General features: G+C 44.1%; 3 protein-coding genes across 5 annotated transcripts in view; 2 read left to right on the forward strand and 1 right to left on the reverse strand.

The window, feature by feature from the left end:
- strc1 (stereocilin 1) overlaps window positions 1-5,595 on the forward strand; it is a 27,368-nt gene extending 21,773 nt beyond the window's left edge. Inside the window, exons 24-31 of the mRNA XM_076292706.1 lie at window positions 1-62; window positions 658-838; window positions 1,167-1,339; window positions 2,932-3,087; window positions 3,375-3,517; window positions 3,979-4,127; window positions 4,764-4,861; window positions 5,368-5,595. The exon at window positions 1-62 is cut by the window's left edge and continues 29 nt beyond it. Coding sequence (XP_076148821.1) covers window positions 1-62; window positions 658-838; window positions 1,167-1,339; window positions 2,932-3,087; window positions 3,375-3,517; window positions 3,979-4,127; window positions 4,764-4,861; window positions 5,368-5,595 — 1,190 coding nt within the window. The remainder of the gene's footprint in view (window positions 63-657; window positions 839-1,166; window positions 1,340-2,931; window positions 3,088-3,374; window positions 3,518-3,978; window positions 4,128-4,763; window positions 4,862-5,367) is intronic.
- A 4,767-nt stretch (window positions 5,596-10,362) lies between these two features.
- eif3jb (eukaryotic translation initiation factor 3, subunit Jb) lies at window positions 10,363-18,319 on the forward strand. Of its 2 annotated transcripts, XM_076291948.1 has the most exons (9): window positions 10,363-10,465; window positions 10,582-10,679; window positions 12,393-12,453; window positions 13,530-13,612; window positions 14,655-14,663; window positions 14,968-15,082; window positions 15,553-15,729; window positions 15,970-16,043; window positions 16,706-18,319. In XM_076291948.1, exons 1-9 carry the CDS (start codon window positions 10,444-10,446, stop codon window positions 16,844-16,846), a joined length of 780 nt encoding a protein of 259 aa, XP_076148063.1. In that variant the 5' UTR covers window positions 10,363-10,443; the 3' UTR covers window positions 16,847-18,319. The 2 variants fall into 2 exon arrangements, with proteins under 2 accessions (XP_076148063.1, XP_076148064.1); XM_076291949.1 differs by lacking the exon at window positions 14,655-14,663.
- A 37-nt stretch (window positions 18,320-18,356) lies between these two features.
- Window positions 18,357-32,840, reverse strand: cilp (cartilage intermediate layer protein, nucleotide pyrophosphohydrolase). 2 transcript variants are annotated; one of them, XM_076291945.1, is made up of 8 exons: window positions 32,751-32,840; window positions 31,262-31,429; window positions 26,933-27,202; window positions 25,278-25,463; window positions 24,251-24,565; window positions 22,290-22,398; window positions 21,491-21,648; window positions 18,357-21,068 (listed from the first exon to the last, which is right to left on the reverse strand). In XM_076291945.1, exons 2-8 carry the CDS (start codon window positions 31,323-31,325, stop codon window positions 18,694-18,696), a joined length of 3,477 nt encoding a protein of 1,158 aa, XP_076148060.1. In that variant the 5' UTR covers window positions 31,326-31,429; window positions 32,751-32,840; the 3' UTR covers window positions 18,357-18,693. The 2 variants fall into 2 exon arrangements, with proteins under 2 accessions (XP_076148060.1, XP_076148061.1); XM_076291946.1 differs by having other exon boundaries at window positions 31,262-31,432; window positions 32,751-32,834.
- Between the last annotated feature and the right edge of the window lie 39,249 nt (window positions 32,841-72,089).

A 72,089-nucleotide genomic window follows, 5' to 3' on the forward strand; every position in this document is an offset into this window, starting at 1 on the left:
TGATCCAAGTGGGACGGTTCCTGTTCTTCCTGAAAAAGGAGACACTTCAGCTAATACCCGCGGTAAGACACAAAGACATCACTTGTGAGAGTGTGTGTGCGTCACAGTGTGTGTGTGAGTGCGTGGAAGAATATGACACCTGTAGTTGGGTTGGTGAGGATACCGAAATGAATATTCTGGACCTGGGCTTCTAGGTTCTAAAGTTACTGCTCTGTGATACTCATCCGGCACGCTACGCCCTGATCCGGAAGATTCTTCACCTTGGCCTGAATGAGAGATGGGATGGAGACCTGAGGTGCGTTCGCAAACATAGGCGAACGTTTGCGAACGTTTTCAAACAGGTTTCTGTCCCTGCTTTGAGTTTCTGTAATCTGACTCTGCTTTGACGAACGTTTGCAAACACTCGGAAACAGTCTGAGGAGGTAGTTCTCTGCCAACATACAGGGATGCTGGATGTGAGCTTGACAACAATGCAATTACCATTACAATGGAATGTTGACACCAAATCGTTTAAATTTTACTGTTCAGAGAAAACATGTTCGTCACAAACGTTCCACAATGTTTGCCGAATTTGAACGCACCTCAGGCAAGACAAATCCTGGATTATCATTATGCTCTTAAAATAAAGAAAGAAAAACTCCGTCCCTCTCTCTGCAGGCGGTGATGACCCAGGAGCGCATTGAGAGGCTGTTCATGAGCCAGCAGCAGTGGGAGGAGAGTGAGTTTGGCGCCCTCTGTATGCAGAGCATGGAGGTGCAGGAGCGTCAGGAGCTGTTCAACAAACAGCAGTTTGTCCTGCAGTTCTTCCTGGGGTTCCTCAGAGTGAACAGAGCATCAGGTGAGGACTCGGATAAACCACACACACACACACACACACTCTCTCTCTCTCTTCCTCTCTCTCTCGCCATCTCTTTGTCTTTACAGTCTCTCTTCTGACCGATGAAGAACACATAAGTGTAGTGGTGGTTGCGGTGATTTGGACTGCAGACATGACTTAGCTATTTAACATGCTATTTAATTTAGACAAACTGTATTTGTGAGCAGAGCAGATGAGTGCAATGCTGTAGGGACTAATGTCTCATGCAAGTCTCTCATGTGCATGCTTGCGTGTGTGTGTGCGTGTGTGTGCGTGTATGTGTGTGTGTGTGTGTGTGTGTGTCCTGTAGGTGCCCTGGTGCCCAGCTGTGAGAGCCTGCATGTGACGCGTCCGTCGGCCTGGACCATAAACAGCCTGACGGCCATGACCGCCGCCAGCTTCACCCGCTGCCTGGAGCTCCTGGGCACAGACCCATACCTCCCCACCTACCAGCTACAAACCCTCCTGACTAAGGCCAAAGAGGTGCTCACACACACACACACACACACACATAGCACATGCTTTTCATGTATGTCAGTTCCCACGTACGTCTTTTCACCAAGTGATTTACAGTGTAGCATCGTCCAGATAGATTAGTTTACATATAAGATTTTTCACCAGTACGTGTGCCTGCTTGACATCAAAGCATGACCTTTCTAGCATCATCAATCTATTAATGACAGGAACGTCTGTCTGTCTGTGTGTCTGTTATTCGCGTATCTCTCGAAATGTTCGTTAGACCAATTTCAAACTTGGCAGGTGTCTTGCTACAGGCACAATTGAGTACAGTGCCAAGTTTGACATTGTTTGGATAAGAAATGCAAAATATATCTTTAAATATCGGTAAAAGAAGCACACAATGGCTTTTGCAGAGAGGCTGTTTCAGCTGCACTGAATTAGTCAGATATTTGGATGATTATCATGTCTGACCTCAACACTAAAGACTGCCTCTGTATGCGGTTTGCTTGCATAAAGTGATTCCGCAGATTTTGCAACAACACGCTGACCTACATGGGTATGCAGTGGCTATTCAAAACGACTTAAACAATTATGTGTAATAAACTGTCACTTTGAATAGCCTAGGCTACTTTAGACTGTCTTTGGACTTTGAATACACAAACGACAATTCCGACTGCAAGGTCCTGGATTTAAGGACGGTTTCAAAATGCCTACATGAAAAGCGTGACCAGCTACAGACAATGAGTGGCAGACAGAGCGGGATCTTATTGGCTACCAGAGACAGCATGTGATTGGACCTCAGGTTTTCCACAGGAATAGCATGGCTGAACGGGCACTGAACTAGCGTGCTGCCATTTCAGTTGTGTTGTCGTTAGAGCTTGTTTGTACCAGTTGCCCACATGCACACTGCAATCAGTAGGGTTAGTTATGGGACAAAACTATGATGAAAGAACATGTGTGAATATGTATACAGACACAGCCTGTGATGAAGACAACATGAGCCCACACTCTGCTGTCCAAATGCATTCAACCGCCAAAGCTATAGGGATGCTGTCAAAAGGCGTTTACAGAGCGCTTTAATCTAACTGAGATGAAAGCCTATAGGATGCCGGTGCAGCTTGGCTCCAGCCCAGACACGAGGCATCTGCTGCTACGGTGTCCAGATGGGAGCGAGATATACGTCGTGAGAGATTTGATTGGCTGTCACTTCACACATGTTTTCATTCTACTCATTAGCTCCTATCCTGGTTTGGTGCCAGAATGAGAAAGCAGCTGGATGCTGGCCTTGATAAGTCACCTTTTCACACCTGCCGTGTGTGTGTTGAGGAATGTTGTGTATCTGTTTAGTGAATGGAGTTGATAGGCATCGGGGTTCGATTTGCAAAACTGCATCTGCTGTGCAGAGGGATTGTTTCTGTGTTAAATTTCATTTGCAACCTGACTATGGGAATTCAACAATACCCTCACTGTGTCAATCCTAAAGCTAATTATCCTCAACCCTCAGGGAGCTACTGCACTGAACCATAGTAAAGAAAACATATATACTGGAGAAATATTTAAGAAAAAGAAATAGACAACAAAATAGAAACAACTCTGTTTTTCTACCTCTGGTTCAGGTGTACGGCCCCGCCTCTAGCCTTTCCCCCTCTGTGATTGGCCAGCTGGGCCGCCTGTCTTCCCAGTTCTCTGTGGAGGAGCTGGGTCGGTTGAACCTGTCAGAGCTGAGGGCTGTCGCCGCCCTGGGGGCCATCAACACCTGGAGCAGCAGGCAGGTGAGGGTTCACTCACACACACACACACACACACACACACACACACACACAAACAAACAAACAAACACAAACGCAAGCGCGCACACACACACACACACACACACAGCACACACACACTTACAGCAGCAGTAACTATGGAGGTACTACTTCATCGCATGGAAACCAAAGAGCGTGTCCTAGCTGCATGCGATAGGGAGCGAGCGTTAGCGACTAAATCAGTTTGCTCTACTGTAGTCTGACTGTAGCATTGGCTCTGAGTTGTTAACGTTGTCTTCCCTCTCTCCCAGTTGTCTGTGCTGTTTCTCAGAATGTTGAACTCCACCAAGCTGACCCCCAGTCAACTGGACTCCAGCTCGCTGGTTGCCCTGGGATACATCATCTGTGGTGCAGAGGCGCCAGTCATGCGCAACCTTAATGCTGTGGAGTTCAGGTGTGTGTGTCTGTGTGTGTGTGTGCGTGCATGCTTGCGTGTTTTTGTGTGTGAGTGGTAATCATTTGACTGACTGAACAGTTTTTATGCAGTACTTTATGTAGTAATTATATATTACATGACTATTCCAGACGTATACACTACACTCACTATAATATTAGTGAGCAAATGTATGGTGCCCACTAGCTCTCGGGAGTTGTAAAGTATTTGGGATGAGTGAAAGGTGTTTCTCTGAAGTCTGTGTCTGTGTGTGTGTGTGTGTGTGTGTGTGTGTGTGTGTGTGTGTGTGTGTGTGTGTATGTGTGTGTGTGTGTGTGTATGTGTTCCTGTGTCTGCTTTCTGTCTCTCTCTCTCTCTCTCTCTCTCTCTCTCTCTCTCTCTCTCTCTCTCTCTCTCTCTCTCTCTCTTTCTCTGTGTGTGTGTGTGTGTGTGTGTGTGTGTGTGTGTGTGTGTGTGTACAGTAAGGCAGTGCTGTGGCTGGGTCGCCTGCGACTGCAGTGCTCAGAAGCCCAGCAGAGGGCGCTGGTGGGGTTGCTCAGCCACAGTCTGGCCTTTGGACCCATCAGCTCCTGGGGAACCGACGTGTTTCTCGAGATCAGCGGTCTCGCAGGTACACCACACAGCTGAGGAGAGAGCACCGTCGATTTATTCTTCTTTTTTACATATTTATCACACATGACCACATTTATGAAATCGGGGGGCGCAGAGTCTGTTTTTATTAACGATTTACACAGCGTCACAACTTTTTTGGAGATGGGGTTGAACTAGAGCTGACATATATGAACAGTAAAACCCAGAGAATTTTCCATTATTACAGTGTGTGGTGCTGTTGTCAGGCCTCCTCCATTGTGTAGCATACAGTAATGTCATTAAAAGCCCTGTGTGGTGTTTGGGGCGGAGAAGGGATTGGACCTGTAGATTGGAACTGTAGCTCTCAGTTCACTTTTATCATAATGCTGAAGGTACATATGTGTACAGTATGTGTTCATTGAGCAATTTTGCACATAGATACTCTACAGCATACTTACACGTTCACATATATTTTATATTTAAAGTGTTACTACTCTGGGGCGCGTTTCCCAAACCTAAACCTAAACAATATCTAAGTTAGCAACTTTGTTGGTTGCAATGCAATTTCCCATTGCCAACCAACTAAGTTGCTAACAGGTTAGCAACTACAGTTTTGGGAAATCTTGCTAATTGAAGTGTTTTGAAATGAACTGAATGGCCTTGCTCCTTGCTGCAGTGGGGCTGTCGGACATGGAGATGTCGTCTCTGGTGAGGGAGCAGATCGAGGGCCTCACTCCTCTGGCCGTGTCTCTCATCCCTCCGGACAGGTTTACTGTGAGTCACTCGCGGTTACTCTACACTTTACTGCACTTTACTCCACTTTACTGCAGTTGGGGTGTAAATAAATTACAATGACAAGGAATTACAACTTCAGGGGTTGTTCAACTACAACTTCCTACTTGTAACTGGGAAATATGATTGTGAATACAACTTATGAGTACAACTGGAACGCAACATATTCCTAAAATCAAATGTAATTTTAGCAAACAATCTTATTCTTTCATTTGAAACTCTTTGTGTTTTGCTTGTCTTTATCGAATGGTATGGGCTGCTTCACATGATTTTCTTTATTACTTTGAGATGATGCTTCACAAAAGCGTTGTGCCAGGCCCAACTACAGCTGTAAATGAATGTCTGGACTGATCCTCAGGGTTTTAGCGAGCACTTTCTACTAGTTTAAAAGCCATCACCTTGGAAAGCCTGGCGTGTGGTGTACCTGATGCGTCATCTTGGAAAGTTTGGTGTGTGGTGTGCCTGATGTGTCCCTCTCCTCTCCTCAGGTCGTGTTCCGGCCTGTGCAGATAAGCATGTTCTCCTACGAGCAGGCCGTCGCCGTGACGAAGGCCCAGCTTGCTGCTATGAGCACAGAGCAACAGACTGCACTCTCTATGGTCATAAACCCCTGGGAGGATAAACCTGTTGACTTTAGAGGTAAGAATCTCTATGGTCCTCAACCCCTGAACCAATGGACTTTAGAGGTAAGGATCTCTATGGTCCTCAACCCCTGAACCAATGAACTTTAGAGGTAAGGATCTCTATGGTCAGTGTTGGGAAGAATACTTTTAAAATGTAATCAGTTACAGAATACAGAATACATGCCCTAAAATGTAATTTGTAACGTATTCCGTTACATTACTCCATCTAAGTACCGTATTCTAAATACTTGGATTACATAAGCTGTTTTACATTTTATCAAGTGGGAAATCAAGCTGCTATTTCAGTTTGTAAGACCCGCAGGCGATGTCAGCAAAAAACCCACAACTTAACTTTATAGGATAAACTGAAACATTATACATTTTGTTAATGCACAAGATCATCTCACAGAAATATTAGAATATCAGTTCAAAAAGCCCAGAAATTCATATGAGAAGGATTCTAAAAGTAACCCCTTATAATGGCCAAACGAACTGTATTCTGAATACCACTCATTGAAAATGTAACTGTAACTAAATACAGTTACTCATATTTTGTATTCTGAATACGTAATCCCGAATACATGTATTCAGTTACTCTCCAACACTGTCTATGGTCCTCAACCCCTGAACCAACCCTGCTGAAAAAAAACAGCTAGAAACCAGCTTATGCTGGTAGCTGGTTTTAGCTGGTCTTTGCTGGTTTTCTTCCAGCTCTTGCTGGTCTTTGCTGGTGTAGCTGGTTGGACCACCAGCTGGATATGCTGGCGTGACCATCTGAGGAAGCTGGTCATGCAGGTTTGACCAGCCTGTCGTGTGAGATACAGCTGGTGCAAGATGGTCATGCTGGTGACCAGCCTGCCAAGCTTGACATTGTTGGTGTAAGATGGTCATGCTGGTTTGACCAATATAAGCTGGCACGGCCAGTTAAACCAGCAGTGTAGACCAGCAACACCAGCTAAAATGACCAGCTTGAGGTGGTACGACAAGCAAAACCAGCTAAATTACCATCGTTAGGTGGGTAAACCAGCTGAAGGTATGTTTTCGCAAGAAATTTGCTGGTCTAGCTGGTCAACCATCATAGGGTGGTCAAACAAGCTGGTCAACAAGCTGGTCAACCAGCAAACCACCTTTAGCTGGTCAGGCTGTTTTTTTCAGCAGGGAATGAACTTTAGAGGTAAGGATCTCTATGGTCCTCAACTCCTGGGAGGATACACCAGTGGAATTTAGCAGGGATGGATTACTGCCTACCGGGCCCAGGCCCAGGGGCCCAAGAGGTCAGGGGGCCCTGAAGCCCAAGCCTTTGCATGGAATCATTGCCTCAATATCACAAATTTCCCCTTGGGGATCAATAAAGTATCTATCTATCTATCTAACAAATCAGGATTTAGGCTATGAATCTGATTGAATTTAGTATTGGCCATCCCCAAAATGCACCAGAATACAGGAAATCACAATTTTCTGGGGGAGGACCTCCAAACCCCCCCTCCCACATATACGACAATTAGTGGGGGGCCCTTAATACATCTGGGCCCAGGGGCCCAAAAGTTCATAATCCGCCCATGGAATTTAGACAGTAGGGATCTCTATGGTCCTCAACTCCTGAATCGAGAGGGAGTTAAGTAATTTAGACACGAATGACCGTCGCAGGAAGTGCATCATAACAAAGGGACGCCAGACCCTCTTGTAACAGCTGTACTCAGTGATACTGCAGACTCGTAAAAGTAGTTAGAAAATAAGTCAGAAAAACGACAAGTTTCCTCATGCTGCTTCCTTATGTTGGAATGTGCAAAAATGAACAAACAATCAAGAGGATACCTTCTTGTATGTGATTTCTGCAACAGTGATACTGCAAACTTAGCCTATTGTTGATTTTTATGATGTAGCCTAGTGTAAAGCATGTCACACAGTAGCCTAGCCTACAGAAAACAATTAATTGATGTGATATAATGATAACTTGTTAAATGTATGCCTACAATGGCTTATTAAACATCTTAGTCATTTATTTAGTGATTTATTCAGTCATCATGTTCATGTTAATGAATAGGAAGGACATCTAAACGATAGCCATAAACCAAAATTTCGCGCAATATCTGCCGTGAGTCCCTATGCGTGAGTCACAAGCTCCTCCCAGCTGATTCTGGCAGATCACGTGGACAGTCAGTCGCGATCGATTATTTAATAAATAAATGTGAATTACGAATAATAATTAAAAGCTTCTACCTAATGTGACTATTTTTTCCCATGAACTGTAAAAGAAAACACGTTTTTTCCCCCTGTATTTATTTCTGGAATTGACGTCACTTCCTGGACTCGTCTGAGGCTGGTCTGTATGGGTCTGAGGTCTCTCAATGACTTAACCCCTTTGTCCCCCTTTCCAGTTAGCAGAACACATATATTAATTTGGTTCTGGTTGTCTACTATTTTGTATGGTCTAGCCCAAATATATACCATCTGTAGAGTATTATTACACACATATTAGTATATATGTAAAAATATGTGTACATTAGTACACATATTTGAGATGAAGGTGCATTCAGTGTTTCCCATACATTGACTTATTTGTGGCGGCCCACCACAATATCCACATTGACCACCACACAATGATTTTCCATGTTGTACTATTTCAATTGGATGGAATTCTTTCATTGTAGAGCTATGTGCACCTTTGTAAAGCCACTTCTTGTTTCTCTGTCTCTCAACGAACCTACATGCATGTTTAAAGACAACATTAAAGGAAAATTACGGTATTTAGCACTTAACTGTGCAACTCACCGAGTGGTTAGTGGTGTTCGTTGATGTTCCAAAACAAGTAGCGTATAGCGAAATACAGTTTCTGTCGTGTTTTATTTGGCATTTTGTAAAATCCCATTGATTTCTGTTGGAAGACTCATTGCACATTGATATTACTGCACCACCGTGTGCTTCAGGTTCAAATATTGAGCGGTTGTGAATAGTTCCACAATAGCAAATAAGACAGCTGGAAATCATACATTGCGCCGATATATTTGCTTTTAATAATCAACGAACACCACTAACCACTCGGTGAGTTGCACAGTTTTGAAAACGAACGTTAAGGGTTGTTTTAGGACATGTTTGAGTATGTCTGTTTGCAGCCACTCTGAGAAGTCAAAGGCGATTCAAAACGAGTCAGAAAAGTCGAGACAGGATCAATCATCAAAATGTCGGTGTCCACCACTCTAGTTCATCCAAAACAAACCAGAAAAGGGACTCAAAGTGCTAAATACCGGAATTTTCCTTTAACAATCCTGCAAGGCATAGAAGACGACTAGAAGGCTAAATTGTGCTTAAATCTGGTTGTTTTAAATTGTGCATCATAACCCCGCTGCGCTAATTTGTTAAAAACTTTTGCATTTAAGTTAATTCTGCAAACCCACCACAAATAGAATTAAATTTTGTGGGAAACACTGGCATTAATAGATTATAGTTTCCCGCTCATGCTCACATTGACTATAGCATTATAATCCTTTAGTGCTGACATGTCATGAAGATGATGCAGTTTTTAAGCCCTGGGAAGATGGAACATACTATACTGTGTGTACGTTGAATACATGTGTTATGTGTAAATATTGGAGTGCTGGCGCTGTTGTGATTTCTCCTTCCCTGTGGTTAGTGTTAACTCTGTTGTGCTGACGGGGCCTCTGTGGCGACAGCTGCAAGCTTACAGCAGAATCCCATCCTACTTTGTGTGTGTGTGTGTGTGTGTGTGTGTGTTCCTGTGTCCCTGTGTCTGCTTGCCTTTCTCTCCTTCTCTCTCTCTCTCTCTCTCTCTCTCTGTGTGTGTGTGTGTGTGTGTGTGTGTGTGTGTGTGTGTGTCCACAGGGAGGTCGTCGGGGGTGGCAGTTTTCCCGTGCCCTCTGTGTCACCTGGGTGAACTGCTGATGCTGCTGTCACTACAGCTCCTCTTCACCTCCCGTGCTTAATACAGCATGGCACTCCTTTTCCTCGTCCTTCCTCCTCCTCTTCCTCCCTCAACACGTGCAATATCCAAAAAAACAGCACTTTACACTGACTGTCATATTCTAGGAATGATGTGATGTTGAATATTGTTTGATTTAAAAATTTCAGAGCCCGAATTCAGGAAGCAAATAACACAATGATGAATGCAAAGCACTGAAAGTTATTATTGTTATTATGATATTATTATTATTGTTGTTATTATTATTATTATTATTATTATAAGAAACTTCTCTTGCAATCAAGTTTATTTAGTCTACAGTCTACTCAGTGTACCTTGAAACATATTGAAGTGTTGTTTCTTTAGTATCTCTCAGGTATTTTGTTACAGTCACTTTACCTCTGTAATTATGCAGACATTTTCACATTGACTGATAATGTTTTATTTTCTAGTACCCAGAGCAATTGCTTATTTTATCACTTATTAGCATCATATAGGCTAGCCTACCATTTGATTGTGTTGTGTTCCACATATGACTATTTATTTATTTATTTATGTATTTATTTATCTGATTTATTTATTTTGTATTTATGTGCATGGTGCGTGTAAAATTAAAATAAAGTGGATAAAAAAAGAAGTTTTGGTATGGAGGAAAATGGCTTGACATGTCTGGCATGAAGTGCTTATGATATTTTACAGTTTATTTATGCATTTAGCTGACGCCTTTATCCAAGCAACTTACAGATAGCCTAGGCTCTTTGAGGTTTTTTTCCCTCTCAATCATCAAGACTTCACATCTACTATATACTAGTCCTCATTTCATGAAAATAGTTCCAGTGAACCTGTCTATACCACGTGGGGGCGTCCTATGCTGGCTGACAGTACACACCATAGGTACACACCAACAGCCAAATCCCGCGTTCGTCGGTATCCAGTCATTCTCACAAAGGCGCGCGGCGCTGGTGGAGCCTTGTCGGTGCCACTGCTACTCGCCCTGTAGTTTAACAAACTCACACATAACCAAGATGGCGGACTCCGACTCGTGGGGTAAGAATCTTAACTTCAACAGAATTCTAGGCTTTAAAGTAAGTATGAGATGATCGATTAATTTAGATGATCGTTGAACTTATTCTAAAATCTCCATTTGTGACATTTCACCACAGACGCTGAGAACTTCGATCCAACTGAATCGGCAACGGCAAAAAAGCCAGTGGCGTTGCTGGACAAATGGGAAGGCGAGGACGAGGATGAAGACGTGAAGGTAGCAGCATAGCTATTCAACGTTTATCAGTTAGCTGATGAATACCAGCTATTTGAGTATGGGATCTTACGCAGCTTTCTTTTCTAAAATACAGAAATTACAGTTTTAGTACCTGAGGTAGTTTTAGGCGTATTATTTCTAGCACTATGTCACGATCCCTCTTGTTTGCCTGTAAAGGCAGCTAGCACAAGTTAGCGATAGCAGGCTTATGTTACTGCTAGCCGGCAAAGAAGTTACCAGACACTTAACGTTTGCCATGTAGATCACGTTAGCTCATGTCAGAAAGTTAAGTGATGTCTATATTTATCGTTTTTTTCCTTTGCTGCTGTATGTGTCAACTGTCAAAAAATAGCAGCTTTCGCCTGGCACGGGTTCATGTTTTTAAGCTACAATGACGTTAGCTAACAAGTGTTGCCATGTTAGCCGGCCGGTTAGCCAGCAACCACGTTGTCGTTCCGTATGCTGTGTGTGGAGACTTCCAGGATGCTGCTAATGTCATACTTTTGAAAGCCAGCCATCCAGTGACAAGTTAAACGAATGGGGAAATGTAGTTGAACTGTCAGTATACTGACACTTAAAATACCGAACTTCACATTACTCTTGTGATGCCGCCAGTTGATAGCTAGTGTTGCTAGCTGCGTACCATTAGCTCGCTAGCTTTGCTTACATGGGGAATTCAGTCTGACGTAGCTACTAGCAAGCTTTCTAGTCGTCAGATGTTTCCATATGTCAACTCAACGATTTTGTTTCTTGTAGTCGTTATAGCTAATGCCAGTACGCATTGGCAGTGGACGATTGTGTAAAACTCTACATGACAAATTACACTTAATGTCATCTGCTGTGTGTGTTCGTGGTTTTGATGCCTGATGTTTGACGTACGTCATTCACACTGTCATTTTGTGTCGTGTGACTTGAGAGGGCCCGCATTCATTCGTCCCGTAGAGATATCTCAAATGATTCCCGAGATCAGGCGGTCAGTGGTGTCAGCGTCGTGTTCTGTGGTGTTACATCCCGCCCTTTGTGAGACCCGTTCCAGAGGCCTCTCCATTTCACGTACCGACTCACACAGAGCCGCGGAAACGACTAGCTTTGCTTTTCAAGCCTTAGACCTGGTATTCAAGCCTTAGACCTGGTAGCCCAACTGGGCATCCAAGTGCGATTTTTCTCGCTGAACGTGAAACTGTACTGGACAGGTCATCAGGTGCGCCTCCTATCACCAGATATATTTGAATCAACATTATGGAATTTTTGGTGTAAAACTAGAACTCTACCTATGTAAATACTATACTAAAGTCTTGCAAACAATTTTGCTGATAGTGTACTTTCATAATGTCTTCAATATTGCATAGCTTGGATAAACGGTAATAAAAACCGGTGTGTGTGTATATAAACAGATAAAACTGTCCTTCACTTATGCCTGAAAAAGTGTTGTCGCCTTATACATGGTACTTGATGTTGATATTGGCTTGTCTTATTGAGTCTTGTCCACTAGTCACCAGTATATTACCACACTATCAGGTTACTGGCATAGATCAGTGAAATGGTGCATAAATTGTGCTCCTTTTGAGCATCGTTCTGTTGTCTTTTTGTTTTGTATGTTACCATCAGTTTATTAAAGTTTTCATGCTTCCTGTCAGGCAGTTTATTTACTGTCCTCTCCTCTCTATGAGTCTCTCAGTTCTGTTGTTTCTCCCCCCCAACCCCCCTTCACAGGACAACTGGGATGATGAGGAGGAGGAGGGAGGAGAACCGAAGGCAGCGCAGGAGAAGACAGGTGAGCAAGTACAACAAGAGACGACACGTTATAGACCCTTTCAACAATAAAAACAAAACATTGCTTGAACATTCTATTTGGGCCCCAATCTACTTCCTCTGCAATACGATAACATATGGAATGTTAAAACGGAAGCCTTGTGGGGCCAACTATGATGCTGATAATGGAACTCTCTTGAAAAGGGTCTATAGGAGGGAAGTCACATCTAGAGCACACATGCCCATAAAGGGCCTTGACACGCCAAGAAGGATAACTATATAACAATAATGGCAAAAAACTAGTATCGTCCTAGCTAATATGAAAGACGACGTCCACACATAAACTATAACGATAACAGCATGAAGAACGATATCGTTGGGGATCACTCTCAGTGATTTTGGAAAATGATAAAAAGCTGACAGCCAATCAGAATCCATCACATTTTAGCCATCACATTCATCAACATGAGGAGAGACTTTCCTAAGCGTTCGACAGTGTGGATGCTTTTATAGTAATGGTTGTCTTTATAGTTATCGTTCCTGATGTGAAGGACCCTTAACACTGGGCCAGTGTGTTATTGACTGATGTTTGAGATCAGTGATAATTCTGGGCAAATCCGCGCAAAACTCACATCCATAACGGCAACACAATGCCATGGTATTTAGTTGGCGTTATGGACGTGAAAGTTTTGCGTGGAATTGCCCTTCTACAAACTGGAGGGCTGTGACTTAGTATAAGGACATAGTATAGTGACAAACCTCTGTAGGTTGACTCAGAGTTCAGGGTAAACCTCTGTTTCATTGTATTAGCAAAATTAAGCAAAAGGGCTTTTTTATATATATATATAAGTTATGGAGAGTGGTGAACTTAAATGGTAAACATCTTTATATATATATATATATATATATATATATATATATATATATATATATATATATATATATATATATATATATATATATAGATGTTTACCATTTAAGTTCACCACTCTCCATAACTTTACCTCACTGACCCTTGCAATGAGTTTGGAGAATACAATTGTGATTGTAGTTTTCTTAATGACACATGTGGAATTTCCCCCTGTCATCCTTCTGTAGAAACAAAAGTTTCGGAAAAGAAAAAATTAAATGATAAGATCAAAGAAAAGGAAAGGAAACAACAGGAAGAGCTGAGGAAAAGGGTAAGTGAAACGATAAACGATAACATTATTAAATCGCCATTTAAAAGGTGGCATATTCCTTTGAGGGTGTGCGCGTTCCAGTTAAAGGAAGGGTTAACTGTACAGTTGGGTTGACGGCACAGTTCAGGCCAAGGCTCGAACCTGTGAACGTGCTGCACCTCGGACTGGGAGGCGGGCGTGCTAACAAGGTGGCTGAGACCCATGGGCTCTAACGTCTGTTGCTAGCACGTCTCGGGAGGTGTCGGGGTTGCACTGCTACAGCACCAGCTCTCTACTCTTACATATTATTAGATTACAGCTCATACACTTGACATTTTCACATAACTGTGTGGATTACAGTTCAAGACAGTAGTATTTGTTTTGTAGAACATTTATTTGAAAGGGAGTTTTTCTACACTAGACTGCATGTTATCGAAGGCTTTGTAGGTTTGGTATTTTCTCTCAGTGGCTGAATTGCAGTTACAGGAAGTTTGAAGTTTAGGCCTATACTACCAGGTGTTTGTTTTATGTGGTGCTTTGTAAACTTGATATTTTCCTCATTGCTATGAGAACTGTGAGTGTCAAGGAACTGTATCTGCCTTATACACGCTGTGTATTCCCCTTCCTGTGGCACCGGTAGTTGGCATTGCTCATTAACCCATTTACTCCTAAAATGCCTGCTAAAAACGCCTATAGAATCCTAAGGCATTCTAGACTAAATAACCTTATTTCCTGAGGGTTTTCTGAAAACATACAATTTCTGTAGCACCTAGAAACATGAAATAAAAAGCATGCTGTGCTACGCAGCATCCAGCGGGAGGGTCAATGTTGCGCTACGCAGCATCCAGCGGGAGGGTCAATGTTGCGTCATGCAGCATCCAGCGCGAATGGGTTAATAGATGGATCTGTACATAAGATTGCTTTTTTATTCTTTCATGCAGCACTGTGTAAGCTTGACGTTTTGCTCTGTGTGTGAATAGCAGTTAAAGGGAATTTGTATTATGGAAATTCATGCAGAGCCCTGTAAACTCTTGTCTCCCTCTCTTATGTTCGTGATCCGCAGTGTATTGATGTAAGTATAACAGAGAGGCTACTCCGGGCACGTAACTGAAGCTCTCTGTTCGCGGAGCGTCTGCACCAAACAATTAGCTGCCACTGTAATCAATGGAACTGGGTACACCAGGCGTGATGGCGACATGTATGTTCTAAAAAATTCGACCTGGCTTCTAAAACTATTTTTACGCTCCGCAAACGTGAGAGTGCTTCAGTTTGCGGACCCGGTGTATCGCTGGCCTGAAGGTCGTATGATGAGATTGCGTTTCCTGCGGTTCGTTGTGCGGTTACCTCTTCCTGACGTCTCTGTGTGTGGTGGGCAGTTAAAGGCCAGCCAGGAGGCCCAGGAGCTGACTGCGGAGGAGCAGGCCGCCGAAAGGCTCCGGCAGAAGAAGGCCCAGGAGGAAGCAGACATGGAGCTCGCCAGAGAGGCTTTCGGTGGGTCCGCTCTCACCACACCATGTGGTTGTTTGTTTGTTTTTGTTGTCTTTATTATTATTTAGTTATTTATTCTTTTGTTTTTTCAGTGCTTTTCAAATTAGGGAGTCACAGAACCATGGACTCCGTAGCTATTCATAGTGGAGCTTTTCACTGTTAGGCTATTATGCACATATCAAAACACATGATTGTTTTTGTGCACTTTCTGAGATTAACCGTTTGTTGGTCCTGTCATAATCATACATCAGAAAACAAGATGCAAAGGCAAGCTACACTCTGAGTCAAAAGTTTGATCCCATCATTTGATTCAATTTTAAGCTTGCAAAAGGAAACCTCAGATTTCTCCACGTGCTGACCCTGTTGAGTGGAGTTTGTATGGAGAAAGACTGTCACACTTTTTTTTCTTCTAAAAAAAAAGCTCCTGTGGTTTATAAAGCTCTTTATAAGTGTGTATTAACTTTGTGTTATAGGTGTGGAATCTAATGCCATTCAAAACAGTGTTTCTGGAATCGACGCCCTTAATCCCTCGTCTAGGGAAGACTTTGTCGAGTTCGAGAAGCTTCTGAGGGAAAAAATCACACAGTACGACAAGTCCATTCATTATTCTACCTTCTTGGAATCCCTGTTTCGTGAACTCTGTATTTCATGTAAGTATTAAGTGTTTTTGCTCAAAAAGAGTGTGTGTGTGTGTGTGTGTGTGTGTGTGTGTGTGTGTGTGTGTGTGTGTGTGTGTGTGTGTGTGTGTGTGTGTGTGACAGAGAGAGGGTGTGGGACTGCTTGCTCAAGAAGGGAGTTTGTGTGTGAACTGTAGCATGGCCTCGTGTACTCTATGAGATGATGCGTCACCTAATGGGTTCTCCCCTGTCTGTCGTTGTTTTCCGCTGCAGTGGAACTGGAGGACCTGAAGAAGGTCAGCACTAGCCTGACAGTTCTACTTAATGAAAAACAGAAACAGGAGAAGGTATGTTCGGTAGTCCTTCTGTTTTGACAGGAAGGAATGACCCTGTTGGGCCGAAATGTTGCCTTTTTTTTTATTTATTTTTTTAGTCCAATTCAAATTTGGGATCTACTCCAGTGTACAGACATTCATTCTCACTTTATTCATGACTGGAAGGAATGCCAGTTTCTCAAATATATGATCAAACTTTTTTAAATTTGATTTAAATCGGTGAGAAAAGAATCTTTTATTTGATCTGTAACATGCCTTAGTAGTGGTGTGAGGGTTTTAGCGCCTTGTCCTATTTGAAAACAAAACCACTCATTTCTTTTATTTTGTTGATGGACCTAATCTATCCGATATGTCAAACCTGTTCATTTTAAGACCCTTAAAACAATGCACCTGAGCTATTGATGAACCTATTGATTGAATTTTGCCGTTTCTCAGTGTAGTTCTTGCCGTGATCACTAAGGGGAGCTGTTGAGCTGCATTGTGACTTTTTCCATTACACATTTACTGTTGGATGTTTACTATTAATAACTAACTCATTGAGAATGTATGCACTCATGCTTACATCCCCATGTTAAAATCAACAAGGTTCATTCAACAAATGTGACTTAGCTGTGTCTGTGTCTGTGTGCCTGCCTGTCTTCATGCATGTTTTTTGGCTTTGTTTTGTCCCTCAGCAACTGGCCAAGGGGAAGAAGAAGAAGAAGACCAATCTCAATCTGGCGGGCGGAGGCCTGAAGGCGAAGAAGAAGGACGATCTGGATGATTACGGCGGGTTTGGCGCTGGCTACGAACAGGACTACGAGGATTTCATGTGACCACGGCTTGAACTCCCAACGCTCGCGTCCGATTCCTCCACCCCAAAACAAACAAACAAACAAACAAACAAACACTCGACTTGACCAGCGTGTCCCTCGTGCAAGCCCATGCCACCAGGCAAAGCTGGCTGCTGAACAAACATGTCATCCCTGCGCTCTGCCCTTGCCGTGTGTGAGGGCAACATCACAGGGAGCTGCTTACACCACTTGTCTTTCGGTCAATAGAAAGAGAATGAGAGAGAAAAAATATACATATATTATTATATATTGAATTGCCTTGTACTTTTCCTTTTCTTTTTTGTGAATTGGCCAGCCTTCTAAAAAGAAGAGCTTTATGAAGTAAGTCCTGTGCTTCAAGTGTCCTCATCAGTGGCTGTGCTTAACCTACACATTTTTGCCTGATTTTTTTTTTTTTTTTCTCCCCCCCCAAAAAGAAATGAAAGTACAATTTCAGAAATAGAATCATGTTTCCTTGTCAACTGAAGAGAGAAAAAAGAAAAGAAAATGTCTGACAAAAGTATTGCTCTTTCATAATTGCAGTTCCATAGAAACTAATTTGATGTTCTATGCAAGAAATTTCCGAATGTTTATATTACTACGTGGAGTATTTTGCTTACCTGGCAAATTGTTTTTTTTCTACTGGGAGGTGTGTAGCATCTAGAACTACAATTGCCAAACACAGATCTGATGCACATGTCCTCGATTTCAGAGAGTGGCTTTTAAGTTCCTAGTTCTTTCCAGGGCTTTTAAAACACACTACACAGAGGCCAGGGCCTGGAGTGATGGAATAAATTAAACAAAATAATAACAAGTCATTAGTCATGAAGAGATGCACATTGAAACGATGCGCATGCATTTCACGAAATGCAGCTTTGCCCTTTTGCAGTCATCGCCGTTCTCTCTATGGAGTAGTCCTTGCAAGCAAGCAGTGGCTAAAAACATTCTTTAAAACAAGGAAGTTGGAGAAGAGGGGAAAAAAGCTCAATAAATCTAGTTTCAGATTAACCTGGATTTTTTGATTTTTTTTTTTTTGCATTTTTAAAAGAGATAAAAAATGTAAAAAAGAAAAGGAGAGAGGAGGTAGCTTTAAGGCACTCGTGCAGCATGGAGAGCAATTGGAGGCGATGTAACAGGAGTGGAGGCTCTAGAAAGTTCTTTCATGACTGATCTCTTGACTCGGCTTCGGCAGGCTTGTATCAAGTGTCTGGTGAAGCAGTTTTGGCTGGACAGACGTAGCCAATGGGGTTCTCAGCCTTACTGTGGAACAGTTTAGGCTTCCTCCCACCTCTTCTCACTATTGAAAACCATTTGCCTCCACAACTTTGGTCTGATTTGACATGGACAACAGAGATCGCCTGCAATGTTTTTTTAAGTATCTAATTTAATAAACTCATCAGCCAAGTTCTTGGTGGTGTGATGGAATAATTAAATAATTAAACATGGCTGTTTGAATCAGAACGCATCACAAGAATACTTTTTTGGTTGTTTTTATTTTTATCTGTCTGAGTTCATATGAAGTGTAATAAATATACCAATATTTACAGTTTCAAGTACTAAATATTAGTTATCACAGTACAAGAGGAAAATGCATAATTCAACATAAACGGCGTCCCAACACATCCCTGGGCAAGAATAATCTGAGTAAAATATGATTTGGTATAAGGGTACTATTCACCTTCCAGAATAGAAGAGAAAACAAAAAAATAACAGTGTGCCAGTCAACTCCTGACATGATTACAAAATTAAAACATTTACTACCTCCTCCCTTCTATTATCACCAAGAAATGTATTTACCAAAGACATTGCTGCTGTGTGTGTATGTGCATATCGTGTGTGGGGTTAAGACTTCAGACACGTGTGTTTTTGACAGGGTTCCGAGTGCTCCGCCTACGGTTGCCTCTCAGATTTCCTGATGTCCCTCCCCTCTGCCTTCTGTTACCCCGTTGCCCCTGTGGCTGTCGCCCTGCCGTCACCACGGTCTGGGCACCTTGCCCCCCCTGGGCGTTCTGCAGCTGCTGAAACACACTGGTCCGGGTCACCTCGCGGTCGCCGCAGGTGAAGGTCAGCGCCACGCCCTCGTTACTCTTCATCACCCGAGAGGTTCCGTCCGAGGTGCCGTCGAAGCAGCGGCCCAGGGCAATCTCTTTGGCGGTGCGCGGGTCCTGGTCAGTCACCGTGTAGATGCCGTAGTTGTGGCCCAGCGGGTCAAGTGGCGCCAGCATGGTAAACTCATTGGTGTCGTTGTTGACGGCTAGAGGCAAGTGGTTGACCAGGTACTCCTGCAGCATTGGGGTCACGCTGTCACGTTTGCAGCTTCCCTGGGGAATGACCTTGACCAGGGTCCGGTCCACACGATCCTGGTCGTAGAGCATCCCACTGCATTTGAACTCGAGACAGACAGCAGAGACAGCCGCCTGGTCCATGTCCCGGATGCTCCGGGTGTCACGGATACCGTATAGTTGGCCCACAGTGCGAGGGTGTGTACCGCCCATGTTTCGGGACCGCACGTTAATTTCGTGGGGGGAGTTGACCCTGACCTTGATGTAGCATGCACGGTATTCCATCGGCTTCGGCCACCAGCTCAGATAGTCCTCCGTCCAGCTCATGGGGTCATCCTCGTTGAACGGCACCGTGTTGTAGTCGTAGCGATCGCCTTCCACCCTGAAAAAACGGAAGTGAGGAGCGTTGAAAGGAGCCTCTTCACACTCTTTAAGGTTCTCAAACGAGTAGATGGGTCCGTTAGCTTCCTCGGCCGCGTTGGGGCTGGGCTTGGCCAGGTTGATGCTGAAGGCCGTCTTCTTCACACGTTCGTCCTCGTGATCGGTCCTCTTGTAGTCCAGCTTCCCCAGGTAGGGCTGAGGAACACCAATGGCGTTAGGGTTCAGCTTGGGGGAGGACGCCACAGCCTCCAGCTCTTCTCCCCCCAGGTTGGCCATGACATAGGCGGTGTAGGCGTCCGCTTTCTGGTCGTCGCAAAATGCAGGTAGACATGCTCCGTTGGGCCCCGTGATGACGCTGTCGAAGCGACCCCAAGCCCGGGGGTTCGAGGAGTACCCCGGCGTTGGCTCCATGTTGATGAGAGTGGTGACGACTCCTTCCACCTGTTCACTGGGCATGAAGCGCTCGCTGCGGAACACCCTAACCTTCATGTAGCACCTGCGGTTCTCCGGGACGTCTAGGTTGAACAGCCTCCTCTCCCGGATCTCCATGTTGCCGATGAGGAACGTCCTCTCCTCTCGCTTGCCGCGGCGTTTTTTCTCCATTTTGAGGTGACCTTCCTCCTCCCACAGGCCCGTCTCGGGGTTCAGGGACCAGAGCATCATGGTGTTCAGGTGTTCAGGCATCGTGACTTGTGCGGCGTCCAGTTTGACCTTCACCTCGCCAGCGTTGAGTGGCTCGCCGGCCTCTTCATCCCGGAAGTCCACAGAGAACATCCCGTAGGTCCTGAGGGGCAGCGTATCACCCTCGTTTCCCACGAAGTTGAGGTCGCTCTGGGCAGCGGCGGCCGTCGACACGTCCCTGGGATCCAGGAAAGTCACGCTGGCCTGAACATTGCCCATGTACACTTCTCCGTTCTCGCGGAAGAAGGAGTTGGGTGGAACCTCGATTGAGGCGATAGGATCCTGGCCTGCCACCTCCCCGAGCTGGAGGGTGTTTGGGACGGTGGAACGCAGCGTGACGGGAGCCTTCTTCCTGAGCAGCTTGATCTCGTGGTACACGGCTCCGCCTTTGCTGTTGAACGGCAGCACCTTGGTGGTGTTGACGAACTTCTGCATGTTGTCCACAAAAGTGAGCACTAGCCTCTCTGTGTCTGGGGGCACCTGGATGGAAAAGGTGCCTTTGTAGCCCGTTCGACTGATCCTGACCCCATTCATGAAGATGTGGCCGAACCTCATTGGCTCCCCGGTGTCAGCGGCTACGGCTCGCCCGCGGACGATGGCCTTGGTGTCGACACACTTTTTGCAGCCGCACTCGGTAATCACCATAGTGGGGAGCTGGTATCCCTGGCAGTTTATCTGTCTCTCCTCCATCTTGGCGACTCCACAGCAGTATGACACAGAGTCCTTGCACCTGATGCCATTGTCCAGCTGGCCCACGCAAGTGGAGACCGGGCATCGGCCCACTTCGTAGTAGAGCGAGTTGGTCTGATTCTGGTAGCAGTCGTGTGGGAGGCGGATCAGGTGGGGTTCTGGTTTTGGGTTGCAGGAAGCTTCGTCTTGACCTTTACAAGATGATGGAGAGACAGAGCAGAGACGATTAAACAGCTTATCGCATATGAAAAACAGCTGCACGAAGAAAAGTCAACATTCATGTCGGATTATTCTCAGTTCCCTCAAGACAGTAATTAATTTGAAAGAAAACAGCAAAATGTCACATCTCTGTAGCCCAGACATCTGTTATATTATGAATGTAATCCTTTTTTGTAGTTTAATGTTTACACAACGCTCCGGCAGAAGTGCTTGATCAATAGTGAGCTCTTACGGGAATGTAGTATTCTGTGTATATGTATGTGGGGGGTATTGCTGGTTTTGGATTTGACTATTCCTGCAGGACTTCTCGCCCTTCAGTAGTAATCAGTGTGAGAGAGAGTGTGTGTGTGTGTGTGTGTGTGCGTGTGTGTGTTATGTGTGTGTGTGTACTCACCTATGACAGTGAGAGTGGCTGGTTTGGACTTGACCGCTCCAGCGGGGCTGCTTGCCCTGCAGTAGTACTCTCCGGCCTGGCTAATGCGTAGGTTCCTCAGGACCAGGGTGCTATCATAGTGTAGTGTGCTCCTGTCCAGCAGACTGCCATTGTGGAACCTGGATGTGGACACAGTAGTAAAGCATGCTAATGATACCCATTTTACATTGTATATTATATATATTTGATGCTGTATATCATACATATTTTATACTGTTCCTACTGGTCGGGTTTCGAACCGGCAACCCTCCAGTTACAAGTTCGAAGTGCAGGCCACTTCTGCCCCATAAGTCTTACATTTATAGCATTTATACCCCTTTAATTAGGTTAGGGAATAAACCCGTATTTTGGGGATTTTTGGCTTTATTTGTATAGGACAGTGAAGAGTGAAACAGGAAGTAAGTGAGAGAGAGATGGGGTGGGATCGGGAAACGACCGCATGTCTGATTTGAACCTGGGTCCCCGTGGGCATTTGGGCACTTGTGCCCGTATATGGTATGAACGATGTAGCCTGTTGCGCCACACCGTCCCCGATTTGCACATATTTTAGTGGTCATTTCAAAGTCTGAGATTTGTACATGACGGAGGAAATAGAACGTGTTTCTGGTTCACGGTCACTTTGTGGCCATTCACCGAACTCTCCTTATTCAACAAAGCCAAGGCAAAATGCTTTTTCATTCTATGTCTGCTTTAAAACAGCATTAAGGGACTCGGGATTGAACATGTTAAATAATATTGTGAATATAAATCCTAGACTTACCACTGGAACTCGGTGGGTTCCGGTTCTCCGCTCACTTTGCAGCAGAACGCTGTGGTCTGTCCCTCTCTGCGGGCCTTGGGCTCTGGGTTCTTCACTATGTATGGTTTCTCTACGGAACATAGAACATATTGTCAGAGCGCACAGCTAACCTGGTAAGTGTGATGGATTGTGCTAACAAGACAGTCTGAATTAAAAATGTTTAGTGCAAAAGTAACACATTCATAAGTTAAATTTACACAAATTTGCATTTACCGCTGCACTCCTGAATGAATGATTGTTCCATGTTAGGTACTGATAATGTGACAAGATACACATAAGAACCAGAACTAATGATTGCTGAATTAATGAGTAAAGAAATTAATGCATTATGAATAATATATTAGAATGCATGAATATAATGCAGATAAGATTTCTGCATCCATTTATTCCTCTAAATTCATTAATCAACAGGTCAGTAGGTTATTGTTAACTTAATTGATGAACTGATGGGCTTTACAATTATTTGCATATATGGATTTATTTCTTGTTAGTAATGGGACTGGATTATTTCTGTAGTCTGAAAAACGACGCCCTTAAGGGGATTTTTCCGTTTCTGTTTCAAGGCACAGACCACATAAGCCTCACCTAAACTCATTCTAGGAGAGTTATTGTATGAATGAATAAGCAAATAGCCTTTTGCTTGAGCCTCTAGCCAAATAAACAAACACATATAGTGCTCTGACAGCCACAGCACAGAGGGTATAAACTATATGTTATGTACAATGTACGAATATGTTTGGTGCGGCAAAATTTGATATGCGTTCTGTAGCTGGAAATGGTAATCCTCAATGAGTCATGCATGTGAGGCACAAGGCATTCATTATGACACCTGTGAAAAACAATGTGCATCAACTCTTGAAGGAAGAGGAGCATAAATAACATTTTATAAATGTGTGTGGAGACCTTAATAGAACCTATAACAGACAGCTTAACCTATAACAGACAGCTGTAGTGACACCGTGATGTGTTAATGCTCACTCCCTCATAACTAGTATAAGTATTAAGTATAAGTATATATACTCTTTTGAGGGAAATTTGGTCTCTGCATTTGTCCCCAATCCGTGAATTAGTAAAACACACTCAGCACACAGTGAACACAGTGAGGTGAAGCATACACTACAGTAATCCCGACGCAGTGAGCTGCCTGCAACAACAATGGCGCTCAGGGAGATGTTGTGGTGAGGCCTTACTGGCTCGCTTCAGCTTCACATGCAGGATGGATGTGTAGTGTTTGGGGTGTGTGTCGTGTGTGATGTGTAGTGTGTGAGGTGTGTGTGTGTGTAATGTGTGTGGTGTTGCGGTGAGGCCTTACTGGCTCGCTTCAGCTTCACATGCAGGATGGATGTGTAGTGTTTGGGGTGTGTGTCGTGTGTGATGTGTAGTGTGTGAGGTGTGTGTGTGTGTAATGTGTGTGGTGTTGTGGTGAGGCCTTACTGGCTCGCTCCAGCTTCACATGCAGGATGGATGTGTAGTGTTTGGGGTGTGTGTCGTGTGTGATGTGTAGTGTGTGAGGTGTGTGTGTGTGTAATGTGTGTGGTGTTGCGGTGAGGCCTTACTGGCTCGCTCCAGCTTCACGTGCAGGATGGATGTGTAGTGTTTGGGGTGTGTGTCGTGTGTGATGTGTAGTGTGTGAGGTGTGTGTGTGTGTAATGTGTGTGGTGTTGCGGTGAGGCCTTACTGGCTCGCTCCAGCTTCACGTGCAGGATGGATGTGTAGTGTTTGGGGTGTGTGTCGTGTGTGATGTGTAGTGTGTGAGGTGTGTGTGTGTGTAATGTGTGTGGTGTTGCGGTGAGGCCTTACTGGCTCGCTCCAGCTTCACGTGCAGGATGGATGTGTAGTGTTTGGGGTGTGTGTCGTGTGTGATGTGTAGTGTGTGAGGTGTGTGTGTGTGTAATGTGTGTGGTGTTGCGGTGAGGCCTTACTGGCTCGCTCCAGCTTCACGTGCAGAACAGACGTGCGCTCGGCGCTCTGCGGCACGATGACCTCATAGGGGGCGTGGCCCAGCAGCTGCACAGTGAAGGAGGAGTTTCCGTCGGGACACAACCCCGGGATGCGGAAGTGGCCGTTATGGTCGGACAGCGTCAGGAGTTTGGGGCTCGGACCCGAGCGTAGGATGGCCGCCCCCGGGGCGGGGAGACCCCCAGCACTCCGCACGGACCCCAACACTGTGTGGGCCTCACACATGCAAGCGTCACACTCCACGTTGACCCGACCCACGGTGCATTGCAGGTGGCAACCTGGAGTCATATGTCAGAGAGATCGACAGCATCAGAAAGGTTGGTTCCCCCAGCAACTGGATTTGTTAAGTATTTGCATATTACTTTGCATCACATATTTATATATATATTTTAATTGTTTATTTGTTGCAAAGCTCTGTAGCATAATGAATGTATCATGATTTTGAATGATTAATGACTTATCAATAAATTTAAATCTTGAAACAATGTAACACTAATATTTTAAGGAATAAATAAACAGTGACAGTTGAATTAAAACATGCTTTTTGTTGACCCATGAAATTTGTCCTAATCTTGTCATGGTAGATGTCATATGCTGTGATAAAAAGGCTATAAAACTCCAGTCCAGCTCAGTGATGTAACGGTGTTAAGTCAGCAGGATTGGTAACTGTAACGACCTTAACATGCTGTGACAGCTTGACATTAAGTAATGGCTTATACAATGCATAGACCTATCATGACAGTTATCACAATGTCAAATCATCAGACAGCTTTCATGATGTGTCATGGTGTATGACATCTACCATAACATGATTATGACTATCAGTCTTATGAAGCAGGGTTGTGAGTTGGCAGTGACTGAGATGTAACAATCTCATTAATAAGCATTAATAATATCAATCATATTAATAAACATTAATGGTAACTATCAGCAATAGCATGAATAAATGTGGCTTGTCTTGGCCCAGTAGGCTGAGTGAGTGATCTGCACCTGGGCACTCTGGTCCTCTGCACTGCCTCCCCTCCACCGTTGGCCCGTTGCACTGCTGCCCCCTCTGGTGAGGCTTGGAATTGCAAGTTCTGGAGCGCATCTGCACGGCGACCTGACCGCACTTCGCTGGGCACTCTGTCCAGCCGGTCCAGGGGCCCCAGGCTCCCTTCACCACGGCTGCGTTATCTACACACAGGACACACATGCGCAGGGCTTATTTAACGCACAGTATATCAGCCTCACAAATGTCAAACGAAATGTAAAAAAGTTGTTATACATAATTATGTATATTTTCACATTTTAGACACCCCCAGGCTTTCCTTCAGCACTGCTGGGCTAGGCTCTTATCTATACAGAGGGAGACACACATGTCCTTCTATAGAACACACATGTCCTTCTCACACACATTCACATTCCACAGGGCATTCTCTTGGTCAGATTCTAAATCAGCATAAACACAACAATTCAAGGCTACTTCAGGGTTAATGTCCATACATTCACTAACTTTGTCACATTTAGTTAAATACTAAAGATATGATTAAATAAATCAATGCAGATGTAACATCTAAATGTAGGCTACACAAAGAGGTCTGTTACTGACGGGATGTTAAGCCCTGTAATCTTGTATGGTTTTGGGCACAGACAGCTTAAGACTGTCACAGAAAAACTCTGGGAAAGGATGAAGCAACAATCCCTTTCCCATTCACCCACATGGCCCCAGATCAGAAAGAGACACATAAGGCTGCACTAGAATTTATGGTGATTCAAATGCCTCATGTTCCTGCAAAAGATGATTTCTGCGAGACATAAGGAAATGTATACTGCTCGCTCAGCTAGCATCCAAAATGTACTTCCACTTTTATCTGCTCTTCTCCCCACTGGGAACTGAAGGCAGGAAGACCTTGGAAGTGTTAGCGCCATGCTGGATGTACTGTCTACAGGCCACCACAATGGGAAGATGCAGCTCTCTGTACGGCATTATGGGAATTTTCAAGCTTCTCAAAGCGTTCTGTCAGTGCTGGAGGGAAGCGTTACACATGCATACTAGAATTGAGACCAAACAGACACTTCAAAGTCAGGCGTTTGCTCTTTTTCGACTGTAATGCATGCAAACACACACACACACACACACACAAACACACACACACACACACACACACACACACACACACACACACACACCTCAGGCTCAGAGTTGCCACCCCTTTCTTCCAGTGTGAGAGTACAAATGGGGGAGAGCATGCAAATGCCCATTTCCCCTGCCATGACGCTGATAAATGGCAATGTGTCTGTCACACAAATGAATTATCTGCGCACGGGGATCCTCTTTCTCCCCACAGATTCTGCCCTACAGCTGTTTCATAGCCGGCAAGCTATGTTGTTTTTTCCTGATCTCTCTCTCTCTATCCCCCTCTTCCCCCCCTCTCTCTCCCTCTCTCTCTCTTCTCCTTGGCCTCTCATTCTACCATTTCCCATTCCCTTTTATTCATATTTCAATTTCTCTCTTTTCTCGATTGTGTATTTCTCTCCTTTGTCTTCATCCCTCTTTCATTCCTTTGCTCATGCACCTCTCTTGTTTGCGCCTTCAATCTCTTTCTTTCCCCTCCTTCTTTCCATTTCTACTGATTCTCTCTCTCTCTCTCTTTCTCGCTCACCTCTGGGACACAAGAAGCGGACGGCGTAGTTGGAGCAGTTGCGTCCGGCGGGCTGCTCGTTGTTGGCGCACCAGAACCCGATGGCCGGGTCCACGTGGACCCTCTCCCCGGTGCGGCCGGCCGGGATCCAGTTGGTGGTGCGAGCCTCCACCGCCTGGGGCCTGTCGCACACGCGGGAGCGGTAGTAGAACCGTATCGCGTCCAGCTGCTCGTAGTCCCCGCGACCGCCAGGGTGATCCACGTTAAACCAGGTGGTCCACTCCAAGTCATCTGGACGTGCAGACAGCAGAAGCATTGGAAATAAGTAAGTAAGTATAATAATTGGAAATAATTGCACCTGAGGATGGTAAGACACGATTCCGCATTGACTCTGAATAAAATAGGGCAAAGTACCACAACAGAATTAGTACCATGGAATGTACCACAAAAGAATAAGTACCATCCAATAAGACCATAGAGATATAACCAGATAATTTTCACCCTGCTGACACGTTAAATCTTTTTCATACATGATTCTCAGCATGTATGCAGACAGCAGAAGCATTTAAAGTGGGAATGATTGTTGAAAATAATGGAAAAAAGGGTTGTAAGATGAATGCCCTCTGTACTCAGAATGAAATAAGAGTAATCATCACCATTGGGATGATACAGTAACTAAACTATATTCTTTACTGGACAGATAAAGATGCTTAGGTCTGTAAATTTTACTTTTTTTACACTGGAATCCAAGCATGAATAAATGTGCACATTCCCATCAGGACCTGCCACAGGGGCCCAAGAGTCAGGCCCTTTAGGGGTCCCCAAGACTGGGAGGAGGGCCTTAAGGGGTCCCCAAGACCGGAAGAGTTTCATTTGTTACCTGAAGACTTAATTGAACCATTATTCTAGCTAAAAGGGCATAACATTTCTAGAATTTCTAGAGTTGATTACGACCCTTCTCCTACACCAAGCATGTGGGTGGACCAGAGAAAGTTTGCAGTCTCTGTACTGAGAGATGGCTATACAATTATAGAAAATATATAGAAAAATATGAAAGAAATGAAAGGCTATAGAAATACATTTCAGGACAAATGTCATTTTCATATCAATCACCAGTTTTGAAACAGGACACCTAATAATTTGGATCATACCACAGTGTGCAGGGTTAGGTAGTATGATCCAAACTATTCTAACCTTTAAAGTTCAGAGTCCTCACAATCCACAGACCATATCTCCCCCATGCTCCTGTAAAAACATTCAACCACATCTTTTATAATGCATATATTCTGCAGCCTACACATCACATGGAATACAGGTTACTGCCGGTGTCAAAGTGCTGACGCTGGGTGCCAACTCTGAGACGCGCGCAAGGCTTTCCGTTCCTCTGATGTGAAGTTCTCTCAGGCCTTCATTGCGTCTCAGCTGGAGGTGATGATGACGATGGTGTGCTGGGAGCACTTTGTTCCGTCTTCCTCTGCCTTGCATCAGCGTGATTAGAGGGCCCTTCTCTCAGTGTGCTGGGAAACAGATGTGGCCAGTGCTACGCTAGCTATGAGCTTAGAGGCTATATTGTGCCGGCTAATGCGTTAATGCAAACAACACTGAAGGGAATTTCTGTGGTGTCTTTGAGTACACGCACGCCCTCGACTGTTAGTAGTTAAGCGCTTGCCTCAATTTTCTTTCATTTTCACCAGGGGGAACTGTGTTAAATGGGACTTCCTCTGTGCATTACAAAAGCCTTGTAACTAACAATAGGACATCTGTAGTATGCGGTATGGAACCCTGCTTGGGTGCGGTTTACCGCTTATTCCGCCCTGGTGTTTTAGAGTAGGCCTATTTGTTGCACAGTGAACGGCTGCTACTATTGGCGCTACTGGCATGCGGATATGCTGTGACCAATTGAAGACAGGTGCCACTGTGGCCTCTAGCTCCCACATTAAGCAGCGTCCACTGTTGTCCATGCGAGCATGTGAAAACAAACAGAGCGTTGGTGTTGTGTTTTATGACAGCTGTGGGCTGGAGGAGAGACAGCGGAGGAGTTGCATCTCCGCGAGCAGCAGCAGCAGCGGGGGAGACAAAGCGGCGGTTGTTTGTGTGCTCCCCTCGCACCCTCTAACCCCGCATGCGCCAGGGGCCAGCAGTTCCGCCACGCCAGATCATGTTCTCCACCACTCAATTACCGTCCGCGATCGTTAAACTTCCCCGGGATTTTCACACGTAACTGAATCAGCCGTGGCAAAGCCAGGACCCGCGTCCGTTGCTTGGGCAACAGTCATTTCCCACCCGCATCAGCAAGCATGGGAGGGAAAAAATAGAGAGGGAAAAAAAGAAGGAAAATCACATGTTCCTTTATTAACTTGACAACCCCTGGCAAGGGAGTGCTAATAATCAGGCGCGGGCGTTGCGGCAGATCACTCATTTTGACACAGTCGAGAGATTATTCTGGGGCCGTGGGAGGCGGACGCTTTACTGGCTCCACATTGGCTGACACCAGGCTATGCTGAATTTATGGAGACAATTCCTCTGGCAAACTCCATTACCAGCCCGTGACACTCAGTGGCTGAACGGCCTGATTGAATTCTGGCATGCGATGATGTGATTCCGCCAGTCATTTGATCATGTGTGTTGTGGCATGATATGAGAGTGTCTCTGGGGGCAAGGGCTGGTGTGTGTGTGTGTGTGTGTGGTCATGCAGAGACCTGCCAGTGAGCTCTCACTGATGGCCAGGCTTTTCAAATGGGAAGATCACATACATAGGACTGTGTAAATGTACCAGAGGGTTTTTCGATCAGATAGATGTAGTCACATTGGAACCACAGAGAGGCTCATATTTAAAGCAGCACTATGCAGTGTTGGTCTAAGCCTTCTGAGGTAACTTTTAACAGCCTGGCGGGCATTGTTAAAAGTGTATTGTCGTTATTTGTCGATTTTGTGATGTGTGGGTGTTTCTTACAGAATGACATAGTGTACAACTTAGATGTCTGTTGTGAATGACAATTGGGTTTACTATGCAGTGTTGGTCTAAGCCTTCTGAGGTAACTTTTAACAGCCTGGCGGGCATTGTTAAAAGTGTATTGGCCCCAGCAGTGGCACGATTGGCTGGGGCACCTGCACCGTACGCCGGCGACCCGGGTTTGATTCCCGCCCCGTGGTCCTTTCCGGATCCCACCCCGACTCTCTCTCCCACTCACTTCCTGTCAATCTCCACTATCCTATCTAATTAAAGGCATAAAAAGCCCAAAAAATATACTTAAAAAAAAAAAAAAAAGTGTATTGTCGTTATTTGTCGATTTTGTAATGTGTGGGCGTTTCTTACAGAATGACATAGTGTACAACTTAGATGTCTGTTGTGAATGACAGTTGGGTTTACTTCACCTGATGACCATATCAAACGGAATTTATAGGTGATGCCAAACATTGTTGCCTATGAAACTCCATGAAAACCATATTCTCCAACTGACACATCACTGCTTTAAAGCAACACCAAAGAACTTTTCCTCTGTCGCATGCACTATTTGTTTATCCAGCACCAGCTTTGCAAATAACAATGTCCACAGACAAGGTATAATGTGTTGCATGATTTTATGAAAGTACGATGTATTGCGACATCGGATGCAAGTCAAATTTGTAGTTTCTCATGTCTCATTCCATCGAACTACAGAACCGCTACCCGATCCGGCAAACTTACATAGTGCGGTTATAGCCGATAGAGGGCCGCGAAGCGAATGCAGTATTGCCGTTCACCCTGTTACGAGTTGATGAACCACTGAAATGATTTTGGAAACATTATTGTAAGGTACAAAAAACTCTTTGGTGTTGCTTTAAAAGACCATATTCTTTGTCCAAGACCCCATAAACAATATTCAATGATGAAGTAATTTACTAAACAATTATAGTTGTACATTTATATTTGCTGTTTGAATCCCTATCCATGAAGTCCAACAAATCAAAGCTGTTGGCATCCAAATGCCGTTCTCTGTAAAACCTGTTAATTCCTATACTAGACTTAGAGAGTCATTATAGGTTCCAGATCAAATATGTCTGTAAGCTAAGAAAGCCTCAAGAAGGGACGGGGAGAGGAGAAGAGAGGAGAGAAGGAGAGGTTGTATGAAGAAGGGAGAGGAGAAGAGAGGAGAGAAGGAGAGGTTGTATGAAGAAGGGAGAGGAGAAGAGAAGAGAGACGGAGAGGTTGTATGAAGAAGGGAGAGGAGAAGAGAGGAGAGAAGGAGAGGTTGTATGAAGAAGGGAGAGGAGAAGAGAAGAGAGACGGAGAGGTTGTATGAAGAAGGGAGAGGAGAAGAGAAGAGAGAAGGAGAGGTTGTATGAAGAAGGGAGAGGAGAAGAACTGACCTTGTGCAGAGCTCCAGGACATCCCCAACAGGAGGAGAACAGCACACACGGACACGCGGCTCATCTTGCTCCTTGTTGCTGTCACCCGTGACCTTTGAACTCTGGTCCCAGGCAATGAGGACTCACCACCAGACGGTCCCCAGCACTAAGAATAGTCCGTCCACAAGCCTGCTGGTCAGAAGGGCAATTTGAGTCATTTATCAGCAAATACGTTGTGTAGAAGTTTATCTGTTGGTGCAAAAATAATAGTGTTTTCATTTCCATGTGTTTACAAAACATCAGATCAGAGTTTTAGCTGGAGCTGGAGGTTAGTGGATTAGCCGTTTCAGAATGTCTACACAGACAGAAAGGTAGTATTTCAGAATTCTCAATCCCAAGGTCAGAAATCATCTAGAAATCACTAATTGGCAATCAATGTAGTTCTGAGTACATAGTATCTGAAGAGATACATACAGAGATACATGCAGTGCCAGGCCTAATGGGGAAGAACAAGATAGACATGATTACTTATGTTCAATCCCATGTAGAGAGTGTTTCATAGTTAATCTGTGATTTACATTACAACATTGTATCACATTTAACAGAACACATCAGGTTAATTACACAATAAACGCCATGTGGGAATCCTCGAGAGGTCAGAGAGAAAAAAACAAACTTTAAAGAAAATCATTTACAGCAACAACGAAAAAATGTAGATCTTGGTGCTTTACTTTAAGTCATCCAGCACAAAGCCACAGGTCCCATGAGATATCAGCCTCACATAATCACACAACACAACCCATCGTCAACAGAGAAACTCATTCGTCAAACTGGCTCGTCATTAACCTTCTCTTTTAGCCTCTTTTACGGCGGGATGACCGCAACCCCCTGACCTTTGACCCCTAGGAGCGGAGAGGGTTGGTGTGACACGGAGCTAAAAAGCATTTCAGCCCAGCAGCAGCAGCAGCAGCAGGAAAAAAAAGCACTTCTCAGGTAACACAGCTGTGAAACACATCACACAGTGTCAGGGGAACGGGAGAATGCTTCTGCATCCAATATGCATATTCCATATGTACCATTTCTCTCTCTCTCTCTCTCTGTTGCATTTTCTGCTCTCACTCGTTCCCTCTCTCTCTCTCTCTGTTGCATTTTCTGCTCTCACTCGTTCCCTCCCTCTCTCTCTCTCTCTCTGAAACACACTCTTTTTTGTTGTCTTGTTGTCACATGCTGTAAATCGTTCAGCATCAGTGTCTATTTCAGAGGAAATGGCAAAAACACACTAGCACATTAGCACTCAGCCTTCTGTCTAAAGAATCAAACTCTGCAAAACTTTCTCTTCTGAGTTATGATGCACAAAACTCAAGCCACGACTGCTATATTTCCATATCAAATCAATTTGAAACAAGTTTGAAAAAGTGGAGATGCTAACTTTTTGGTCAGTTTTCAATCATAAATGTAACTCAGCTGAGGTGTTAAGAAAGGAGAAAGCATGAAAGAAAGCAGGTCTTACCTCTGCCTGACAGTCTCTGTGCACTGTTCAGTAGTCCAACAGCTCTCTCGCCCTCCCACGGAAATAAAAGTCCCGTCCGGTTGCTGTAGGTCGGTGTCTGTGCGTGGAGTCTGCTGCCTCCCCCCTCTTATATAGCCCAAGTTTAAGCCCAGGGGTCGGCCAAGAGACACCCACAGGAAGCCAAATGACAGCGTGCAGAAACCACAAGCATGCACCCCCCCCCCCCCATACGAGTCCCCCCCATCAACTTAATACATCATAGGTTTGTTGTACAGCATGTGTTTGTGTTTGTGTGTGTGTGTGTGTATGTGTGTGTGTGTACTCTCTGGCATTAATGTGCACATTGTAGCAAGGGAAATAGTATGCATTGTATACATTGTATAATACTGTGTGAATGTTTGTGTGCTGTCCACATTAAGGACAAGTGGGATGTAAGTGTGTGATGGGGCATGTAAGTGTGTGTGTTTTGTGTGATGCATGCATGCGAGTTTGTGTGTGTGTGGGTGAGTGTGCGATGTGTGTGTGTGTGTGAGTGACTATGGCCACCAGGAATGTATTCTCTCTGAATTGCTCTGGGACACATCTAAGGACACTCATCAGCTGTGAGATGTTATAGGCTCAGAGGGAAAAGAATCAGCAGGAGTTTCCAGATGCAGCAGCTCCTGAAAACATGGATAAGGCTCCAGGTAGATCTTTGTAAAGAGCCAAGATAAAAGCTCACGTTCCAATAGATCTGACCCTGATCTGCCAAGCAACCAGGGCTTTTAGAACCAAAACTGGTTCAGTCTGGAGTCACCATGATTCTTTACAATGCTAAAAGTTCTATGTTGAGGTTTTGCAAGTTTTCTTCAGGACATTGAGACACTTACAGTAGCTTCATACACAGTTATATGGCTTCATAACTCATATCAGACTTCTAAAGCGCCGGAAGTCGCTCAAAGACACGTTCTAAAGAGTTCTAAAAGTAGAATCAACAAGCCTCTATTTGAGCAGACTCTTTTTTTTATTATCAGAAAGCAGAGGCTATGCAGCAGCTGTTTCAAGCCAGCAGGTGAAGTGTGTGACCAATGGAAGATGAAGTGTGTTGAAAGACGACACGGGTGATAGCAAACAGATGACCAGAGGAGAAAACAAAATGTTATATTTCCACAAACACACAGACACGCACACTCACACACATGCATACACAAATGGCGTCAAAGTTGTTTGATGGTTGAGTCGGGAGACTTCAATTACAGCAGTTGGGAGACTTCAATTACAGCAGTTTCAGCCTTTGTGTGTGTCCTGTAAGGTTTACTTTGACTTGCCTAGCAGAAATAATACCTCTTGTGACATCAACAGTTTACACTGGCGACAATGATGAAAACCGCCGCTGGCCTGAGTGAGCGGTGCGATGAGTCTGATTTTATACAGCCATCTTGCAATAATCGTTTATCATTTGAGTTGTTGATAAACAGTGTGAGGATGATGGTTTGCTTTAAATAGTCTGCGACAGACAAATGGTCCGGCACGGGGATAGCAGCTACAGCTATCAGGTCAAGACGGATGGTCATGGTCCGATGGCGGGTTCCCAGAGCTGGCACGGGTCTGTTGGCACTGTGCCAGTCGTGTATAGAGCAACTCTGCAGGCCAGGAGAACGAGCTGAGGATGGTCATGTCATGCTGTCAGACCCACTGATGAGGGGAAGGCAGAACACATGTCCTCCATTACACCAGCAGGAAAAGGGTCGCACAGGTGGGCAGGAAATCGCCATGGTGAATTAGCGGGGATGGTTCATTCGGGGCTTCCTGGAAGAGTGACATGCCCTAGCATGACTAGCATAAAATAAGCAATCATTTGATTATGTGATTCGTTTGAACCATTCACTGATTTCACCTATAATTCTGTAGGCTGCTAGAGACCTACTTGGATTTCCCATTAGTGTACCAAGAAACAGCTACACAGACTGTGATTCTTAAAAACAGTGTAAGCTAGTCTGAATTCTCGTCTGTTTTCACTTTTTAACCACACAACAGCCCACTTTAACCATGGCTGCGTTCCAAAATCATCCTAATAATGATTATTATATAGTATAACCTTTACAACAACGGTAATCATAGAAATTCACTCAGTCTGCAATGGCACACTTTTAGCTGAGTAAGGGTTCTTACAGTAGAAGAACAATCATGCCTCGTTCACATCCATATTTCAGTAGCCAAAATAACCGCTCCATTCTCACTGATGCTTGCAGTGTTCAAACCTTTCTCCACTTACTGATAGACTGGAGAGTATACGGAGCGCTTACAGCTGATGAAATCTCTCTGCATCTGAGAGTCATTATATTGTTCTCTAAGCTGTTGAACTGGTGCCATGGCAATACACAACTGCTTTCTTTTAGGCACAAAGCAAAGGGAAAGAAAAACATGACAAGGATAAACAGGCCGATGTTATGTGACTCAGTAATGCAACAGCTGCTCCCCTTTATTTGAGCTTGATATCATTTATCATTCACATGTTCTTTCCTCAGAGAGAAATTAGATCACCCATTACAGCACTGGTCTGTAAACGTCTCCAGCCCTACCTGCTCTCTATTTGTGGTGTAGGAACAATCTCGTCGAATTGGACGCGTAATAAGAATTTGTGTAAATGAAATGAACTAATTTCTAAATAGACTGAAAAATAAAACAAAAGCATATTGTTTGACAAGAAAAAAAAGGCTTTAAACAAATATTCATCATGGTTTGGAGAATGTCCCCAAAACATATCAAGTCACTTTTTATTGCATAATATCCAAACCACACCGTGTCTTGAAAAGCTTTCAGATCGATCACAGGCCGTTGGTATAAAGTGATGGGACGTCCTGGGGTTTGGCAAGACCATGAAGTCACTGGCAGCTCATCTCCAGCGCCTGGAGACTCTTTGAGGGAAGATATTTTGGCTAAAAATACTCGTACCCATCATGACTTCAGACACTTCCTGGAAACGTCGGGATGACGTCGTCATCGTCTGAGAGCCCTACAGACAACCTTGATTAAGTAGCCGCCATTATATAAATTACAGGGCACTGTATGCTCAGCAGGGTGGGAGGATAGGCAGGTCTCAGTCATTTTGGTCAGTGGTCTCCATTTTGTTAGTGGTTGTGGCTTCATGGCACACCAAGAAGCAGACACAAATGACCAAGTGGCTCCCTTTACGTTCACATCAGAGCTTTGCAATAGTCCCACAGGGACCTGTATTGGGGCCTGTGTATGATGTGACAGTAACTGCAGTTCTCTGGCTTTTGCACTGCGTGCCTCTATGTCAGGCATAAAAGTCAGGCTGAGATCACCTCCAGCTCCTGTCATAGTCATTAATTTTGTGACGTCTTAGCAAGGGGTATATGTGAGTGTGTGAGTGTGTGTGTGTGTGTGTGTGTGTGTGACATATGTTTCTTTGCTTTTAGAGGGCCACATCCCTCTTGGTTGGTACATGTCCTCAGAAGCAGTAGTGATGGAAATACATGACCATATTATCCATAGCTCTATGCAGGAGAGCTATCCCCCCACCCCACCCCCGCCAGTGCCCTCAGTGCACCAGAAGCATGAATGGAAAATGGCCCTGCGTCAGACAAGCACTACCCTATGTTTACCAGCCACTGATAATTGTGTTTCCTGTGTGGTGATTTGTTTTGGTGTGAGGTCATTAGCAGCAGTAAGATCAGGAAGTTGCTGTCGGCGGCGTACGCGCACACACACACACACACACACACACACACACACACACACACACAAGGCAATAAGTGCCAGCATCCAGAGGCTGCCAGTTTCTCCATACACTGGGTTGTAATCTGCAATTACAGGTAGGTGATAATGACAAAGAGAGAGAGAGAGCAAGCTCTACGCTAGACATATTAATAATAGGGCAGGGCTTATCACTTCTTAATGCTGTCTGTGCATGTTGATATGTGCTATTGGGCCTCATTACTATACACAAAGGATGTTTTAAAAGCATGGGAAGAATACAAAGGTACCATATGAATACCTGAGCAAAGGTGATCCTACCATAGAAAATGTGTAGGTCTGGTATAACACACACACACACACACACGCACACTCTCTCTCTCTCTCACACACACACACTCTCTTACACATACACACACACAAACACAACCACAGTTACAATGTTGGGCATTCCTCATTTAACCAAGGCCGCAAAAGAGGCCTGAGCACCATACTGTGTGTGCCGACACCTTACAAAAAAGGAGACAGCAATTTACAGTGGGCCTGTTCTTTTCTCTACATGGCATTTAAATACACTATTTACAGGTCATTAAGAGGAGACGTGTTTAAGGCGTTCTGCTGCCCTTCAAAGACAGATGTTCCTGGCTGGCTCGCCAGGGCAGGAGAGGCAGAGGGAGACCAGGGTAGGGGTGGGGGCGGGAAGTGGAAAAGGCTAACAAACACAAGCAAACACAGCCGGTTTATCCGTCTCTGAGCAACAGAGCCAGGCTGGCAAAGGGTTCGGTGCCACATGGCTGGTGGCTGGGCAGGCAGGCAGGTAGATGCCCGCTGCTTCATGACGGGAATGCCAGCGGGTGCGGGCCGAGAAGGTTTCCACGCTGAGGCATGGCTACGCCACCTGGGCCAGCCAGACGATCATCCCTGTGACAAGTTAAACGCAAGACAAACAGCGAAAAAGGTAGAAAGTCTACCGTACGTTACACCACCCACCCAGCACTCGTCCTGGAGCTCTGGACTCTCTGGGCTTGTTTGTGTGTGTGTGTGAGCTCTCAGCTCTGGTCATGTGGATGTGTGGGGGCTTTTGCATGGGCTCTGCTGCTCTCCAACGCTAAACCCTGACCCTAGGTCTCAGATAGATAGAGGGGCCCAGCCAGACCCTGAGGCAGCGGATTATGTGTCTGGCCTTGGTTCATACGCCCACCACACACAGGCCACTTGGACCAGGGGCTGAGAGCTCTGTTGGTCGTGCTTTGTGTTCTTTTTGGATGAACGAAGGGGGGTGGGGGGGACAGGACGACGACCCTCTCTCTGACTAATGGCTCTTGCAGTGCGATGTGAGCATGCCGGAGCCTTCTGGAAGAGCCATTAGAGGCCCCGACCGCAGCACAGCGCTGCACTGCAACAGGAACGGGAGCGGAGCAGCAGAGGCAGCGCTTCTGGCTTTCTCCTCGCTTACAGCAAGACTGGGACTCTCCAGGAAACGATCAAAATCGCTTCTTGTTCTTCATCATGCTATTATTCTCTTCTCTCTCATTATCTCTCTTCCCCTTCGCTCTCTCTTTCTTTCCCAACTCTTTCTCTTTCCAAAAATCCTTGTAGCATGGCTTCCAGAGTGACAAGGGCTGAAGAAAAAACAAATCAGTGAATCATTTTTAGATCAACAAAGTCGCCAGAATTTTAGAGCATGTCATCATTGTCAAGCTTGTTCTCATCATCCACAAGCTGTCATCTCAATTGAGATCATTAGAGAATTACAGCTGACAGACATATGAAGACCAGGCTCGCTCTCGGCTATGCAGAGGTCAAGTCCCGAGTCCCGACTGCCAGATATGTTCCTCTGGCAAAACGCTTGTTTCTGCATTACCAAAAATATTTTCCAGCAAAATGCGTGTGGACTCTTATTAAACAATTATATTATTTTAGTCACAAACCAAATCGTTATGAAGGTGCACAGGCGGTCTCTTGTCTGCGCAGAAGAAATGGAAAAGTTTGCTGTCAGTTGTGCTTGAGAAACAGACTGGCATCCTTGGAGACTCGAGACCCAGGCATGCCAAGGAGACGCTCCCTCCTGGTTGGCACGACTGGTCTGGTCGGGGCACACTCTCTCGCCGATGCCAGGGGATGACCTAAGATTTATTTAACATTTAACAACCGTTTTCTCTTCACAACTTCCTGAGGATGATGAAGAAGAAAACAGAAAGCAAACAAATAATGAATGCATTCCAGCGTTCATAGGTCTGATTACGTAAGGCAGCCATTTACAGATGTCATTCGGTGCACGTTGCTTTACGACCGCAAGTGAGAAACAATGCCACGTGGAGGTAGCTATAACGAGGTGCGACTGAATTAAAAACAGAGATGTTGGAAAATACTCACGGCACAGGAAACTACACAGAGTGGCAAAGGCTTGTGACATTAAACTGAAATCCTCAAACTGATTAAACAAATATTTTCTGTATTACTGTCAATACTCCAGCCTTTATGAAATATAAAAACAGTTCTTGCTGGCAATGAAGGCTCTCAGATGCTTACATTATGAGCTAAGGAACAGCTAACCACTAGACCAGCTAAGCACTAGAGAGATGCTGTAATCATATAGGCAGCATGTATGCGCAGTAACCTTGATGAGGACAATTACGCAGAGTTAATATATTTTACTTTCTGACTCACTCTCTTTTTTTCATTATCCTGCTTCAGTTTCTCTTTTAGCCCATCTTTTAAATGTGTTTCTCCCTCCCTCCTTCTCTCTCTCCCTCCTCTCTTTCAATCTCATTCTCTCTCACCCTTTATCTCTCTCTCTCTCTCTCTCTCTCTCTCTAGAGTGGTTTACGTTCAACTTTTTAATATAAATTTTGACCATTTGAATTGGAAATCCTATGTGGAAACGCTTGAAATTTGCATAAAATCTTCTAATCGGCTCACTAGAGAGCAATATGGGAGTGAGGTTGATGGGAATGGTAATGGGTTTTATTTGCAGTAAATCACATTTATTGAAATTGTATTATGTGTTCCCATTCAAGCTGCCCTGATAACCTCAACTTTTGAAGCCACAGCTGTTCACAACTCCTACACAAATTAGAGGTGCACAACACAGCCAAGGGAAACATGCAAAGATTTGCATTTTCTTCAGCAGAATTTTTGCAATTATGTCTGAAATATCCCAATGAGTTCAATGGAAACCCAACTCCTATCTCTCTGTCATTGGATCTGTCCGAAATGGAAGGCAGCTGTCTGCTGTCTTGCTGCTTTCAGCTCTCTGACAAGTCACTTGCCGTAGCAGGCATCAAGGTACCAGCTACAAAATTTGTTTTACGAACAGCCTAGCAAGATAGCAACACAGAACACCGTTGTCAGGATACCAGAAAGCAGAATAATGTAATGTTCGACATCGCCAATAGCTGCTCACAATTAAATAGAATTTTGGACGTTCAAAATTCGGCAAAACGAAGGTATCTTAGAAGGCAGCATTTCACAGAAATATTTGATTCGGACATGCCTCGGTGCCTCGCTCCCCTGTAAGATATCTTAAAAGGCAGATTTATTTCCGGTTTCGGGCACAGCCATTGTCTCAGGTTCCAGAACCAGTCTGTCCTCTCAGCAGCTGTTCCTCTGACAGTGGTGTTCGGCTGTCTGAGTGTGCTCGTGCTGTCCCTGGTCTTGGCCCCCCCTAGATGTAGGCCGCAAAGCCTGTGGAACACATGCAGAACATGGGGCTGAGATTGAAAACACGTGGGTGACCTGTGACATCGACAACCAAGGCGGTCAGACTGAGTCTTTCATCTCTCTCTCCCCCTTACTCTCTCTCTTCCCCCGCTGGAGAAAAGAACCCCCACCTTTCTCACATTCTCACACCCCCCCCCCCCTTCTACTTAGCCTACTAAAGAGTGAAGCAAGTTCCGTGTTCCGATGCTTTCATGGACACTCTATGAGCTTCCCCCTTGACTGTTCGCCTCCACGTCCCCCACATGGCCTACTATCTGCCTCCCTCAGTCTTTCTTTCTTTCTCTCTCCTTCCTCCTATCTCCCTCTCTCACATTTTTTTGTTAGTCTTGCTTCACTCTCACTCCTCTACTCTATTCTATTCACTCCCTCTGGCTTTGAATGGCAAAGGTCTGCGGCTAAAGGTCACATAGTTGGAGCCTGGAGCCTTCTACCTTGGTACAAAATGGCCGTTCCCCTGAAGTCATATGCAGAAGTAATATTCTTTATATATTGCCCTGATCTGACAGGCAGGCCTTGGACATGTGTCTGTCTGTGGTTATGTTATGTTGGACGGGAAATGGTGTTCTGTTCTCAGACGACAGAGGACTGAATCACCATTTTCCTGGGATGACTCCACTCACAAAAGGACGATCGTAATGCGTGGCGGATCGATGACGCTGATCCAGGCCTCTGTGAAGGTAGCAGAGATGGTCTGAAGAGAATCCAGCGAGGGAGAAGGGAAACTAGATATTTCACGCTACTTCCCTTAACCCTGTTGGGGTTGGGGGGGGGGGGGGGCCAGAGAGAGCGGGAAGGAGAGAGAGAGAGAGAGAGCAGGAAGGAGACAGATGGTCTTGGGGGACTAGCGCATAGCTAATGCACTCCTGTTCTTCAGATCAGATGAGTTAAAAAAAAAAAAACTTGTATAAGGAATATAGAACTAAATGTATTTACACTGATTAGTTTACCAGGTGATTTCACCCCAAAGAACTTACAGATATACGTTACGCAATGTATGTTTAACTGCTGCTTTATTTATGTAAATGTCATGGGAGTATGTTTAGTCTTGGCCTGCTGCTGCTGCTAGATGCGGCTGCCTTCCTGTAGTGACAAGGGCTGTACAGACATCACACAGCCATGTGTGCAGGAACTAGGGTTGCAATAATGAACTATTAAATTAATCGTAAAACTAATTAGGTAATTATTATTCGGTTTGTGTCATTTTTTAAGAAAACAACCCAATTCTCCGATTTTATCTCCACAAACTTAAACATGTTCTGCCATTCATATATTTGCCTGCTCCTCTATACGACAGATTTTCACAATTCTCTGGCGTTTCATTGACTAAACAACTATCAATAAAATAATCAACAGATTAATTGACTGTCAACATATTCTGCTGCTCTATAGTGACAAGGGCTGTTCAACAACTGCTGATGATGACCGATACCACAGAACCAGGTGTGCAGGAACCCTCTAGCGGAGGGGTCTTGCTTCGTCCTGAAGGGACTAATTTTATGATAATGACGTTCTATACATTATCCCGCTTATTACACGGCTACTGTTATACATAGCAACGGTGTTATACAGAATTATCACACATCCGAACCTTCATTTATTCAAGTGAATGGAGCATTCTGCATCATTATGAAGAGCGTTGTAATAAGCCTAGCCTTTTCCTCCTTTGCTACACTGTATATTTCCACTTGAGGAGAAAGACATTTTACAACATTTGTTGTCTATTGTGCTAGACTTTGTAGTCCCAGTTGAGTCAGCCCTTGTTCATGAAGTGTGGCACCTCTGCTGTAGTTAGTTTGGGGGGGAGAGATGACCCCTTACCTTCTTAGTTCATCACTGGACAGCTGTTTACATAAGTTTATATACGACAACACACTCAACAGAGTAAATTCAAAGGATGTTGCATACCTGAGATATAAGTAAGGGATAATGTATACAACCCCAAAACAGAAAAAGTTGGGACGTTGTGTAAAATGCAAATAAAAACAGAATGTCATAATGACTATAAACCCATATTTTGAGAGATTGTTTTTTTCCATTGCCTGTATAGGCCTAATTAGTTATCCCTACTTCATTATTTTACTACATATACTTTTCTTAAAGCAACACCAAAGCTCTTTTCCTCTGTTGCATGCATGCTATTTGTTTATCCAGCACCGGCTTTGCAAATAACGATGTCCACAGACAGGGTAGAGTATGTTGCATGATTTTTATGAAAGTATGATGTATTGCGACATCAGAAGCAAGTCAAATTTGTAGTTTCTTATGTCTTATTCCATCAAATTACAGTTCCGATACCCGATCTGGCAAACTTGTATATAGTGCGGTTATAGCCGATAGAGGGCCGCGAAGCGAATGCAGAAGTGCCGTTCACCCTGTTACGAGTTGATGAACCACTGAAACGATTTTGGAAACATTATTTTAAGGTACAAAAACTTTTTGGTGTTGCTTTAAAATAGCCTAGTTGTTTGTGTTCATATAAATCCACATTCCGAAGTATCAAGTTCATATAAATCTACATTCCGAACCCATCAAAACATTGCTGAAATATTGTGTTCCGATGCTTTCATGGACACTCTATGAGCTTCCCCCTTGACTGTTCGCCTCCACGTCCCCCACATACCTCCCCCTGATAGCCTGCGAGCTTCTCCTGACTATACGGTAGTTCTCTACTGGGGTGCGTTTCCCAAAACCATAGTTGCTAACCTGTTAGCAACTTAGTTGGTTGGCAATGGGAAATTGCATTGCAACCAATAAAGTTGTTAGCAACTATGGTTTTGGGAAACGCGCCCCTGTTCGACAGAAAGTCGCATCATGACATTACTAGTCTATTTTTACAAAAACGGCTGCTATGGGGCCATAAAGTGAGGTACCATTCATATATTGTTGTTTCTTAAGAAATAAACAAAGGACAAATAAAGTCTTTAAACGCTTCAGATGTAAAGTTATTCCCTGTCAAAGTGACGCCAAAATGAATGGGGGTCAATGGAATGCTAACTCCAGGTGAAGCCTCAGAGCCTCCCATAGGGAGTACACTTTCCGAATGTTCGCTTACCCCCTTGGAAGTGAGTAGTCTTCTTCTTTAGTTTATTGGCAGATTGCATCTTTCATTTGTTTCATACCGCCACCTACTATACAGGAGTGTGTAGAGTGTTGTGAAGTGAGAAGTCATTGGCTGCAAGATAATTAATTATTAATGTGGAAGTCCAGAAAACCATGAGGGGAGCACTAAATCTGCCAAAACCGACAGTTTTATTCTCCAGCCTAATTACAGGGTTGTAACTTGGCTTGAGAAATAGCATCTGATCATTTCTTGGACGGACTTAAGTTGCATACCTTCCGTGTTAACATCACAGAACACGGCAAAATGCCCTGTTCATCCATTCTATCACCCCTTAAAAAACCCTTGTCCCCAGTATACAGTATATGAACTTTCTTTAATTTATCTTTATTTGGCTTAGGCCTTTATGACTTACAGGCTTCAATTAATTGCAGGACCAGATTCTCTGCAACAACTCGGGGTTAAGTGCCTTTCTGAAGGGCACAACTTTGCCAGCTGGGAGTAGAACTCATGAGCTACCATCACTCTAAGACTTTGGTAGGCCTACTATGCAGTTCATGTTCAGCTAGTACGATGTACCTTTTACACTAGCACATACTACAGGATGTAGTTGGGAACAGGGCCAGCTCTAGGCAGGGGCCAGGCTGGGCTAAGCCCACCCAAACAAAGTCAAGATTTTTTTTTAATTATTTCTTGAAGGGTATAACACATAGACAGGTTTTTCAGTTGGGCATCTGAGCAGTGTGCAGCGTCAAACCCAGTTTGGATGTAGGTGAGTTGACTTTGAGTGTAATGGTTGCTAGCTGGTACATGGCTGTGCAGTAGATACACACCCCTCCTTGCCTTAAAGGAAAACTCCGGCCATTTTTCACATAGATCTTGTGTAACTACATAGTAATAAAGATCTTTATAAAAGAGGCCTCTATCTCAGGTGGAATAGTAAGGGGCATAAGGAAGAATTTTTCCTCAGTGCACTAACACTCTTGACTCAATTCCCAGCTACCAGAAAAAAAAAAAAAAAACTTTATTGTGGGTTATTCTTTTAAGAGAAGAATCCCAGCAGGAAAACTACTTCATATTCACCTCTAGGGACTCTAACAGTAGACATGACATAAATGACTAAGCACAGGCATGTGGCATGCGCACACACACACACACACACACACACACACACACACACACGCACACGCTCATAGAGAGCAGGAGGTAGAAGAGGAAGGGTGAGGAACATTCTACAGGGACTAGTGCATAGCTAATCCGTCTCCTGCTCATCCAATCAGATGATTCACCCTGTTTAAATACATACCTCTCAGGACATGGAGCAAGCTTAGGAGATGTGCACACCAGAAAAGTGTCATCACTTTGTTATGTCCAGAGTTGTTTTTTTTTATTTGATTATTTTTACTACGAATAGGTATGTACCTCAGGAGATGTTTCACAATACGTGGTGAGTTCTCCTCATAAAATAAGAAATGTTTCTTATTCACAGAAATGAAACTGATATTACAAGGCATTTTTTTATATTATATTGAGAGTGTGTGTGTTTGTCTGGGCTGTTCACACAATGTGCTTTAAAGCAGCACAGTGCCGTTCCCTTACGTTGGAGCTAGGACTTAGGAGCATGACCCTTTTTGACAGTTTTAGATGAATTGGGTAACAACTATGTTGAAAATTGACGAAAAGGGGGATTCCTACATTGTGTTACTGTAACGACCTTGCTGTATACATCTGCGATGTTGTGTTTTGGATTCAGGCCAGGGAAGAGTGGGTAGAAAGGAAGAGAAGACTTTCTATATATCATATAGGTTTAGTCAGATTTTATTTATTATGACCGCCGCGCAGCGAAGTCAGAATCTTTTTTTTTTTTTTTTTTTCTTTTTCGCATGCCCAAATTTCCGTCAATGATTCCCGGGACACTGAAAGTCCGGGGTACACGAAACTTGGTGGGCATGTAACCCCACATGGATAGCATGGAACCATCGTTTTTCGTTTTTATCTGTAGCCCCCCCGCTGGACTGGACCCCCCGAAAGGAGGGTAGGGCAGACACAGTTTTCTGTGAATATCTCGAGAACCGTAGGGTTTAGGAGGACCATTTTTTTTTGTATGTTGATCTCAAGGGGCCATGTCAACCCATTACATAACCACTCATTTCATGTATAGCGCCACCTAGTTAAACACAAAAGAGGTAAAAATTAGGTGTTGTAATCGCAGGTATCTGTGACCTAACATAGTCAAAACTGCACGAAATTGGAAGTGTAGGATCATTATGACACCCTCTGTATGCACGCCAAGTTTTGTGGAATTCCGTTCATGGGGGGCCACACAATAAATTCATTTATGTTACTATACACCAACTGGCCTGTAGGTGGCCGGAGACAGTTTTTTGTGAATATCTCGAGAACCGTAGGGCCTAGGAGGTCCACCTTTTTTACGTATGTTGGTCTTAAGGGGGCCTGTCAACCCATCCCATTACCACTTATTTCATGTATAGCGCCACCTAGTTAAAAATTAAAAAGCAAAGAATCAGGTGTTTTCATTACAATATCTCTGGCTGACAAGGTCAAAACTGCACAAAAATAAAAGTGTAGGATCATTATGACACCCTCCGAAAGCATGCCAAGTTTTGTGTACTTTCGTTCATGGGGGGTCTTACAATAAAATAATTTATGTGTACATTTAGTGACGTACACCAACAGGGATTCCCGGGACACTGAAAGATCGGGGTACACAAAACTTGGTGGGCATGTAACCCCACATGGATAGCATGGAACCGTCGTTTTTCGTTTTGATCTGTAGCCCCCCCACTGGACTGGACCCCCCGAAAGGAGGGTAGGGCAGACACAGTTCTCTGTGAATATCTTGAGAACTGTAGGGCCTAGGATGACCATTTTTTTTCGTATGTTTGCCTCCAGGGGTCATGTTAACCCATTTCATGTGCACACATGTGCACAAACAGATACACACGCACACACATACATTCACAGTAATCATACGTATGACACATACTCACACAGTAGACATATGTACGCATGCATGCACATGCACAAACACACATACGCAGACAAACACACAAGCACGCACACACACACACACACACCCACACACACACACACCCACACACATAAACATAAACGTGTGCACGCACACATGCACACAATTCAAGAATTTCTCAGAATTATGAACAGGCAAGATGGGGGTGGGGTTGTATAAAATGAATTTTACATGTGAAATCTATGAACTAATCATGTTTTGGTACTTGTTGTCTAGCAGATACCAGTGAGAATTGAGTGTGGATAATGCAATTTAGTGAGATAGTTAGAATCATATAGGCCTTTCAGCGTGATTTATTTTTGTGGAAAAAATATGCTGGAGTGGGCGGCGGTCATATTTTGAACCGCTCTGCGGTACATCTAGTTATATAAATCCTCAGTGTTGGTTTATTTTTAGCCACACAATCAATAAACCCATCGGGCCATTTAAAGGCAATTTAGTACAGACTAATAAATTAAACAGTTGTTTTCTAATTGAATTTTATTTCAACGAGGTAAATACCTGGGTCCTGACATTAGCCCACGCTCAATTACAACCTGCAATACTTTGAGTGATTAAGGATAATTGCACATCAGATTAACTGACTCAAAAGTGGTTAGAGAGCTTACGGACCTGAAAATAGAAATTAATAACACTCAAGTAGCAGACCGTAAAAGCAAGCAGTGATTCATGTCTTGTATCACTGTGATAAATAAAAAGCTCTCTTCCCAAGTCGATAAAAATACCCACGCCGGTGATCTGTGAAAGCTTTTCAAGTCTGCCACTAAGTGCATGTGTTTTTTCCCTTTCACTGCAGTCCACTGGCCGGGCAGGCTGTCGTGAGAGAAGGGAGAATAAAATGGAAAAAAGGAAAATGCTGCTGGGGTTTGGTTGTTCTATGAAGAACACTCGTAGCTGGGGTGCGTTCAAATTTGTCAAACGGGTGAACGTTCGTGGTGAACAGCATGTTTTCTTTGAATAGTTACATTTGAACCATTTACAATGGAAAACATTCCATTGTAAAAACATTGCATTGTAACAGTAATTGCATTGGTACCTTCATCAAGCTCACGTCCAGTTCCACTGTATGTTCGCGGAGAACTACCTCCGCAGACTGTTTGCGAATGTTCGCAAACGTTTACCGAAACCTCAAGGCAAACGGAAAACTGAACGCACCTCGGCTGTTTGTACAGCCTATGTGTTTGAGGAGGGAGAGAGAGACAAAGGGAGATGGAGGTAGAGAAAGACACAGAGAGAGACAGAGGTAGAGAGGGACACTGAGAGAGACAGAGGGACAGAGAGATGTAGGGAGAGAGGATGGAATGATGACATTATGGTATCTTGTTTACAGGTTTTGGTACTTTGTACAATTGGAACGTTAGGACACTGTTGGTTGGATGTTGCGACTTACAAAGCCTAAACAGAAGCCCATGAGACTGAAACATTTTAGAGTTTATAATCAAGGTCAAGGTGAACTTTATTATCCCACAAGAATTATCCCATAAGAGTTGGGCTTGTGGCTCTGTGTTTGAGCTGCTAGATTGCCAGTTACCATTATTTGACAAGGGCAAGTTGACACCAGCATCCGATGTGAAACATTCTTTACCAGCAATTTTTCCATGGACACTGAGAGCAACGATCGACTGACGTTGACCAGTACTTGCACATACAGTAGGTTTTTATTATTGACTAAATTGGTACGATAAAGAGAGAGAAGCTAAGTCAAACCCTGGACGTTTTGGGTCTTTTTGAAATTCCTTTCCTTTTTTTTGTTCCAAAAAAGGTTGTGTCTGTGGAAACAGGGATGTCTGTCCAATCTCCTCCAGTCAGTGCTGCTAAGATCAAAAAGCAAGAATGAGGATGTAGGGTTAACAAGTCAGATATGGAGTTACCTGGGGCCTCATCGGCTAGCTGATGAGACGGAGTAGCCCTGGGAAAGTCTGCCAGGTGTCTGTGCCCAGAAAAGCCAAGGAACAGTGGAGCCCACAGTAGCCACAGGGGCCCTTCAACAACAAACTGTAAGAAAACTCCTGAGGGTGATCGCCAGATCACCACAGGGTGGTCTTCCCACAGAACATCCTGAGGGAGTTCATTCAGTGCATTTAAAATGAAACGCATTGTGATAAAAGCTAAAAGCATAGTAGCCATTACTCTGCAGCCTAGCATAGCTGGGTGTATGTTAACACACTAGGAATTTGGTCTGGACAAGGGTGTCTCTGGAGCTGTATAGCTGTACGATATACTTCGACAGCTGCTCCATTCAAAACAGGAGATGCGAAGATGACACCAAAACCAGCCTATGAAAAAAAGTGTCTAATAGTCACATAGTGTTCCTCTAAACTCAGTCCCACAAACACAGCCAGATGCTGGTGATCACAGTTGCTGCATTTTGTATCTAATGTTTTTTCCAGAGTGAGAAATCAGTAGTCAGACTGGCAGTCAGCTCAAATGTACAAATGGTCTCCAGTCTCCATCTGCTCATTAACAACCCATTCAGTCAGTAAAGACGTTTATGTCACATGCAGACAGCCTTACTGGCCATACAAGGCACGCAAAACTCACCGTAAATGTAATCAAGACGAGACACGTCCTCACTCTCACTCCTTGTTCCATACGAGCGAATGAATGTGTCTGTTCAGGAGATGACATCACGTTCATTTGAAAACGTGCTCCCAATAAACACATTTATACAAGAACAAGCAGGAAATGCTTTGGGTTAAATTGGCATTGTGAGGTCATAATGCACATGTGTCTCCTGCCCTGGTCATTTACTGAAAGAGGTTCTTGAGTCAGCATTACTGCCTATGCCACACTACACAGTTTCAGCTTGGCTTTGCCACGATTTTGACTAGCTTAATTTGTAAAAGATCTCAACAGATCTCCAGTTCTTATTTGCCTGATGAAGGTCTGTTGAGATCGAAACGTTGCCTTTTAAGAATAAATAAAGTATCTCTTGGAGCCCATACAGTGTGCAGACAATCTCCTTCTCTCTCTAGAAGACTAGCTTAATTTTGCCACGATTTTGTCCAGCACATCTGGACAAAATGTGACGTGTCACATTGTCAATGTGTCAACGATTTGTTGAACACCCTGCAACAACCTTTTTGGGGATCTCCTCTGAAGTGTTCCAAAGTTGATAATATCTTTGTTCTAATTAACATAGGAGACAAATGTCAATTATTTTTCAGATATTTTCTTTTTGGCTGCGTTATGCTTCAATTTTCAATAACCCAAACTCCTTCTGAAGTTTGAATGAACTGTCACATTGCAACAGAGCTACAAATTAGCGATCTGAGAGATGTTCAGGGCATGGCAACATTGTAACATATGATTGAGCTCAGTTACACTGCATTCGGAGTAGGTAAAATAGGGATTTTTTCCGCTTTGTGTCGCATCGTGTCCATGTTACCACCTCGAACAGGCATTATCTTTCTGATAGCTAAACGCCATGTTGTCCATTATTCCGCACATTCCGCACACAAAACATTGTTTTACCACTGCCGCTGCTTACAAACAGGATCATGCTGGACTTCCTAAGAGAGATTTAGTGCTTTAATATCTACTGTGTTTTTTGTTGATGGTTGAAGTTAAGCCAAATAAAGTGATCATAAAAGCAGAGAGAAGTCTTTGCCTGTGGGAGCTGTATTTCTTCTCCGGTCATACACACACTGCTCTGCACGGAACGCCCCATGTGGGGAAAGGGTTTCTGGGAAGCATCGCGGAGAGAGAGGGATCAGAGGCAGGAGTGGATGGATCCCAAGAGAAATTCCCAAGTCTCCCTCCGAGCGTTACTCTGTGTTTTCTGACGGAGTGGGGAGAGAAAGTGGGCGATTGAGAGGGAGTGAGTGACCCAAGAGGTCTTGGCCAGAGACAGGAAGGCCGTTACTGGGAACGCCGAGAGAGGGAACCCACAGGCCCACAAACCTTCTCGTGACCCTGCTGAAAGGTACATGTTGCAATCACCCTGTTTTTAGCCCGGCGAGACGGGTGATTGCATGTGCGTGTGTGTCTGTGTGTGTGTGTGTGCTTTTCCTTCAAACACATGACATCACCGTCTGAAACCTCCCGGTTCCTTCCTCTCTCGACTCCAGTGCCCGCTTATCAAGTGTGTTGTCCGGGCAACGCGCGGAAAAGCTGGAAAAGGGATATTCTGTGGCTTTGATGCTCCAACACTTATACACCGTTCTGCTCCTCTATTAAAGCTGCCCAACCTTGAGCCAGGTCACACACACATACACAAGCCCACACACACATACACAAGCCCCCACACACACACACAAACCCACACACACATACACAAACCCACGCACACACAGACTGAGAAACGCTTAGGGGGAGTGAGCAACATCTGGATCTGATTTTTAATTAGTATCTGGGCTTCTGGGCTGAGCTCATGGACTGAGTGTGTGTGTGTGTGTATGTGTTTGTGCGTGCGTGCGTACGTGTGTGCATGTGTTTGTGTGTGTGTGAGTGTGTGCTTTTCAAATACACTCACTAACAGAGAGACATGCTTGAACACACACACACTCACACACACCCATATATGCCACATACACACTTTCTCTCCCCTCTTTCTCACACACACACACACACACATACACATCTTGTCGCCATACTGGGACTGTCTTGTGTCTTGTGCTGTTTGCATGGACTCATGAGTCATCCACTGTTTCGTGGCTGTGCTGTGGTGGTCGACCCCAGCTCACCCCGTCCCTCACACACTCTATAATTCATGAGTCTGTCTCCACAGTGGCCAAGTCCACTGGGCCAGGAGCACCAGTTGCTCTCCCACGCAGCACCCACACAGGCCTCCAGGGGGGGCTCCAGTTCAAACTGACCAAACACAGAAATAGCTACAGAACAACAGCTAGATAGATAGATAGATAGATACTTTATTGATCCCTAGGGGAAATTCAAGGTCACAGTAGCATACAGACAACATACACACACACATTCACTAACAGCAGAAAAAGTAATTAAAAGTATATAATATAAAAAACACAAGGACCATAGAAGATAAAGAATATACTAAATATACTAAAATACAAATTATACTAAATAAAACTTAATCTAAATCAGTTCTAAAAAACAGTATCCAAATAGTGGGTGATTAAACAATCAGGTGCGCTTGCAATGACTGAAGGGACTGAGCTACGTGCATGCACACTTCCACACACACACACACACACACACCCCTTGTGTTATTATTTTGCTATGCTTATGATTACAGTTGTCAAAGCAACATTGTCCCGTTAATATCTAATCCGTGAAGTGTGGCACGTTGTGTGGTTCCCCGGAGACCTGTGATAAAACACAAGAGGATGTCACAACAGCCAGATGGAGAGAGAAGCCATAACAATGAGGGAAATCACAACACAATCACGGCCACTTAACACGTCCATGTGCCCACGTGTCTGTCTTCTGATAGCACAAGAATGTGTCTGTTTGTGCGTCTCTGTCTATTTAATAGGTGGAGAAAAACAAATGTGTGTGTGTGTGTGTGTGTGTGTGTGTGTGTCTCAGAGGGGGAGAGAGGGGAATGTGCATGTAAACTGTCTGTCAATCAAGGAGGTCTAGGCAGGAAATGTAGCCCCCTCAGGAAAAAAAGAAGAATGAAAATACGCAAAAGCAAACCTCCGCAAACTCCATCCAGACACCCCCACCCCCTCCAATCCACCTACCCTAGAGGAGAGATATGGGCTGGGAAAGCCATCAGCACTAAGTCACCCTCCATCTCCATGACGCTCTCACACACACACACAAGCACAGGCACGCAAGTACACTCACACACAAACACAAGCACGCACATACACACGCACACACACACACACACACACACAAACACAGGCATGCACATACACTCACACACTCACATACACAAGCAAGCATGTTCATTCTCTACCTTGAGGTGAGGACCATGCAGGGGAGCTGTGATGAACTCACTAAGCTGCATTCAGATCTAGGTGTAAGTCTGCATGTTCTGTGGATGTCAAGCGATTGGGTCGTATATCTGAACAACATAACCGGCCATTTGGAATTCCGAACTTATAGGTGTCCTACTACACAACACACCTGGCGTGTGGGCCATATAGGTGTGTCTTACAACAACACGCCTGGCGTGTGGGCCATATAGGTGTGTCTTACAACAACACGCCTGGCGTATAGGTGTGTCTTACAACAACACGCCTAGCGTGTGGGACGTATAGATGCATCCTCAGGGCTCTACACTAACATTTTTTTTCAGGAGCACTTGTGCGCCCAAGTTAAAAAATGTAGGAGCACAGACAAAAATTTGGGCACACAGTCAGTTCTGTACTTAACTTACACATAATCTAACATTACACTGCAGCTAACAGTTAAACATGCCAGTGCACCAATTGCGAATATTAAGAATGATTGACAACATTTAGGCTACAGGAAACAGGATTTTAAAGATCAGTGCCTACTTTATTTTCAGTCTGTTCTATTTTCCTACATTTTGTTAATGTAAAATAATATAATACATTGCCATATTTGCATTTAAGTATCCTGCCATTTATCCGGCTAATTTATTTATTTGTGAATCCATCTAACCAAATATGCCCATGGTGACCTATCTGACTGCATACTGCCTAATACTACTACTAAAACAGTCCATTTTCTCTTCCACAAAACCCAACATAGGCTAATCAAGGATATATGTTTTATACTTTTAGTTTTTATTTGAAATATCTGCATTGATGGGGGCAGTAGGCAAACGTTAGGCCTACTTTCGTTTTGCACTTCAGCTTGTATTCGGTGTAAACAAACAAGCATGCGTAACGGGAGGCTACTTGCCGGTTTGCTACAGCTAAATTTTGCATATTGCAGCCAATACATCAACTGGGCTAAAAGGCATGTTACCTTTCCTTCTCTCACTGCATTCTCAGAATCTCATCCTGTTCCTCCTATATCCTATGAATTTGGTGGATAGAAGAACTAATTATGGCCGCCGCGCAGCGAAGCGGCGGTCATATAGGTTTAGTCAGATTTTTTTTTTTTTTTTTTTTTTCTTTTTTTTTTTTTTCTTTTTCGCATGCCCAAATTTCTGTCAATGAGTCCCGGGACACTGAAAGACCGGGGTAGACGAAACTTGGTGGGCATGTAACCCCATATGGATAGCATGGAACCATCGTTTTTCGTTTTGATCTGTAGCCCCCCCGCTGGACTGCACCCCCCGAAAGGAGGGTAGGGCAGACACAGTTTTCTGTGAATATCTCGAGAACCGTAAGGTTTAGGAGGACCATTTTTTTTGGTAAGTTGATCTCAAGTGGCCATGTCAACCCATTCCATAACCACTCATTTCATGTATAGCGCCACCTAGTTAAACCCAAAAAAGTAAAAATGAGGTGTTGTAATCGCAGGTATCTGTGACCTAACATAGTCAAAACTGCACGAAATTGGAAGTGTAGGATCATTATGACACCCTCTGAATGCACGCCAAGTTTCGTGGAATTCCGTTCATGGGGGGCCACACAATAAATTAATTTATGTTACTATACACCAACTGGCCTGTAGGTGGCCGGAGACAGTTTTCTGTGAATATCTCGAGAACCGTAGGGCCTAGGAGGTCCACCTTTTTTTTGTATGTTGATCTCAAGGGGCCATGTCAACCCATCCCATTACCACTTATTTCATGTATAGCGCCACCTAGTTAAAAATTAAAAAGCAAAAATTTAGGTGTTTTCATCACAATATCTCTGGCTGACATGGTCAAAACTGCACGAAATTGAAAGTGTAGGATAGATGCATCCTCAGGGCTCTACACTAACATTTTTTTTCAGGAGCACTTGTGCGCCCAAGTTAAAAAATTTAGGAGCACAGACAAAAATTTGGGCACACAGTCAGTTCTGTACTTAACTTACACATAATCTAACATTACACTGCAGCTAACAGTTAAACATGCCAGTGCACCAATTGCGAATATTAAGAATGACTGACAACATTTAGGCTACAGGAAACAGGATTTTAAAGATCAGTGCCTACTTTATTTTCAGTCTGTTCTATTTTCCTACATTTTGTTAATGTAAAATAATATAATACATTGCCATATTTGCATTTAAGTATCCTGCCATTTATCCGGCTAATTTATTTATTTGTGAATCCATCTAACCAAATATGCCCATGGTGACCTATCTGACTGCATACTGCCTAATACTACTACTAAAACAGTCCATTTTCTCTTCCACAAAACCCAACATAGGCTAATCAAGGATATATGTTTTATACTTTTAGTTTTTATTTGAAATATCTGCATTGATGGGGGCAGTAGGCAAACGTTAGGCCTACTTTCGTTTTGCACTTCAGCTTGTATTCGGTGTAAACAAACAAGCATGCGTAACGGGAGGCTACTTGCCGGTTTGCTACAGCTAAATTTTGCATATTGCAGCCAATACATCAACTGGGCTAAAAGGCATGTTACCTTTCCTTCTCTCACTGCATTCTCAGAATCTCATCCTGTTTCATCATTATGACACCCTCCGAATGCATGCCAAGTTTTGTGTACTTTCGTTCATGGGGGGCCTTACAATAAAATAATTTATGTGTACATTTAGTGACGTACACCAACAAGGATTCCCGGGACACTGAAAGACCGGGGTACACAAAACTTGGTGGGCATGTACCCCTACATGGATAGCATGGAACCGTCATTTTTCGTTTTGATCTGTAGCCCCCCCGCTGGACTGGACCCCCCGAAAGGAGGGTAGGCCAGACACAGTTCTCTGTGAATATCTTGAGAACTGAAGGGCCTAGGATGACCATTTTTTTTCCGTATATTTGCCTCCAGGGGTCATGTTAACCCATTTCATGTGCACACATGTGCACAAACAGATACACACGCACACACACACATTCACAGTAATCATACGTATGACATATACTCACACAGTAGACATATGTACGCTTCCATGCACAGGCACATACGCAGGCACACACACAAGCACGCACACACACACACACACACACTCACGCACACACACACCCACACACATAACATAAACATAACACAAACAATCAAGAATTTCTCAGAATTATGAACAGGCAAGATGGAGGTGGGGTTGTATAAAATGAATTTTACATGTGAAATCTATGAACTAATCATGTTTTGGGACTTGTTGTCTAGCAGATACCAGTGATAATTGAGTGTGGATAATGCAATTTAGTGAGACAGTTAGAATCATATAGGCCTTTCAGCGTGATTTCTTTTTGTGGAAAAAATGTGCTGGACTGGGCGGCGGTCATATTTTGTACCGCTCTGCGGTACATCTAGTTTCTTCAATCTTTGCATCTTGGCTGGCTAGTCTAACTTTCCGTAGAAGCGACTACTAGCGAGTCACAATGCGAAACTGCTAACGTTGATGGGAGGTGTATTTTGTAGACAAACATTGACATGGTTAGAAGTCATTCGCACCAGTGCGCCTAAATATTTTTTTGCACTCGCACGGCATCATTTTTACTCGCATGTGCGAGTGAAATGGGCGCTCTGTAGAGCCCTGATCCTACTACCTCTACAACACACCTGGTGTGTGGGCCGTATAGATGCATCCTACTACCTCCGCAACACACCTGGCGTGTGGGCCGTATAGATGCATCCTACTACCTCCGCAACACACCTGGCGTGTGGGCCGTATAGATGCATCCTACTACCTCCGCAACACACCTGGCGTGTGGGCCGTATAGATGCATCCTACTACCTCCGCAACACACCTGGCGTGTGGGCCGTATAGATGCATCCTACTACCTCCGCAACACACCTGGCGTGTGGGCCGTATAGATGCATCCTACTACCTCCGCAACACACCTGGCGTGTGGGCCGTATAGATGCATCCTACCACCTCCGCAACACGAAAGCTTCAGCACTTACATGTCACTCCCTCTCCCCTAAGGTGGACTCGATGGCTTTCTCAGCTATGGGCCATTCCTCACACAAATAGCCACAGCACACGTCCATCATCGACAGCTCTTTTTTCCTCTCCATTTCCCCTCTCACTCCTTCCCCCTCTCTTTCTATACCTCCCTCTCCCTCTTTTTCATTTTCCTTTTTTCTTCTCTTGTCCATCTCCCTCTCACTCCAGCAAAAACAAATAAATGGCCGACATAATCCTACTAGTTGTTACAGGATAGAGAGGCACTGAGAGATAATCATTTTTTGATTAAGATTAAAGCCAGTTTTCATTTACACAAATCAATCATCTATATAAAACACTCTCTTGCTCTGTCTCTCTCTCCACACACACATTTGCACATAAAGGCTATGAAATGATGACATTTCCTCAATTATGTTGGAAATGGCTCATAAAATCTTAATCAGTCCCAGCTTTAATCAATTATGGATGGATATTATTCTAAGAGAATCTTGCCCAAAAATCTCTTTGCGGTCTGCCATCCTTTTATGTCCAGCAAGCCCCTTTGAAGTCCCTAAACGATGACCTCAAACTGAGCAAATGTCTAACCAGACGTCTTCATGAGAAAAACAATGAAATAATAAAATGAATCAGCGATGGCTGTAGCATTGAGTTTTTGTGCTGACAGTGAAAGAAATGATCAATTACACATACAACACGTTACGCAAGAGCAACGCAGGAGTAGGTGAACACAACACAATGTATCAAACCAAAGTTAGCCAAAATCTGACAAATGTCAGCTTTTGTGGCTTGTCAAAAAATCCCAAAAGAGTGGTCTTGAAGCTGTTCATAGACACAACTATACCATTTGTGGGGATGTGGAATTTATTTATATATTAATTTGTTTAATTATTTATTCTATTATTTTATTTATTCATACATTTAGACTATAAATCTTAAGACATGATTAAAGGCCAGGGTAAGAAGAAGAGAGTAAGTAATACTCAAGTATTACTGTTTATTCAGTTGTTCTATTTGTCCAATAATTGTATTCAGCCAGTAATTCAAGACCTACGCTCATGTGGGTCATAGAGCTTATTGTGTACGTGTGTGTGTGTGTGTGTGTGTGTGTGTGTGACTGACCGACCTCTGCCCTGTCAGTGTTCTCAGTGTGTGTTAGGCATCCTCCAACCCAGCCTTTACTGCATCATGGTTATGAACCATAAAACAGGCTGTATGCATGCAGCTATGCGCCAAAGCCATCATAACAAGCACAAGCATTATCACATGTGCAAGCATAATCACTAAGGCCAGGGTGTGTGTGTGTGTGTGTGTGTGTGTGTGTGTGTGTGTGTGTGTGTGTGTGTGTGTGTGTTTCAGTGCATTATAGTCCATATGGATATACATGTGTACGTGTGTGTGTCATTCCCTGTAATGGCCAGCAGGTGTCACTGTGAGTCAGAGGTACCAGAATGGAGTGGAGCTGAGCGGGAGTGTTCAGCATCGCCGGTGGCAACGACACTAGAGCCACTTAGGTGACAAACGAGCGTCCAGATGAGATCCATCAGTCAGAGGCGGAACCATTTCTCCCTTTAGGCCAGTATCACGCACTCACACTGCCCTTTCACACTGGAAAAACACCTCCCCTCTCCATGGCAACCACACCCTGCACACCCACGCCAGCACCCACACGACTCCCCACACAATGAATGACCCCATCAGATGGAATGGGTCCACATTCAGCTGTAATAGGTTTTAAAGGTTGAGGTTAGTGGGGATTTAAAGGTCAATGTGAAGATCGTTTCCTTTTTTTCTTTTTCTTTGTTTCATTCATCTTTCTTTCTCTCTCTCTCTCTCTCTACTGCTGTGAATACATGAGTATTTATGCCTTTTACACCTTCAGAAGTAATGGCAGGCAGAGGTGGAACAGCCATTATTGTAAACATTACTGTCAATCCTCCGCTCCATGATCTTCAGGGCAAACGGTGGGACTGAACTGAGATTGATCTCCAGCCCACTCACTCCTGCGTGATGAACATGCGTGCGTGCGTGCATGCGTGTGTGCGTACGTGCGTGCGTACCTGCGTGCGTACCTGCCTGCCTGCGTGCGTGCCTGCGTGAGAGGGGTGAATGTATCCGGGAATTGTGCTCTATTTGTGCCTTGTGTATGGCTGTTGGCATGAGTATCTACATCCCACTGATTTTGTTATGTGTGTGTGTGTGTGTCTGCATATGTGCGTGCGTGTGATGAGCTCTGTGGTGGTGCTCTGGCTTTCTGATGCCACGGAAGGCTGTCTCAACCTCTACACACACACACATACACACACACACACACACACACTGTGAATAACAGCCCGCCAAAAGACAATCAGTGGCTAATGGGCAATTCTCTTTCCATTTGGGGCCTTAACCGCCTCATTCCCACTTTGTCTAATTAGCCAATTACGGCTTATTCTGCAGATTTGTCTCTCTAGGCTCTGACATGCAGGCTCCACAGCACCCGGGCAGGAGGCGAGGGCTGGACGAGACACGTTCTGTTCAAGCGCTGACGCACATCTATCTCGCCGGTTATTTTCATTTTCATTTACACAGTGCCTGCTGTGTGTGCGTGTGTGAAGGCTGGGAGGTGTGTGTGTGTGTGTGTGTGTGGGGGGGGGGGGGTGCAATGATACCTCTTCCTTGATAGAGAGAATATTTTAAGAATAAGAATAACATTATTAGGCAAGCAATGAGAGTTTCGAGGGGAGCAGCAAGAGATTGTAGACATTGTAGATGTTTTACCACAGAGGAAGAGAGTCACATTTTCAGTTATGAGACACAAACATACATTCAGAAATGCACGAATGCAGCTCATTTGATTTAAATTGAATGGGGTGAAGAACAAAATCTGAGTGTCAGTGTGTGCATCTCTGAGTGTGTGTGATGTGTGATGTTTGTGTGCGTGTGTTAGAGAGAGAGAAATGTGTGTGTGTGTGTGTGTGCAAGAGAAAATGAGAATGAGACAGGCTTTGCTTGTCTGTGCTCATAAAGCTAGCTGTGTGTGTCTGTGTATGACACGGAGATCACAAAGGGAACAAGATGTACTCACTGTAGTGTCCTTGACACTGCATAATGGGCAAGGGTTTTCTCTGCACATACAAATGGACCTGAGTGTGTGTGTGTCTGTATGTGTGCGTGTGTGTCTGTATGTGTGCGTGTATGTCCCATCAGTGTACTGGTGTGCCAATGTACGGTACATGTTTGCGTGAATGTTATTCAAGGTGAAGGTATATGTGTGTATATGTTTGAACTGTGAGTCCGAGTGCATCAGTGTATACACAGTATAAGTATAAGTATATATACTCTTTTGATCCCATGAGGGAAATTTGGTCTCTGCTATCACAATCCGTGAATTAGTGAAACACACACAACACACAGTGAACACACAGTGAGGTGAAGCACACACTAATCCCGGCGCAGTGAGCTGCCTGCAACATCAGCGGCGCTCGGGGAGCAGTGAAGGGTTAGGTGCCTTGCTCAAGGGCACTTCAGGCGTGCCTACTGGTCGGGGTTCGAACCGGCAACCCTCTGCTTACCCTCGGCAACCCTCTGCTCTGTTTGAACTGTGAGTCCGAGTGCATAGACTCAGTGTATACACAGTAAGATCGCTATATGGTTCTCAAACTGCTTGTTGTGCCCTAAAAAGCCCTCAGGGGACACCGGAGCGTCGAGGAGGAGGGGGAGCCTCTCATGTGTCCAGGAGGTTGGACAAGGTGAGCCACAGGTGCCGTAAGCCGATTGGGTTACCAGAAAGCCCATCGAGCGGCTCTAAACCAATACCGAGCCCTTGATGGCACAAAGAGCGAAGTCCAGAGACTTCCGCGGGTCAGTGAGTCTCGGTGAGAGGCGTCACCAAGGGGTCAGGGCCGGCACGACAGCTTACTGCAGGACATCTGCTGCTGCATTGTTGTGGTGTTAAGGGCCTGGCATGACTGCCCCAAAGAAGCCTATGCTGTTATGCTGAGAGAGGACCAGGGGTGGACCAGGGTAGAACCTAGCCTCTGGAAGTTCTACTACTCCAATAACAAACAGCTACGAGTTACAGACATGCGTCCATACTTCATGCTTTGGTGTTCACAAGCCAGCAGGTGGTCCAGTGGGTATAGGGGGACCACCTGCTAATAAGCACAAGGGGGGACAAGGGGTATGTTTCTGAGGGACAATGTGGGACACTGCCTGACGCGGCGGTGCCCCCACCTCACGGGCAGACTCACTGATAGTGGTTTACCCATTTCTAGCACATACCACCTTACATGGTATATTAATAATGCCCTATTCCCCTAAACATGTGTAACTGCTGATGCATCATGAATAGGCCAACCAATGTGTGTTTGTTTTTCTAAATGAAGATTCATAATACTTTGAACATTCAATGAATTGACAGATGCACTTCCACTTCCACTTCCGATTTACTTTAGCTATTTCATTTTATTTATTTTTCATTATTTATTCACTTTAAATAAATTATAATGTAAAACTGTAGGATTAACAGGAATTGTAGTTGCTCAACACCACAGGAACAGGTAAACGGAACGAGAAGGGGGAGGAAGGATGGTGGACTTGCATGTTAGTAAAGGCAGGCGCAGGCGGAAAAAAACTGTTCAGTGATCTGGGTAGCCTAACGTTCACTAATGTTGTATGATAAAGCCACATCTAGGTTTGACTTCCTCCGCAATTACTTTGTTGTATGGAATAAAATAACACTGTATTTGTAAATAACAGACTTTATTTTATTGTAGGCTATATGTGCTTTGGGAATATTTCAGCCACCACTTGGCCTAACGTAGGCTACCGCAGTGGATAACGTTAACGTTAGTGAAGGTAACGGTAACGTTAACACTCTTTCAAGTAGGCCTATGGCTAATGAAATCTCTGATAACAGATCAATCCACAGCAATGAAATGTGCTTTGTGTGGTAATAATAGGTAGATGTTTGGTAGCCTATTTGTAGGCTACTGCTAGATCCATATGATTTCCAGTGTATACAAATGACTTTCAAGCACTGCTCAAGTAGCCTAGCTAAATTAAATGTGTGTAATCGGTCGCGTATGTAACTCTTCTCGACTTATACTTTGTTAAATTTAACATCCCCACAATTTAAATGAGAAACCCATGTTAACAATTCACCTACGACGGACCTTACACCTAGGGAGAGGGGAGTGTAATTTAAGTCATAACTTGTGTTACCAGAGCCCGTCTACCGATTCTCTGGTGTTACGTTGAAACTATTCAGTTTGGTGCAAACCGATACATTTTAGTAGCTCGTAAACTTCAATGTAGTTTACGTTAGAACTAAGCTAAGATGGAACTTACGTTCAACTGGTGCAACCGGCTGCAGGATATAGAGCACCAACTTTTTTTTGAGCAAGCATTGATTATGCGTGACACAGTCTCAATTTGCGGGACGCATGAATTGGGCTTCAAACGCTGTGCGCGCACGAGCTACGCGGGACGGGTGGTCACCCTAAGTGGGTAAGTACAGGTATGTTCATGTGTGCAGTTCCAAAGGTAAAATAATCTAATCCGACCTTGGAAAGGTAAATGGTGGTGCTGTCTTATGGATTATGTATGGTGTTGCATGGCTAATAGAATTGCCATTTTAGCTTGATGGTGAATTGAATTTGACCACCTGAAAAAGTTTATAACCCCCTGCGTCTGGGCTGGATTTCTTCAGGGGGCCAGGTAAGCTCCCCCACCTCTTTCTCCTTAAAGGTCTGTCTTCTGCCACTCTCCTGAGATTCATCTTTGGCGTCTTCCTGCCAACTTGGCCCACAGCCTTCACCACTGGTCCACTCCTGGCAGAGGTGGGGATTGAACCTGCAACCCTGAGAATGGGAATCCCTGATGCCTCCACTGCACCAACAGCTCCTCCAGCTGATTGTATTTCCCTTCTTCAGACGTGTGCTTTCACAGGCTGGTTAGAGCAACAATATCCATCCTATATATCCCATATGGCAGTGTGTGATATACCATGCAAGTCTAAGGATCTGATGTGTGAAATATTGTTCAAAGAGAAATTTATTGGAAAGACTACCGGCATTCCTCCTCAAATCGAACCTGTGACTTTTCACACAGGAGGCGCCAACATTACCACTGCACCACTGCCTCACTATAAGAGGCCTAGCACCACTGCCTCCTGTGAGAGGGCTAGCAGGCAAAACAATTATTCTTCAAACACACCCTCTCTGGCTTGTAATATGGTATATTGTGTCCCAGTTAATTCTTGCAGCAGGAACACTACTACATCTGCAAGACAGGCGTACTGTACATACATTTTATGTGCGTACATTCATTTTCTCTGAATCACATATACAATCTTTTCAGAAATGATCTAAGATCAAATGAAGGGTAGTTTCTACTCAACAGTTTTATAAATGAGGCGCCTGATTTCAGCCACATGGAGGTGGTTCTGGCCATGGGGTGCATTGGACATCATGGAGCATGAATGTGCGGTGCAATCATAGTGAGATTGCAAAAAGTAAGATTCTCTCTCTAAGTTTCCAGGTTGCTGTTTACAGCAGTGCTTTAGAATGTATTTATTTATTTGTTTGGTAACACTTTACTTGACAGTATCAACATAAGAGAGACATGACACTGTCACACATGACACTGTCATAAACATGAACCCTAACCCCTAATCCTAACGGTTACACTTTACTTGACAGTATCAACATAATAGTGACATGACACATGAACATGTCATAAACAAGTCATAAACGTTTATGACATAACGCTTCTGTTATTAAGTGACATTCGGTTTTTGTCATAACAAGTTAGGGTTAGGGTTAGAGTTAGGGTTAGGATAAATGACAATGAATCATTCCATGAAATAGTGTCTTCCCTATCATTATAAGTTATTCAATTAGGTTAATTAGGCACATTTATTACAGTTATACTTAGGTGGAATTATGTTTTTTCCCTACTATCATCCTATTTTAAAGCAGGCCTTTCTGTGGGCATGTAATTGGGCTATGGGTTTTCTACAGGGATAGCATGTTTTGAACTGCACTGCACTAGTATCTGAAAAGAGCAACGTGCAACTGCCGTGGACTGAGAGACACATAAGCTGCTGCCGGCTGCGTATGCAGAGAAGATCTGCCCGTCTAACAGCACACATGGATACAGCACACATGGAACAGGATACAAGAGAGGGGAAGGTAGAGCTCTGTGGGGTGTACTACGAATCTCGATTAGTGGGTTAGCGAGGTATGTTGTGCTCAAAGCCAGGCTATGCTGTGACACGAAAGTGGATCTGTTTTAGTGTCGCTATATCACCATGGTATCTTATGCTGTCAACCAAACCTGGTCGGGAGGAGGTTATGTGCTAAGTTATAGCTCAAATCGTGTAATCTACCGCACACTGACCAATCAATTGTCTTAAAAACGAAGTTATCTCACGTGTAGGATTCTGTCATATATCTTACAGGTGGAGCTCCGCCTCTACTAACATTTTGGATCTCGAATGCGCTTTAATAGTGCTGTGCGTGCAAATATTCCACTATGGACATGCATACCATACAACAACTGATGACAATTGATTTATTTGATGTTAAAGGTTAGACACAAAAAAATGACCGCAGTGTAGATTAAGCTATCGCTCATGAATGCGGCTGTAATTGTTTTTAAATAGAGGCGGTCTTGTGCGTCTCCACGTTACACGATTGGCCAAAGTCATCCCAACACCGAGAACGCGCACAGATCTGAGCTGAAAGCCTAGTTTGACAAATATATCACATAACTGCAATCGTAGTATCACTTAACGTATACCCCTGAGTCAAGGCTTTGTCAAGCCTCGATATGTCTACATAGCCTAGATATGTCTAACGTGCTTCGTAGTATACCCCACTGGTGATGTGGTTAGGGGAGGAGGTTCTATTGCATACATGGGCAACATACGGCCCGCGGGCCACATCCGGCCCGTGGGCTTTCCCTGACCGGCCCGCTTAAGGTCCGTGAAAGAACAATAGTCAAGAGCCTAGCATAGAGATAATGCATGCAAATCAATATCGTTGTTTTTATTTTGAAAGCGACTGCTATTTTTACGCCCATACATTTGAGCATGGATGCAAACGACGTAAACACCCTCACTGATGTGCTGGTGAATAGAATTTATGCTTCTGCGTCGACACAATACAGTTGCCTTTACGTCGGCGTAAACCTTTCAAAGTTTTGTGTCTCTTATGTCTGCGTCGCTCACCACCGCAAAGGTTGTTAGAACGAACTCCTACTGCTGCTCGTTGACGATACTAAGTGTTCATTTCAAAACGTTACTGGCAGATAGACAGTTTACAATCGGATAACCCCGTAATTGTAACCAAAATATGTCTGAGTTTATTTGCAAAGCTTATGTTAGCGAACTAGTATGATGCTACTACCCACAGGTTGCTTGAAGCAGCCGGCTCAACACACAGAGCGAGTTGACCAATCACAGTTATGTGCATAAAGTTAAAGCAAAAACATAGCCTACATTTTTAAAATAGTTTTCTTTGTGCATGTTGATTAACTAATGACAGCCTACTATTGTCTGCTCCACATTTTCGTAGTCTAATTCTGCATAGAGTTAATTTAATGATGGTAATGATTTAATGATGAAATATTGCTGAGTGTTGATGAAATGGTGGCACAGGCCTATCGGTTGTACTGACTCCTTCACATTGTCATGACCTAGCCTAATTATATAGATAGGCTATTGTAGTACTTTTTTATATCAGTCTTTGAAAACTGAAAAAAATGTCAATGTCAAAAATTTTTTTTCGAGAATGAGGATTAAATACTGGACATAGATTAAATATTGCTGTTTTTCCTTTGTTTCCCTCACATTTTCATCTGTTCTTACGACTAGTAAACAAAACCATATGATTTACTTAATGTTATACAAGAACAGAATAGAATTGAACAGAATTGAGTTCGGTATTTTGGGTCCGGCCCTCCTCAACAGTCCCAGTTTGTCATGTGGCCCCTTGGGGAAATTAGTTGCCCACCCCTGTTCTATTGTGTGTGTTTTGTGAATGTGTGTAGAGACCATGTACACAGTGCGCTAGTTTTGCCGTCTGTGTGTGTGTGTGTTTGTGTTGTAGTTCTGGAGTAAAAATTCTGTGGATGTCCTGTGTGTGTTTGAGGATAGTAGGCTATATATATATATATATATATATATATATATATATATATGTGTGTGTGTGTGTGTGTGTGTGTGTGTTTATGATTCAGTCATACATATTGTATTCTGGAGTGATGAACTGTACAGCGTGTTCTCCAGAACATTGGATTTCTGTGATGCGTGTGTGTGTGTGTGTGTGTGTGTGTGTGTGTGTGTGTGTGTGTGTGTGTGTGTGTAGAAGAGGACTAGTGGTGACACACACTTAGTGTGGGAGACTGGAATGATATTGAGTGTGTCCATTGTAACAATTCAATGTATTACAACAAATTATAAAGTTCCCGACACCGTTTGTACTATTAATTGTGTTATTTATTCGCTAGATAGCGTGAAAAAAGAGAAAAGAAGAAAGAAACAAAAAATGGCCTTCGTATAGAGCAGGCCGCATATTAATCTCAGTCCGTTTATCCCTGTGAAGTCCTTGTGTTAACTCAGTTCACACACAACCCTTGATTCAGTAGCACCACTCAAAAAGAGAATGAGAAAACAAGTAAGGCGTGCTCCATGGTATACCACACAGACAAAAACACTCAAACGCGTAAACTTGAACAAAAATGGCGTACCACTAAATTGGAAGTTTTTCGCCAAGCATGGAAAGATAGCCTTATCACCTACAAAAAAGCACTCAACGAAGCCAAGTCAACTTACTACTCCTCGCTGATAGAAGAAAACAAAAACAATACAAAATTTCTCTTTACCACAATCTCCCGCCTGACGAAGAACCACACCGAAGTAACCGAATCTATCCCTATTTGCCTAAACAGTAATGACTTCATGAACTTTTTCAATGACAAAATTGAAACAATTAGAGATAAGATTAATATCCAGTCAGTCTCACCAAATATTTATACTCCATTGCTGAACGGTAGCGAAAACATAATTGAATCACAGATGAGACGAACAACGTTGAATTCATTTACACCTATTGACATATTAGACCTCACTTCCACAATCTCTTCATCAAAATCTACAACTAGTCTACTAGATCGATCCTATTCCTACTCATCTTCTGAAGACTGCTCTTCCTTTGTTGGATAATGCTTTGCTCCAGATTATAAATAACTCACTGCTATCAGGCCATGTACCACAGTCGTTTAAGTTATCTGTCATTAAGCCATCCCTCAAAAAGCCTACCCTTGACCCTAACAACCTGGCCAACTATAGGCCTATATCTAATCTCCCCTTTTTGTCAAAAATACTAGAAAAAATAGTGTCGAAACAAATTGGTACCTTCTTGCATATGAATAAAATCCAAGAATTATATCAGTCTGGTTTCAGAGCTCACCACAGTACTGAATCAGCCTTAGTTAAAGTTTTTAATGACCTCATCATCGCTGCCGATAATGGACATATATCAATATTGGTCCTCCTGGACCTCAGTGCTGCCTTTGACACCATAGACCACAACATACTACTCCACAGGCTTGAACATTCGATAGGCATTAAAGACTCAGCACTCGCTTGGTTTAGATCATACCTTTCCAACCGCAGACAATTTGTACAGGTTCACAATGAACCATCTACCCAGACTATGGTAAAATATGGGGTGCCTCAAGGCTCAGTACTAGGGCCCCTGTTATTTTCTCTCTATATGCTTCCTCTAGGCTCAGAAATTAGGAAACATGGCATTAAATTTCATTCTTATGCAGACGATACACAACTATACCTTTCCATAAAACCTGACGAATTGACTCCGTTAGCCAAACTTGACACATGTATACGAGACATAAAGACATGGATGACAAACAATTTCCTGCTTTTGAACTCCGATAAAACAGAAGTCAGGAATAACGAATTACCATAACGGATACGTAATCATCCCACCTCTCAAGTGCTTAACACCATGTCTTATTCTCTACACCCGACTATCATATGCATTTGTCATGTATACAGACCTTACTGTCATGTACTGACCCTAGGCAGATGGGTCAGGCCCTTGAGTCATGGATCTGCTCGAGGTTTCTTCCTATATATATCTCCAATTCTAGGGAGTTTTTCCTCGCCCCTGTTACCCATGGGCCTCTCTCTTGCTTTCCTTTTCTTCCTTTCTTTCCTTCTTTCTCTGATTGCCTACATTCTGTAAAGCGCCATGATACATGTGTTATGTTTTGGCGCTCTATAAGCACAATAAATTGAATTGAAATTTAACGCAGTCCTTGATTTTATATGATACAAACTGTAATCCAAAATCCCAGGAAAGATAATCCACAAGCGAAAAATAAATCCTTAAGTTTTACGAATGTCCAACCACATCTTAATCCGTATGGCAGCAACGACACCCGGCAAAAAGAAATAAAATAAAAAAGGACACGTCTCACCAGCACTCCGTTTCCCGGTGGTAGGCCTATTCCAAAGATTTTAGTCCATTAGTCCAACCCGAAAAAACAAACAAATATCCACCGACGAGCGATTCTGATCAGCATGAAGCCATTTAATTCCTCCTTTGTTCTCACTCCGACACCATCTTCCTAGTTTAAATTTCTCTGCCCTATGACGGAACTCGATCAGCTGATTTGCCTGCGCAAGCTGCGCTTCAGAGACAGATGTGCAGTCAGTGAGGAAAAACATTGTGAAAAGTGAATCTCTGTTTAAGTGCAACTACTTTCCTTACTCTCATGTGCATACACCAAATAACATAACCTGGCCAGGAATAACTTATATTTTTTGTGGCAGTGGCTACACCATTTGTGCTTGTGTATGAGTGTTTCCTATGTGAATGGTGTGTGTGTGTGTGTGTGTGCATGTGCATGTGAGTGTTAATGTGTGAGAGAGGATGAGATGTACTCTCTAGCTGTGAAAGGGTGTTTGTGTGTGTGTGTGTGTGTGTGTGTGTGTGTGTGCATGTGCGTGTGAGTGTTAATGTGTGAGAGAGGATGAGATGTACTCTCTAGCTGTGAAAGGGTGTGTGTGTGTGTGTGTGTGTGTTTGTGAGGAGGATATATGCTCCCTAGCTGTAAAGGCGTGTGTGTGTGAGTGTGTGTGTGTTTGTGAGGAGTAGATGTGCTCCCTAGCTGTAAAGGTGTGTGTGTGTGTGTGAGAGAGAGAGAGAGAGAGAGAGAGAGAGAGAGAGAGAGAGAGAGACCCTCTGCCATCAGACAGGCTCTGACCTGCCATTGATTCCTGGCCGCCCGGTCTTAGTAAGAGTCCATTATCGGTCAGATTACTTCCAAAGCCCCTCATTTGGTCCCCTGGCTTTCAGAGAGCCACCGGCCAACTGTTAACACAAAGGCCTGATGGAGATCCATGGGCCAGGCGCTGCTCCTACCTCAGAGTGCTGCTGGACTAGGCCCGGGTCTGGCCCACATCAGGTATGGATCTGGTATGAGTCCCCTGCATCCATCATGATTTTAGGCCCATACTCACTCCTGTTTATCTTTTTAACTCTCTCTTTCCCTCCCTCCCTCTCTCTTCCTCTCTCTCTCTCCCTCCCTCTCTCTCTCTCTCTCTCTCTCTCTCTCTTACCCTTTGTGATTCATGGTCGTTTATCATTCACTTTCCCTGGTTCATATGTTTTTTTCTCAATTGGAACCTCTCTCTAGTTCTAGATTTTTATTTCCCGTTCGTACCTTCTTCCTTTCCTGTAATCTTTCCCTTTATTTTTTTTGCTCTATTCATCTGCCCCCCCCTCTCTCCATCTTTCTCCCTCTGTCATCCATTTCTATATTTGTATCTTTCCATCTGTCTCCATCTTTCCTTCTCTCTAAGTACCTGTCATCCCCCCAACACACACACCAAGACCCCTGGCAGTTGGGTTAGCCCCTTGAGCCGTGGATCTGCCCAAGGTTTCTTCCTTGGTAAGGGAGTTTTTCCTTGCCCCTGTTGCTCTTGGGTGCTCCTTGTTGGTGCCCCCCCCAATCCCAATCCTCCCCCACCTTTCTTATGCAGCCCTTGCCACTTAATCTACTAAACCCCTCTTCTACTGCACTTTTTACCCCCCCCCCCATAAATGCACAAATAGGCTGACACCAGACATGATTTCACTGCATTTCTTACTTCCAGTAACTATATGCATGTGACAATAAACTTCCTTGTATCCTTGTATCCTTGTATTTTCTTTTTTATTTCTCTTTACCCCCCATATCTGACTTCCCCTGTCTTTGTCTCGCACAGCCATTTTACTGAAAGAGCCTGTTGGAAGTGGCAGAATAGCACTAATTCTCATATGAATGAAAGGAGAGTGGTTTGGCGACGAGGACACCGTGCTCGCGCAAGCTCATTTGGTTAATGACCACGCCACCTCATGCAAAAACAGCTCATCTTACTCCTCATTACAGCGGAGAATGACAAGAGCCTTGGGGGCAGAGGGAGGGAGGGAGAGAGAGAGAGAGAGGGAGGGAGAGAGAGAGAAAAACAGAGCAAGAGAGGGAGGGAAGATAGAGAAAAAAGAGAGAACAATGAGGCAAGGTGTAAGGAGAAAGAAACAGAAGAAGAGAATGCCTGGAGGAGAAAAAGAGGGAAAAAAGAAAGAGAATAAAGGAGAGCAAGAAGTGGGAGGAAAAAGAGAAAACAGAGTGAGCAGGTGTTGTTCTGTATATTCATCACCAGAGGAGTACTGTCCAGCACCGATACTGTCCACCCCCCTCCCTCAGGCAAAGCAGCTAGCACCAACCCCCCCCCCCCCACACACACACACACACACACACACATACACACCTCCCCCAGTCTATCTGTTGGCATTACACATTTCATCTTTGTCCTGTGTTTCATGCCTGTTTTGTTTTTGTCTGTACAAGATATCTGAATTTGAGAGGAATGAAGAGAGAGGGAGATGTTTTTAGGAGAGATGGAGAGAGAGATGTTTTTAGGAGAGGTGGAGAGAGAGATGTGTTTAGGAGAGGTGGAGAGAGAGAGAGAAATGTGTTTAGGAGAGGTGGAGAGAGAGATGTGTTTAGGAGAGGTGGAGAGAGAGAGAGAAATGTGTTTAGGAGAGGTAGAGAGAGAGATGTGTTTAGGAGAGGTGGAGAGAGAGAGAGATGTGTTTAGGAGAGGTGGAGAGAGAGATGTGTTTAGGAGAGGTGGAGAGAGAGAGAGAAATGTGTTTAGGAGAGGTGGAGAGAGAGATGTTTTTAGGAGAGGTAGAGAGAGAAATGTGTTTAGGAGAGGTGGAGAGAGAGAAATGTGTTTAGGAGAGGTGGAGTGTGGAAAAGATCGGGCGTTCTTTTCCTGTCTCACCTCCGTGTTCTCCGAGGTCTACTACGCACCTCCCGGAACTATGAAACTATGGCAAGCCGATTGAGCATTTATTCTGATATCTTGATATCAGGCATAATTGTCATGTACATGTAAGCCATTTTTGTCAACTGGTTGTCAAGTGAGCCATGTTTGTGTGAACTAGTTAACTAGTGAGGGCCAAAATATGCACACTAGTTAACTAGTGGGAGCCAAAAGGCTCACAGTTGACATCATCTACCCAATGTTCCCTTTCACCTAACATTTTTTCATGAGCAGGATCTCCTATTTGATATTCTCTGACAGGATGCTTTCATTGAAAAGCCATTAGAAGGCACAGGCAAGTGTCACACGTCACACTCCACAGGCACGCAGTAATGGCGGCAGGCAAGATGGCAGCGCCCATAAAGTTTGCTGCGGATTGGTGTATAGAAAACTGCTGTAGATGCGGAAATGTTATGGGGAGCCATTGGTGCCAAAAGCACTTAATTGATTTGCCAGGAAATTAAGATGTGTTACCTGTAGTTGGTTTTCTCCCAAATGTGGCATTATGGGTGAGGGCACCTATATGAAGCAGTCAGTTTGTGATATGAGAGAGGAAGTAACAGCTTGTTGTGAGGCTGTGGTGGTATGTTACTGTGTAGTGGAAAGTACTGGATTAACTGCTGGCTTATGAAAGACAATTTTCTGTTAAGTACTGTCGAGGACAATTTTTTGTTGGATTTATATCCACTTTATTTTTGTTTATTTAGTTATTTTGGTTTGTTAATATTTTGCATTGTGGGAAATAAAACCCCTTTCAAACATCACCCTTCCATCCTGCTCAAACACTTCCAACCCGTTTGCACAATCCCAAAACAGTGGTCTGCCCCGGGCAGTATCACATGGAGAGAGAGAGAGATTTGTTTAGGAGAGGTGGAGAGAGAGATGTGTTTAGGAGAGGTGGAGAGAGAGAGATGTGATTATGAAAGGTGGAGAGAGAGAGATGTGATTATGAAAGGTGGAGAGAGAGATGGGTTCAGGAGAGGTGGAGAGAGAGAGATGTGTTTTGGAGAGGTGGAGATAGAGATGTGTTTAGGAGAGGTGGAGAGAGAGATGTGTTTAGGAGAGGTGGAGAGAGATGTGTTTTGGAGAGGTGACGAGAGAGAGATGTGTTCAGGAGAGGTGGAGAGAGAGAGATGTGTTCAGGAGAGGTGGAGGTATGTTTAAGCAATAAGTCCCGATAGGCCGTCGGTTACACTGATTCTACAACAGCTAAGGGGCATTGTTAGGCCGACGCACTAGCGGAGTGTCAAGGTGTATGTTTATGCTGGATTTTACAACGGCATCGAACGCGATTCAGCCAATCACAATCAAGGACCGGAACTATCAGTTTTAGAAAACACCACAGACCGTAACCAAATTATCTTAAACGTGCTAATTACCAACCATTTCGTTTGAAAATTCTTAAAACAACAATGTTTTTTTTTTTTTTTATTGGAATTTGTAAAACAGGTACATACAAAATTGTATTTGTAAAAAAATATATACAAAATATATGATTAAAGAGTTTATCTGCCCACCCCTCCCCCAGCCCCCCCCCCCCCCCCAACATGCACCCACA

The sequence above is a fragment of the Alosa pseudoharengus genome, unplaced genomic scaffold, assembly GCF_046254945.1.
Source record: "Alosa pseudoharengus isolate Yale_2024_CS ecotype anadromous, Long Island Sound unplaced genomic scaffold, YU_APseudo_1.1 YU_APseudo_1.1_scf_19, whole genome shotgun sequence".
NCBI lineage: Eukaryota > Metazoa > Chordata > Actinopteri > Clupeiformes > Clupeidae > Alosa > Alosa pseudoharengus.

Coding starts and splice junctions, on each gene's coding strand:
- eif3jb (XM_076291948.1), top strand. CDS start 10,444: ATGGCGGACTCCGACTCGTGGG. Junction 10,466..10,581: donor GGCGGACTCCGACTCGTGGG/GTAAGAATCTTA, acceptor ATTTCACCACAG/ACGCTGAGAACTTCGATCCA. Junction 15,730..15,969: donor TCGTGAACTCTGTATTTCAT/GTAAGTATTAAG, acceptor TTTCCGCTGCAG/TGGAACTGGAGGACCTGAAG.
- cilp (XM_076291945.1), bottom strand. CDS start 31,325: ATGAGCCGCGTGTCCGTGTGTGCTGTTCTCCTCCTGTTGGGGATGTCC. Junction 25,464..26,932: donor CCGCTTCTTGTGTCCCAGAG/GTGAGCGAGAAA, acceptor TCCTGTGTGTAG/ATAACGCAGCCGTGGTGAAG. Junction 24,566..25,277: donor CAGAGGACCAGAGTGCCCAG/GTGCAGATCACT, acceptor ATATGACTCCAG/GTTGCCACCTGCAATGCACC.